We start from the raw sequence: 62,295 nt of genomic DNA, 5'->3' as shown, positions 1-62,295 counted from the left end.
ACATGGTAATATCTGGTCTACACGGATGTGACGCATACATTGATGACGCAATCATCTACTCTGATGAATGGGAGGAACATCTCAAAACTATACGAGCATTCTTCGACCGACTTAGTGATGCTAAATTGACAGTTAATCTTGCAAAAAGTGAATTTTTGTCATGCAATTTTAACATTTTTAGGACATGTAGTGGGACAGGGTAAAGTGAAACCAATAGAAGCTAAGGTCAAAGCTATCTCTGAATTTCCTGTGCCAACTTGTAAAAGACAACTGATGCGATTTCTTGGTATGGCAGGGTATTATCGTAAATTTTGTAATAATTTTTCGGTTATTGCAGAACCATTGACAAATTTGCTAAAGAAAAGAAACAAATTCATTTGGAATGACAAGTGTCAAATGGCATTTGACAGCCTTAAAGCCATACTTAAGAGTGCACCAGTTCTCTTGGCACCAGATTTTAATAAAAACTTTAAGTTAGCTGTAGATGCTAGTGACATAGGTGCTGGAAGTGTATTGATCCAAGAAGACAACAATGGTGTTGACCATCCTGTTTGTTACTTTTCTAAAAAGTTTAATGAACATCAGAAAAATTACTCTACTATAGAGAAAGAGTGCCTTGCTCTTATGCTTGCTATTCAGCATTTTGAAGTTTATCTAACTTCTTCAAAGTTGCCTGTTGTTGTCTTTAGTGATCACAATCCCCTCACTTTCTTGCATAAACTTAAAAACAAAAATCAAAGGTTGTTGAGGTGGAGCTTATTTTTGCAAGAATATATTCTTGACATTAGACACATTAAAGGGAAAGATAATTTGATCCCTGATGCACTTTCACGTGTCTAAAACTGTTATTTGCAGTATTTTAAATTAAACATGTATATGATATGATTGATTTTTTTTTGTTGTTGTTTGCTATTGTTTGTAATACACATATATATGAATGAATGTATAAAATTGTTTAACATTTCTCCTATATTATTTGTAAGTTACATTGTTTGGATTTATGTAAAAGAAATATTCATTTCATTCATATTTCTTTTCTTGAAGAGGGGAAGTGTTATGTATGCAACTTATTACATGTATATAATTTATATATGACCAGTTGGTATTTCCAATATTATCATTGTTCTATTTTTAGAACATAAACTACATGTATGTACTAGAACGTTCTTAACTATTGTAGAAAACTCATGCATTATATTTAGATAGAAAATTTCTGGAATGATCTTTATTGGTGAAGTTGCTAGATTATGATTACTGTAGTAAATGGAAGACTATTCTAGAAACTTCTTAGTTAATATATATAGATTGACATTTTTCATTACCTTTACCTTTTAAGTCATCAGTGATCTTTTAGAAATCAATATATTTGGAGTATTTTTCAACTTGGATATAAAGTGATTTATTGGAGCTTGGATTTTAAAATAAATTATTCTTGTGGATTTTATTGTGGGAATTTATTCTAAAGTGTTCTTGGATTTAACTTGGATTTAACTGTGTTATTCAAAAAGGATCATTCCAGGATCAGACTAGACATTTAAGATTTTCACTTTTATTTGGACTTCAGGTATTTGTAAAGTAATTTGTTATTTTATTTTTCTTTAATATTTTTCTGTAATAAATTTGTTATATTGTTACAAGTTTGTTGCTGGCTTTTCTTTCTAGTTACGCCTGGCTCGTAACACCTATGGTCTTATCGCTCTACCTGTATATCGAGTTATGTAACATCCGCCGCACTATAGTTTTAACAATATATTGACATACAATATAATTTCTTAACATAATTAACATCAGTTATCTAATAAAATGGAACAAATTTGTATATAAATGTGTATTGTCCAAACAATTTTGATTAACTTGATTATCTGTGATATCCTTATGAAATGGATTAAACCGCTATGTTTATTTGCATTGTCCAAACGAATGTATATGGCGTTACTATGAAGAATAGATTTGAAAGTTTCGGGGCATGCTCAAAAGCGAAATACAAGATTAGACACCCGTTAAATTGCACTATAGTCTAAAGATGCATGTTTACTTATGTATTTCCCCTTTTTCAATGACAAGATATGAGGAGAAACAATTTGATAACAGCAGGTTTGCTTGTAATAAAACATCTAGATATACATATACATGTATTTGAGCTGTAAAAAATATCTCATATACTTATTAGGATGTATCACACATTTATATGACTGACAAAGAAGGTATATCACATATTCATATGACTAACATATGTCAATTGGAACAATGATATAATAAGGGAAACGCTGTAGCCTTAATAAAAGTATAGACAGATATGAAAGTCAATAACATAGTAATCAGCTCCATATAAAATATCTGAGCGCATCAAGAATGCTTTTGAAATATATATGCTCAGTTTTCTTATTAACAATAGGTTTTTAGTATTCATTTATTCTGTGAATTTAAACATATTTGGAGATCTCCAGTAACAAATTGGAATATATTGTGTTCTTAATTGAGAGAACATTCTACATTGTAATAAAAAATGGAATTCATCTTCTAACACATCGCAGAATGTGCATTTGCGTTCATTTATATGTACACTGGTAGGTCTTGCCCATCATAATCTATGCAAGGAGCATCGCAGTTTTGTGAAACTAGTACAGGATTTTCTTGCAATACATCTGTAAAATAAAGCTCTAGATGAATAATTTAGTCTACCAGTCCAATTTTGAATAAATTGATATTTAATTCTTTGTTAAACTAAACTAAGAAATACATTTACGTTTCCGACAATTTTATAAAATCAGGCCAAGGTAACATAATAAATCTCTTACCAACGAACACCAGTTTTTCTTATTAGGAAATTTATCTTAATCATTTTTCAACAATAGATATACCTTTGCTGTATATTTGCTTTCATTTGTCACTATAATTTTTGTCCACTGAAATTACGTAATGACTGAAGTAAAAGTCTGCCAGTCACCGCATATGAAATCATTATGTGTTGATTTTTAACTCCAAGTAGCTGTTTACAAAATGACAAATGAGTCCTTTCTATAGCATTACCGTGCATAAAACCCCACACTTCGCAGCTATAATTCAAGATTGGTCATACTAATTTGTCAAATAGTTATAATCTATGTTGCACAGAGATATTTGTTTTATATAAGTACTTGTTCATTTTAAATATAGCTTTTGCGCTTGACCCGAGAGTGGGTTTTGTGCTTCTGAAAAAGAACCTTTCAGTAGTGAACACAATACCGAGGTATGTAAATTTATTTACAACTTCATCAGGACAGTTATTATAATAAAACATCAAAGGTATCAGTAGACAATGGGAAATTGAATTATAAACTAAGATAATTGCTGTTGGTTTGAAAATAGTAAAAACAGTTCACCAATTTGAAAATCTCAATCACACTTGAAACTTAATAGATGTGCACAAATGGAAAAAAAAACATGGATTCTAATGAAGTCAAATTCATTTTGGAATTGTACAAGTGGTATGATGAAAAAAAATGTTGCTACCCAAACTAACAGTCATCAAAGGTGTTGATTGTAATTAATGGATTACAAAAAGTGTGAAATTTCTTCTTTCAAGTAAGTAAGTAAGTAAGTAAGTAAGTAAGTAAGTAAGTAAGTAAGTAAGTAAAGTAGGTAAAGTAAGTAAAGTAAGTAAAGTAAGTAAAGTAAGTAAAGTAAGTAAAGTAAGTAAGTAAGTAAGTAAGCAAGCAAGCAAGCAAGCAAGCAAGTAAGTAAGTAATTAAGTAAATTAGTTAGTTAGTAAGTAAGAAAGTAAGTATATTATACCTCCAGGGTCAAGGCTGCATTTATTCAATTGTACAAAATTGTCTATTTAAGGGTTAATTTCGTGTCCAGTCCATAATTTTCCTTTCTTTAAAGGGATTTTTGACAATTGTTTACAATAAGAGACGATGTGTCATGCTCAAGAACCAGTCACTTACCCCAAGGTCAAGGTCTGTTAAAGAGTGAATTTTGTGTCCGGTCCATAACTTTTTATAGATCAAAGGATTTTGTAAATACTTGCCACAAAAAGGCACTATAATAAGACGATGAGTCATGCGCACACCTACATCCATATCTCCAAGTTCAAGGTCACATTTAGAGATCAAAAATTAACATTAGTCTGTTTAAGGTTATATTTTGTGTCCGATCTAGAACTTCTTCGATTTTAAAATAACTTGGCACAGATTATCACAATAAGAGGATATGTCAAGTACAACACCTGCACCCTACATCCAAGGTCAACGTTACACTAAGAGGTCAAAGGTTAACAGAGTCTGTTATATGGTATATTTTGTGACCCGTACATAACTTCTTCATAGATTAAGTGATTTTTACTATACTTGGCACAAATATTCACAATGATAAGATGATATGTCATGCGTAAGACCTGTGTACCTACCTCCAAGATCAAGGTCACAGTTAGAGGTAACATATTAACATATTCTGTTATAGGGTATATTTTGTTCCTGTCCATACTTTTTCCATATATCAAAGGATTTAAAAAAATATTTTGTGCAAATAATCACAATAATAAGACAATATATCAGGCCCTTCCTCCAAGGTCACACTTAAAGGTCAAAGATCAACATAGTCCGTAATAGGGTATAATTTGTGTCCGATCCTTAACTTATTAATAGTTCAAAGGATTTTGAAAATACTTGCCACAAATAGTTACAATAATATGAGGATATGTCATGCACAACACCTGCACCCCTACCTCCAAGGTGAAGGTCACACTTAGAGATCAAAGCTTAACATGATAGATTTTTAAATTCCGTCTTTCATTTTATTTCTTTGAAAAAATTATTGTTGCATTTGCAGATCTAGCATTGATCATAATTTTGGACGGAAAAACCTGAGATCCATACCTCAATCGTTTGAAATAGCACACTCTTACGTTTCATATAAAATTTCCCCGAGGCGGGGGACGTTGGTTACTCTGATACAAATTTTGTTTTTTATATTTCTTCAGAATCATATTTATGAACTTGCCAAGCGTTAATTACAATCTCAGTCACCCAGCTGCAGATGCTAAATATTCGGTACTTATGCATAATCCGTGGCAAAGTGATTTGGGCTAATGACCTAAAACACTTGACACCTCACCGCTGTAGACTCGAACACGTTCCGACCGGGGTTTTATCACCTTTGTATCTGTATGACAGAAAACATAAAAAAACAAATGGAGAAAAAGCTGCCTCTCCTTTTACCAGGTGCTTTGATACATTAATTTTATTGCGATACGTGAAATATTGTATGCAAAGTAATTCATGGATAAATTTTCGGTTTATTTATATCTTTCAGCTCCATCCACAAGTTTTTCTTATGATTACACTTCTGGACTTTCTTACTGTGACGAAATTATTGCATGTTCTGATAATCAGGTAAGAAAAATAACTGAAAACCTTCCATTCCCAAAAATGAATATCTAGGGATTTTAAATTGAAAAAATTGAGAAGTCGGATTGTAATACGTACTTTTATTTATTTGAAACAATGTGGGCATGAAAATTTATGTTGCCCGAAATTTTTTTGAGAAGCACGTTGTCTATGATTCGCGGTTATTTTAATAACAACACAGAAACGAAACAAAGCACCACACCAAAATTTCGACGGTAAGCGTATAAGCACTTGAAAAAAATCATGTAAGAATCAATAATTGAAAATGATACAAAATGCTAAGACAGCTAATGTATTATGCGTCGGATAATTTTTCTTCCTTTTCTATAAATTTCAGGCATGTTTTACAAATCTAAATGCGCACACTCACTAAAGATCTGGATGTACAGACTTTCAGGTAAAAAAAGAAACTAATTTATTCGACGTTGCAGAGTACACATTTTATTTATATAATTTTGTAATTTTTAGATTTATTCTAATTTTAAAAAAGATGACACTGTTAAACAACAAACCAATTGGCTGTAAGAACAGTTCAAACAGTTGGGTAGAAAAAATTATCTGATGATGCGCAATGTTTAACAAAATTGATCTTTTAGGGGTTTCTTTCCAATGTGCTTCAGTTGTTGTTAAAATTACACGCTGTGAAGCATTATTAAAAATAAAATAAAAAGAAGTCATCTTCTTTACGAACATTAAAGCCAAAATAAGTAATTAATTTTTTTCATTGAATAAATATAAATCACAGACCTGTCATCTGAACGAGCATGGGAGCAGTTCTAAGGGGACATGTCTACAATGTTGTGATGGTGATTTCTGTAACTCACATGGATGTGGAGATAATGGTATAATTAACTTATAAATTTTATGGAGGGATAAATGTATACTGCTAATCCAGATAAATGAACCCGATAATGGCATGAATATACTGTAAAATAATGTCATACAATTGGACGTATGATATTATATTAAGGTATATTTATGCGTAAAAGAATAAACACACTTACCGCTGTATAATTTTCCAATTCACGGGAGAGCACGGTGCTAACGTGGGTACCTGGTAATAGCACCTCTTTTTGTAACTGAATTATTTATACACAACACATGCCTGGCCAATGAAATTCCAAATTCCAAAAATGTCTACTTGCACTGAATTGTCGTTATTGAGCTAGAGTTAGCAAAATACAAAATTTTGTACAAACATATCAAATTATATAACCTTCAGGACTTCTTTATTATAAAAAATCGATTATTTAACTTTAACAGGTTTCCCGCCAGAGCAATCACGAGGCCCTCTTTGTCTCGACTGTTCGCACGTGAGTGACCCAAAAAAATGTGACAAAATAACTATCTGCTCCTCGAATGAGGTTTGCTTACATTTATTTCCTAGTTTTATTATCAAATGATAAGAGTTTTATTAATACAATATGAACTTGGTATACATTTGTGAGTAAATTAATTTTTAATTAAGTAACATGAGCTTTATACAGAAATTTAAGGCGTATATTTTAACTGTCATTGTAACACACTTTAATTCATGTTTAGATAATATTACTTGATAAAAAAGTTAAAAAGTTTGCATTCAATAGGATATGGTAAGGTAATCAAAATTTTTCATTTTCTGTTTTAGGTATGCCGCATCGAAGAGTTTCAATGGGGAAACAATTCAATATTTCACCTTGGATGCGCGTCAGTCAATGTATGTAGAGAAATTTTGTATTTGTCAGACGGAGAATATATGCATATTTTTACAGTATCAAGCCGATATAAGCAATGCATTTTGGCTGCCTCCACTTGTTACTACATTAATAATTTAATATAATTATATTCTTTAATCTCACCAGTATGTATCAATCCTTTGAACAAAAAAATGTCAAAAACAATAATTATACAGCTGAGTAAATTCCGTTTCTTTCCGTCAGATATTACAAATTAGTCATGTAAGAAGATAAGCCGCGCATTTATCCTCTACTTTTGTCACATGGAAATAGTACCTATCAGCTTATAAGAAAGATCTTTCAATTGTTCTGAAATTTGTTTATAAAACTGGTTCTTTCTTTATGATACATAATATGTTATTTCAGGATTGTGCTATAGAACACCGAAGCTTGAACCCCTTCAACCAGAGGTCAGTTCCAGTCTGCACAGAATGCTGTCAGGAGGATTATTGCAATACAAACTGTACAGGAAGGAACCATAATCAGCAACAGATTATTGTTGGATAAATTTATCTGTATATGATAATGTTTGCGAATCTTTTTTCGAGTGTGATAGGTTGAAAAAAAATCAAAGAAAACTATTCATTTGATAAAACGTATTTGAATTGTTACCCCCAAATCATTAACACACGGTTATTTTCTATGAGAACGATTTACGGAAATTGAGTATAAGTTTTTTTTCCCGTGGATCCCATATGATTTAATAAGCTTACAAAAAGCCATTTTATTTTCGTTATTGTTTTTATAATAAGAAAGTGCGACAAAATGAGGATAGAGACATAGAAATGTGCTTTTCAGCTGTGTCTTGAATGTTTAATGACTTCTTTAATGCTTCGAGAATGCATCCACTTTGCAAAAGAAAATTCCTCGAAGGTGTATGTGTACTACTTGGACGGAAAACAGGTATACAAAGCTATACAAAGGAGAAATGCTTATAATCATTTTAAGGATACACTTGTAGTTGCCATTTTTCTTCTACATTTTAGTTGTTAGATAAAAGATCGATAAATAATAGAGAACAGCTGTGAATTATTTTTGTCATAGAATGAAAGTTTTAATAATATCAATTATATATTTACAAGCAATTTAAATCCCACAATTTATGATTTTTGTTTCTGCTATGGTGTTATTACATAATATAAAAATTGTATTATACTTATATTGTTACTCTGTAAATACTGTTATGCTCTTCATCTTTGGAGGAAAAAAATGTATCTATCTATCTACTGATCCCCGGTTTTTCAGAGATTCAAACATGATAGAATTATATTATTTTATGAACTGGACATAAATAAAAAAATGGGATGATTTCTTACATAGGATAGACACTGAGTATTTATCTAATTATCTTAATAGCAAATAAGGTCAGTTGCAGTTGTTTTGTGAGATGTTCATTGGAAATATTGATGTTTAAGTGTAAAAAGCTATATATCTGCTTAAACATTAATTTTGAAAAAGAAAACCTCCAAAAATACCTGTAAGTTCAGTATTAGAGTGAGTATATTTCTATAAATGTTACTTTTTTCTACAATACACTCTGTATCGTCTAAAATTGATGAATATGAGAAGTTGTTGAATTCTTCATATCTAATAGATATATTAGAAATAGCATCCGTCGACTGCCTTCTTGGTGTTATAACCGGTAATTTCGTCGGAATAGATTATGAAAGTTGAAAGTTGAAAGAGAATCTAACATATAGCACTTCTGAATTAGAAGATGACAAAGACAAATGTGACACACACCAGTTTTAATTGACATCAAATAAGGTGCGTATGTAATGTTTATTTCAATTACAACATACCTACGCAGAAGTCAGTCAGAGGCGAATATATTTATTTAGTTTTAATGGGTTGACATCTATATTTACTTGAGACTAAATTATACATATGTATATAATGAATAACTTTTAGAGTTGTTGACTCAATAACTTTTTAATGACTACCAGAAACAGATTCAATCAAACAGTGCCGGCATTTATTTCAATCTGCCGTTTTCAGATTTGTGTTTCGCGTCTTCTAATCCAGTAGTGCTATATTTTGTTCTTCATTAGTTTTGTTATTTCGAATTTTGTAATATATATCTGGCCCTTCAGGATCATTATCTTCATATATCATATTCCATCATTTGTCATGAACAGAAACAATCAAAACGTGTCTGTAATTTCACCATATGATTTTTACTTACATTGTTCTCTTCCTTTAAGATTGTTTTACTCATTGCAGCAGGGGTCACGTGTAGCTGTAACGGTTGCCCCGTTGATCAATTTCCAGCATTTCAAATCTGTTCAAGTACGTTAATCATATTGCCTTAGGTCATTTACGTGATATAGAGAGTGAATGTCATTTGATATGCTTTCGTTATGCTTATAATGATATGCGAAAAAAGTACTAAACGAATATTATTGTAATAGACCTTGTGGTTATAAATTTGTAGCTCTAATGCAGAGAACTATAAGCAACATGTACACAACTTGAATTATGTAAATATTTTTCCAGCTTTTGTAAAATGTCCGAGTCAAACATATTATAGTGTCTTCTGCTTCAATTTAAAACACTCTGTCCAACTTTCCGTGTTATGTTCCATCAAATACCATTCTTTTTCGGTCATGTAACATTTGTGTCACGACTTATGTTATGAAAACAAGTACATTGTAATATTGACAGTTTTGAGTTTATGTAACACGAAATGATAAGTTTTTAAATAAGATACAAGAATCTTTCATTCTTTTTAACCATAGCCTGCTAGAAATGAAAGTTCGAAGCTTTTGCTACAAACATACAGCAAGACCAACATGCACATCCGGGCAGTCGGATCTGACTGTTGCTAGCTCAATAGAAATATTTTGATACAAACTAATCTACCCATCGTGGAGTTTCTTTATTACCCAAACGAATCTTTGATTATTATTAACGAGGGCCATCAGTGATGAGATATGTGTCACCTCATATGATAGTCATATCTCGGCAAAAAGTCATTCAATCTAAAAACCTGTGTAAAATGCACAATCCTATAAAGATTCATTAAAAATGTATTAGTGGTATAACAGAAGTAATCCGGACAAATTTCAAGGGCAATAGCTAAAAGTAATTCAGGCAAAATATTAAGATTTGTGTATTAAGCATAAGAAATTGACATGCCAATACATTCTGTAAAGTTTCATTGAAATTGCATCAGTGGTGTGAGAGGAGTATTCCGGACAACTTTATTTTCACCTCTATTATTCGAGGGTCATAACTGGCCCAAAAATATGCATAACTAGACTTGGTACTTATCATTCCCGTAAATGTTGGATGAAATTGTATCGGTTGTTTATGAGGAGTAGACCGGACAATTTTCGTGACGGGCAGACAGACGGACGGGCAGTCGATGGAGAAGTTATTACTACATGTCGGCACTACTCCGTGGTGGCAACACAAAAGCTAAAAGAAAAGAAACAACATTTCGGAATATACTTCTTTTTATTACATAGCCTAAAATGTAGATTTTCAAAAAACTGCAAACATTATTTTTGTCTAGCTTTGGTAATTCATGGATCCGTAAGTAAGTGCATATATAATTAGTAATCGTATGTTATTATGTTACGTTCTCATGTAAATGTGTTAATTAATTGTGACTGAAAAGTGGATTAAAAGAGTAGTCTATATATAGCATGACGAAAAGCATTTATATATCTTATGATTGTAAATAGATTTACATTCTTAAACGTATTATAAAATCGCCTCAATATTTTGATACATGAACAAGATTGAAAAATGTTTTTTATGTATCAAAGGAGGCTTTATCCAAAAGTTAAAAGTGTGTACATGTATCTTACATTGCTCTATATCGGTGACAGAGTTCGAAGAAACACATTGATGTTATTGAGAATGAATGTAGTTCAATTTATTCGTTGATTATTTTTCTGAAATAAAACAGAATGTCTCTATTACATAAATAACCCTTGAATATTTTGCAAAAAGGAATCAAATATTGGTAACATACTTTTAAATTATTAATTAGTATCATATACAGATACATGTACACAATAATCATTAATGTCGTCTTGTTAAACAGTGAACGTAAAAGCAATTAAATTCAGATCTCATTATTTATCAACAATATTAACGTGCTATGCAGCAGAAAACCAAATTATTAATACATAGAAAATAAAAGTTTTATGAACTATAAATGATAATTATTATCTTACCTTGCAAATGACCGAACATTTACTTTCACATTCTGTATCATGCCAGCGATTGTTATTCTTCACATGGTATACAACACAGTTCTGTCGTGTGATACCATCAGGTTGCCCTGATTCATGTTGTATAATTATAATACTTTTGTATAATTATAATGCTTTTGTATAATTATGACACTTTTGTATAATCATAAACTTTTTCATTTTCATTTTGTTATTTGATTGAAAAATGAATAATTCATTAACTGAAACCAATAATGTGCATACTGTGAAAACATAGTATGAAGAAATATCAAAACGGTTCTCCTGTAAAAAAATTATAAAATATTTGATACATTACAATACAATACAATAAAACGAAATACAATACAACGCATCACAATAGAATACAATAACAATACAAATCATTATAATTTTAATTATGATAGCACTATTCATACAGTGTCATAAAAGTCAGAAAATCATTCATTATACTTTTGTTATATTTTCACTTAACATATTATTCACAGTAACAGTATTTAAATAACACATTGGTTTGTGGGTAACATTAAAAGTATCAACTGAGGAAAATACTGTTACCCGATGCGTATTTTTTATATAAGGGATGATATTTTTACTGTTACTCTCAAACCCATATGTTAGTTATTTTATTACCCCGAACAAAAATACTGTGATGATCTGAAATTGTCATCTAAATCTAACTGTTATAAAATAAACCAACAGTAACAACTTACCTTTTAAGTTTTAAGTGTTTTAGGCCTACTTGAGAAGTTTTATTTTTCTTTTATTCTTTAAGCAAGTGATGATATATACTAGTTAAACTAATAAACATACACTAAGCTGTGTTTTATTTAGAATACAAAACACCAACCCATTTATACGGTTATGATCTGTGAAATCTGATCCTTCTGTTTCCAGAATATTCTTCGCATGCTTTTTGACAAAATAACGATGATATCCTATGTCTGTCCAGCATATCTGTCACTTTTCACTTATTAAAATTGTTAAATAAACCTTTGTTGCATGCTTAAATCGTCTGCATGTTCCAGTTTGACACATAATTATATACATTGCAATTACTTCCGTTGAAAACGGATGTTTACTTTTTGACTATTCAACAAAAAGATATTTTATACACGAAAAGAACACCAGGGTACGAACAACTAAATATTATGGGTGTCATATTTACTCCAGAGATGTTGATGTCCTATCGGGGTTAAACGTCGAAAATAAGAATGAACGAAAAAAAATGGCGACGTTTTTATTCCATTTTATTTCGCAAAAAGACCACGTGACCAGATTTTATACTGTTACCTATGTAACTATTGTGACTATTCTTAGTCATTTGGTACACTTGCATTAACAGAGGCCTGAACGAGATATGATTTATTGATTGTACAAGTCATATATATATATATATATATATATATATATATATATATATATATATATATATATATATATATATATATATATATATATATATATATATATATATATATATATATATATATATTTGTTTTCCGTGTCATCAATATATTTAGACGTACAAATGTTGTCATGCTCTAATAACACTTTATACCCGATTACTCAAACTTCATTATCCTAAGCTAGGGTAACGAGTAAACCTCATTTTTCAGTATAATTAATGCACTGAGGTGATAATGATAATCAGCAAGTTTGCAAGATGGGTCCATAACTTGCCGAGCAATTACGGTGTGATGTAAAATCCTTAAGCAAATGCAATGTAAGAGATCTTTTTTTCCTAAAGAGAGAGTAATATAGACACAGTAAAGATCTGATGGGTTGAAAGAGTATGCAACACAGTAATTTTTACAACCCCTAAAACCGACGTAAGAAGATACCAAAAGAACAAAATACTTGATAAATGCAAATTGTAGTTTTTAATATTAATATGATTATGCATTCATACATAATTAATACAATACTCACCAGTAGCCCATTTTATAAAATTGGCAGGCGCATTTGTATCTGTCCATTTCCAATTTCCTTCAAATCTCTTGTCATTTAATCCCATAAACCAATCAATTGTGGCTATGTGAAAGGTGCAAAAGCTATAACAATGTTTTGTTTATCTAACTTCTGAATATGTTTTTAAGTATTCTGTACATCATGAAGGCAAAATATAACTATTATTACATGAATCATTACATAAAAGGTGTACGGAAACAACTTGGTAGAATTTATCCAATACATATAATATTTTTTCATTAACATTTGTGGATCATGTACACAATTTCACTATCGTAAAACTTATGAATTATTGCATTCTGTAAGGGTTCTTCGTAATGTTAAATTCCATTCAATTTTGCTTTTTTATGGCGAAAGCATAAGTGTTTACAGACGAGAGAGTAATATTGCATTCTGATTATTGGTATCTTTGGTATCTTTGATTGGTTCAAAGTCAGTTATTTATCCTCTGAGAGTTGTAAAAGTCGTATCAGCAATAGCGGCCTATTTACAGTTTGATGCAACGATTTTTAGATGAAAATTTAGTTTTCAATACAATCAATTTAAACACTAAAAATATACTCTGTAGTGTTTAAATGTTCCTCTTTTACATATTACTTGTGTATAAAAATGTATCTATAACAATACATGAAAAACTATATTAAATTAATTATTTTTCTATGGAAAAGAAATAGCTAAGAGTTCTAACGATAAAGGAATTTTCCGCTTCATCTTGTACATACAAAATGACAGATGCCTTTTGCTTACAGAATATCTGAAAACGAATGATTTTTATGCATTATTGGTTTTCTATTTGTCTCCCAGAGGCTGTCTAATTTCAACCTGACTTCAATTTGTTAAACACATAGGATAATACTGAATAACAGGCAGGATTTTCATTGGTCATTTTTAAGCTCATTACTATCACCACAGTAAAGCCATAAAATTCACACAGTTCAATGACTTAGCTTTATGGAAAATACATGCTTACTGTGGCGGTTCGGTAAAATTTTCAAATGACCTAAGATTAAAAAATACAAGTACATAGCCAGTAAATTATAGTTTACAAATTTCCTCTCCCTAAAAAAATTGTGGCAATAGTTTATAGGTCATAGTTTAATGTTAAAATCATTGTGGAAATGGTTATACTCTTCGAAAATTTGGAAAATTGACGCGAAATATTAAAACAAGTTTTTTTACGGCTCATTATCTTTTTAAACCCCGGATATTTCTTTTTTATGCAGTTATGTATTTGCTAGAAATATCAATTAAAATATTGAAATGTCTATTTTCTTTAAATCTATAACATGTTATTTCCTAAAGATGGCTATTTTGGTCATGTTTGTGCATCTTTATTTCAAATTGTGATTACGTATAGTGAGCATTCTTTTATTGCTAAACATACTATGATAACATACTATATACATATAGTTGCTGCATCAAGAAATTCATTTAATTATTGACTTATATGCAATCAAATAATGTGCACCCGGATACCAAAAATGATATTGCTATAATAACAAAACTTGTTTTGAATTGTAGTATCTAAAGCTTATGCATAAACGTTTATTAATTTTTGAAAACTTTTATTATTTGAAAATTATTTTACGATTTTTTAACCAATTAATTTTACTTACTGGAAGTCTAAATATGAAACTTACTCTTGCATCTTCAAAATTGCGTGTCTGAGTAGCCTCAAACAAGGAGCAAGACCCGTTGTAAGATACCCAGTCATCGTCACATGAGCTGTCAGGACATGTCAATGTCGGACACTTTGCTTCAACTAATTAATTAAATAGTTTCATTTTGCAAATTAAAGCGATGAAAATATTGTAAGAAACGAAATACATAAACATTGAAAGTATTTTCTATAAAGCTATTAGTGTGAAGGCGTTATACAACATAAAAAAGTCGTAATTGTTTAAACGATGATACCCGGTAAATCATGGCAATAATATTAGAGTTATAAATATGGGCTTATTACGAATTACTTAACTTGTGTCTTTATTTATATGATTTGATAAAATAAACCTTTGACATTTTCCCTCAAAGATTGTATCCTCTTTCCAACATCTTTGACAAGATTGCTTATCATGTAAAACTCATATTCTGTATCATTAAGACAAAAGCTTTTGTGCACGTAAAATATCCAAATACCAAAATTCAGCTGACAAAAATTATCTTAGTTGTTCGTTTACAGTTTACCAGTGTTGTCCTCTAACGCCCGATCAGTCAACTGAAGCTTAAATACTGTCATTATCACCTAAGATCTAAAGGTCACTGTCAAAGGTTATTGCGCATTGTTATTCGTCACGAATAGTACCAGATTGTTTTTGTTAATATTCCAATATCAGGATAACGAAATCCACGTACTAAAAGCTTAAATTAATGGGTTTTCGTTTCATCATTTTTAAAACCATTGTTGAAGCAAAACTAGTTTAAAAAGTTTGTTTAAGTGAACGATAAGTTGCAAGGTTTATTTTTATACTTATAAATGAAATATTGCTTAAATTATGTGCGTCTTTCCATTTTCTGTTGTTATACTGTAAAAAAAATTTTTTTCACTGCATATTCAGTATTTTCACTGGTGTCCGGCTGGGCTATTTTCTTCTAAATTCAGCCAATACTCAAAATTTAAAAGAAATCCTTTTAGATTGTAAGTTTTAAAAAAGAAAGAATGCAAAAAAAAGAGAGAAACATGTATATAATAAACAGAAAATTCAAGATTTTTTTGCTATAAATACAGGATTTGTTTTTATCTTTTTGCTTGAAAGTTATCCTATTTCGTTCCTGGCTGTGTTAGCACTCATGAAACATTTATTTTTATACCACTCGATGCAAACACTCAAAAATCGGTTAAGTGACAATTATGTGACGCTTCTTATTAGTTGAAACAATAGGAAATTGTCAATGTCACATTTGAATTACTCATCGTTATCAGTTTTGTAAGGAGAAAAAGCCAGATCCATAAATAAATTACAAAACTATAACAAAACTACAGTCGACTCTCGTTATCTCTTAAATTTTATATCGAGATAAAATATCGAAATAAAAACATCGAGATAAACAAATATTTCCAATATAGATAAAGAAGGAAGAAAATCGGGACTTTCAAAATTTCATCGAGATAACGAAATATCGAGAAAAGCGATGTCGAGATAACGATAGTTGACTGTAAAAGCTAACACCAAAAATTTGTTCTCGAAAGTCAATAAAATGTCAATGTCAGAATAATTCAACATGTCGGTGTTGTCTTGATTTTTTGTCCAAAGTATAAATCAAATCCATAAATAAATTATACAGCTATGACCATCTAAGCTAAATTGAATATTTGGCCTTGAAAGTCGAGGTCATATAATGTCAATGTCATATTTGAATTACTTGACATATCAGTGCCGTTATAAGCATTACGTGCTAAAGTCAAATCTATGAATAAATAGCAAAGATATGACCTTCAGTGTCAATGTAAAATAAATGTCAGGTTCAATTTAATCTTTTTTTATGTCTTGCCCCATAGATTGCCGTGCCAAAGTATAAAGAAAATTAAGTTATAAGTCTATGGGTCTATCATAGCAAAAACAGTGAAATTACAATAATTTGACCTTTAAGGTTATGGTCATTACAACTCTATGTCAAATTGTATTGGAGGTATTTTAGGACATTATTCTTACGGTAGATATGTTTTACTTTTAAGAAATTCCATTCATAAATAACAAGAACTTAACCAATAATAGTATCAGAATCAAACCAACTTCAATGATTTGACCTTTATTGTCAAGGTCTTTTATGAATTAAAGTCATTATCAATTTGGTCTGCAAAATGGCCTTGTCCTTACAATCGTTGTGTCCACGTTTGTAGACAGTCAATTCAACACATTAACAGGCAATAGAAAACAAAACAAGCAAAACTCAAGAATTCATCCATCAAAGTCATGGTCATTGTTAAATAATCAATTTAAAAGTCATGTAAATTTTGTCCTACGTGTAGATTGAAGATATTCCATTCATAAATAACAAATTCACAGCCAATTATAGCTAAAAATAAAAGAAAAATTCAGGGTGAAGTTCATTTATGAGAGAATGTTAAGTTCAGTCTGGTGTACTTGAAGGTCCTGTCCAAAGAATTGTTGTGTCCAAGTTTGAACAATCCCTTGAGAAATATAAAAAACACGTTAAAGTTTCGGACGGAAACGGCAACAGCAACGGCTGCGCCACGCCAACACGGCTGTAGCAATAGCTCCTTTTTGTCAGAAAATTCGAGCTAATATGTGTATTAAAGTATCCTGATGGCAATGACGAAATATACTGAGGATATCGAATAAGTGTAGGTATATTACTAAATTTATTGAACGAGTTGAATAAAATCATATCAATATGCGATCATCTTGCGAACATAATATGTTGTTTTATACAACGTATTCATTTTAGTAAATGACTACAAATCAATGCTGCTGTAAAATGCTATTCTATTTTTTATATAAATGCGTTGTTTAAAATAATAGTGAACCCATCAGAAACTTGTAAAATATTTAAACATTGTTCAGCAATTTTTAGAAAATGACTACCCATTCGAACGCAACCAATTACAATATGCAGGACTATAGATTAACACAGTTCCGTTAATACTATTCAGAGCTTAAACTAAATTATTTGTACACAATACGTCACAGTTTTTTGCAACGACCAGTATATCTGGCTCTTCCTCCTAACAAGTCATTCAATGTCGTTGCGCATGCTTAGTAGACTGGGTATATAAACCGAGCACGCTTCTGTTAATTCCTTTTCGATCCAGTCTCCAAGCTCCTGATGCTGCCCTGAACCAACACGGAAATTACCCACCCGACCTTCCCATTTGCCTTGTTGTTGTCTCGTTTTTATCGGCTTTCAGGTAATAATGGCCGCCTAGGTACTAATCCCTTCTTCGTCATGGCTGGTGTAGTCATTTCTACAGTAAATATTGGTTTTGCGACAAGCGAAAGTTTACCAACGTCAACTGCCAGACCCATGTCATTTGAATCCAACGACTTTTCAAAACACACATTTATAACTGGCATGTATACAAACAAAACACTTTCATTTCGAACACCATTAGGATGCAATTACAACAATGTGTGACTTTCGAATTTTTGTAGAATTATCATAAGATAACCTGCAACCGATGGCGATACAAAACAAAACACTGTTTTCAGATGCCATAATGAACTTAATCAATGTATTAATAAAACACATTTTAACATATCTAAAAATGTATTAATTTACGGATTGTTGTTTATACATTATTATACATGGTTTCAAGCAAACCTACATTAAATATTACCGTACATTGTACTTTTGCATCAAAAGAATATTTTGCTTCAACAGAACGTTTCTCTTTTTTGAGCTGTATGTATTTTATATATTTATCGGCATATCTGAGCACGGTTCTTTGTTCTATATTCCGAGGAATAGCCTGAGAATGTGTCAACGGATTCTACGTTTCCTCTTAAATTTAGAAAACAAAAAGGGGTTTACGTAGGCGGTCAGTATTCCTAAGACGAATAATTGATTGAACCTTTTGAGTAATTGTTCTGGTTTGAAATATCCTAGACTTTCTATGGCAGTTTTAATCATGATATGCTTGATAAATGTATATCCTATTTTTCTGATATATAAAATCATGACAGTATCTTATAACGTAACTTATTTTTATTGATCATATCTATAAAAACATAATTTATAAACTACCGCGATCCGGAGTTCATATCTGCCATTTGTCAGTACGTTTTCTCTTTCAAAATATAATTTTAATTAATTATATACGAATTAACATATTAAGTTTCAGATATCCGGTGCAATTTATGTCACTTCCGACTGTGCGGAGCAAAATCAGTCATATGAGCTTTAGTCATATAATATTAAAATTCATATACATGGTATTATACTTTTTCCAATATCTTCTCATATACCCATAAATAAGGCGATAATGTAACATAAAATTACAGGTTTTTGCAATCGATGACGAAGCAAACCCTATTTTAGAATATTCAATTATATATTAAAGAGTCAAATTCTATTTACTTTATTTCACTTAATGACCAGTCATGACGGAAAATCTATGCCAAATATAAATAAAATAAGTTAATTATATATGTTGTTTTTATTATAATGTGTTCCTTTAAAAAGAGACATTTTTAGAAAAATGATTATGTGAAAACATTGGTATGTATTTTTCGGCAATAATTCTTTATATTTAAAAAAATTATATATTCGAAACTGATGTACTAACAAACGACTCTGTTGACTTATTCATTATTTGACCGATGCAAGCTGGAAAACCTTCAGACCTTTGTACTGCTTAAATATGATATGATAAATGATTATAGCTCAGGCTCGGTTGGCTCGAACTACCGATCTCTCGGAAAAAATTGACACAGGCCATCCAAGTTTAAGCGAAGTTTGACTATATTTTATGATATACGTGTATATAAACACAGCAGAGACGTTCTCATCTTTAGTTATTTAAGGTGTGAAAGGCATCAATGTTTGTAGAGTCAGTCAACATTCATAGCGATTTTCTATAGCTATTTAAGGTGACAACAGACACTTTCAGTGGTACTCACATAAATGTCATTTAAACCAACTTATTTTAGTAATAATTGTTATTTATTTAATCTTCGTGCATTAAATGTCGTTGATCGTCATAAAAAATAACATATTTGAAAAAATGCCTTTGTAAATGATTGATTTTTAATAAAAATCCTTAAATTTTAAATCGTCATATCAAAGTCTTTTTTTTATTTTTTTTGTCATCAAACTTTTGGAAAATAAACATACTTATAATATCTGGGGAACGGTGTCTCAAATTTTTTTCTAACTTTTCTCAAACATTTTATGCGACTTTTTTCACCATACATATTACGTAATTAAAGATAATTAAGTCGCTGATTTAGCAAACGAAAATCCCTGACACGGTTCCCTCCGTACATGAATTCCCTTTCATGTGCTTTAAACTGCATGTTAATTGCTTGATTATTAAAAAAGTTATGCCGATTCAAAGTTAGTCCGACCCGCATCAAACGAAGTGTCATAAATCGGCTGTTCTCTCTCGGACCCCTACGTTTCACGCTAAATAATTGCATAATACACAAATATCGCACCAGAGAGGGTCACACGTTGCGGTAACATACTCTAACAACATTTTATGACCCAGTGACATCCGACCAATTAAAAAGTTGCTGATTTATATCAGTTTATAACAGAAATTTCTTCAAATCTTAACGTGAATTACCGTCAGTCGCACATGTCACGTGACTTTCGGTAAAATTTGAGGCACTCGGTGGGGGAAATGGAACGTATTTTTGCACCGCTAGCGGGGTATTTAATTGTTTCACTTTTGAAGTTTATTATTATTATTATCATCAGCATTATTATTATATTTTACCAGTGTAACTCTGTCTGTGTATTCGTGTATGAAATTCCGTTAAAATATAAATTGAAATAACAAAAAACTGAGCTTCTGACGGTCTTTTAAAGTCCATGGTAGATGTACAAATAAGAACGGGATATTATATATTTTTCCCTCTAAATTGATATAAATGCTTCACATATTTTAATAGAAATAAAAGATATCACTCGATCATTATGATCTGACCTTCTTGACTTCTGTTATCTTGAATATCATCTAAGCACGGCAAAGAGATCCAATTTATACTGGGATATACAATAAATTTCATACTTTGTCCCAGGTTTATTAGTACTGTGTTCGATTTACTGGCGAACAATTTATTCAAAGCATACACTGATAATATATCTTATTATCTTTTTTATTGATTCATAGAGAAATAATCATCCTTAGACAACCTAAAATGATATAGAAATTTGTCAGGGACACCTTACCACAAGTCATATAGGCGTTCACATAAAAAAATGCTGTCTGTTTTTGTTGTTGTTTTACTTGACATTGTTAGAAAACGAGGTTGAATGTAAAGCAAGCCCTTAAATCCGCACAAAAGTCCATAAACTCAATGTAATATCTATCAGATTAACGGGACAGACAGATTATTTTCACACATTATGGATATTTTAGCAACTATATTTTTAATCAACCCCGTGGTCGCTGTGCTTAATTATTTTTGTTTCATACATTACGTTATGTACATTGGCCGACAATTTCTTATTTTATAAAAAGGGCTAAATAAAAGGTTGACGATATTCATAAAAGATGTACGGTAGAAACATGAATTACGAGTAGTATGTTCGAGTTTGGACCGGTAATTCACGCATACATGGAACTACCGATTTCCCTCATTGATGCCTCAACAGGGGGCGGAGCGTTATCGATAATTGACAGGTTACGCGAATAGCAGATAAAAATGTACAGGTACCGTTTTAAAACGTTTAAAAACACATTTTTTGGACTAGCTGCTTCCAAAATTAAATCACGGATGTGTTCAGAAAAGGTTGATAAATCTACTAAGCAAAAAATCTCATTTTAGGTATTTTCAGTGATAATTGACTCCGTTGTCACCTTAAAGAATGTAATATTCATACATGCATATCATCGATGTCAATGTTTATAGAGTCACTCAACATACATAAGCATCTTTCTACAGCTATTCAAAGAATGTAATATTCATGTATATAATCGGCGCCAATACCTGTAGTCTCATTCAACATTCATAGGGATTTCTCTGAAAGAAAACATAACACACATTATTTTAATCGTTATAAATGCATATAATGTCGCATAAAATGAATATAATTGAGAAATTTTTTTTATAGTTCGCACTGTATGAACGTTTTATTCTTTCAAAATTTACTGAAAGCAATATTTATATTCTTGTTTCCTATTTGATATCAAATGTTTTGTATGTAAAATTTCAAACATCTAATAACGTTTCAATTTCCTTCAAAGTATCAAAATTTAATCAAGAAGTGGTTTCCAATAAATTTAAGCATAACGTAATATGTCTTTATTGTGATTTTTGTACATGCCAAATAAAACACGTCGGCATTCTCTATACTAGAGATTTTTGTTTCATTGTTTTGTATAATGATTTAATTATACTAAATCTTTTTTTAAAATTTTGTGTGAAAATCATACTGACCTTTTTTGCAAATAAATGAATATTTACTTGCACATGGTATGTCATGCCACTGATAACTATCGCTTTGAAAAAACCCAACGCAATTTTCACCCGTATGGCCCTGCGGCTGATCTAAAGGTCAAAAAAATAATTAAACCGTGTAATTAAAACAGAATTTGTTATGTTTTGTGCGCATGCGTGTAATATGGCGGTTGAAAATTTTGAGCCGAGGAAAATAAATACATATTCTATGGTTTTAGCGAATAACACGATCTGAATTTGATTTATCTGTCATACAAGATACCACACGAGCTACCACTGAAATTTGCGTGAGTATGTAATGGGAAGAAAGAGAAAAAAAAGACATAATCTCGCCAACAACAGAAAGCGGTCAGGTAAAAAAGTCAACAAAGATGGCGTCTAGTCAACAAATGTATCCACAAACCCCAAATCAAAATACTGGATCGCAATCTCACTTGAACAATGTTGCAGGAACTAATATCTATATAGCTCCCCCAGTCTATCCTTACTCTCCGACGTACACGAATCTAAGTCCAGTTTCGCCATTGCATTCCCAGCAGAATAATCAGGGGGATGTCCTTCAAAATATTTTATTTCGGCTCGAGAAAAATGGACACTAAACTGGGTCAACTGAATTCCATTCAATCATCAGTGGACGCTATAAACGGTACGGGCTTAATAGTATGGATCAAAAGATCGAACAGATTGAAAATAGTCAGAAATTTATAAGTGACCAATATGACACGTTATCTTCTTGTACAAACACAAACAGAGATGATATTGCTAAGTTAAAGCACGATTTTCACGTGTTAGAGAATGACAATTTACAGATGAAATTGAGTAATGATTCAATGGTTGAGGACATGATTGACATTAAATGTAGATCCATGAGTTTAAATATGTTGTTTTTTGGCATTCCAGAAGGCGCGAAATCAGCTACAGCTTCACAGAACTACATGGACAGTGATGATAGCACACTGGAGAGACCGAGTCCCCTTATATCAGAAATCGTTTCAGGATAGGTATCAAACACAGACAGTAATGACCTAGTTACTGACCATTCAACATTCAATAATAGCACACCTTTTCTACCAAATAAACCGGTTACTGAGAACTAAATAAAGTGTATGACTTTTGCTCACAAGTTTTGAATATATCTGGACCGGAAACCAAAATAGCTGTAGATGTAGCCCATAGGATCGGAGCTTTTACACCTGGAAAAATTCGACCTATTGTTGTCCGGTTTAAAGACAAAGACTCTAAATTCATGCTTAAACAACAACTTAGAAAAGTAAATCTGCGCAATTCTCCCTTTAATGTTTCAGATCAGTTCCCACAAGAGGTCATGGACAGACGACGCACTCTAATACCCTGGAAATGATCAATATTCTGGAAACAAAGTGATCCCTCGGAAGCATTAATCACAACAAAATTACAAGAGAATTGCAGACTCGGTTTGATTGAGTCTGTACATGAGGGATAATGAATGAGTGCAACATCCCTCACGCCCCCTAGCACCGGCTTGAGCGGTACTCAATTCTCAACACTTAATAGTGCTGGCATCAATGATCCCGAAGGACCAGAAAATATAACAACACTGAAGTGAAGTACGGGGCAACTTTTTACAGCTGCCACACAGCACTTGACACCTGCTGTTGTGAAGCACAATATTCTGGAAACAAAGTGATCCCTCGGAAGCATTAATCACAACAAAATTACAAGAGAATTGCAGACTCGGTTTGATTGAGTCTGTACATGAGGGATAATGAATGAGTGCAACATCCCTCACGCCCCCTAGCACCGGCTTGAGCGGTACTCAATTCTCAACACTTAACAGTGCTGGCATCAATGATCCCCAAGGCACGAGGAGCGGGAAAAAGGGCGGTACTTGTACGAGACAAGCTGTTCATCGACAACAAGCTGTTCAAGCCAGGAACCAGCATCAACACAAAAGGATTAAGCTAGGGTCACGGAGAAAAGTGTGATTTGAACATTGTTTCCTGGAATGTAGAAGGATTGAAAAACTGTTTGAGTGATGAAGACTTTTTGAATTTTGTGACAAATTTTGATGTTTTATTTTTTTCTGAAACTTGGCAGCGTAATAAAGACACTTATTGTATTATATTTGTTTGTTTTATAAAGAAATATATAAGGATGGAATAAGTATAAGTGAAATAGATTACTCAGGTATAATATGGGTTAAATCTTGCAAGCATTTTTTTCGATTATTACAAGATATGTATGTTTGTTTTCTTTATATACCACCCAGTAACTCTATATATTATAATTTGCATGAAATTGGTTTTTTTGAGTCACTTGAATTAAACATTCGAAAATATACGGAATTAGGTACCGTGTCGATAATTGGCGATTTGAATTCAAGATGCGGAAAAAGGTCTGATATTTTACAAAAAACTGTACAGATTTTGATAGATTTATACATGTGTTAGATGAAAATGAATATTGTATTAATGAATCGAATTTTCCTCATAGATTTTCTATGGATGAAACTGTCAATACTCGGGTATAAAATTATTAGATATATGTAGAAGTAGCTCACTTTTAAATTGTAAATGGGCGTTGTGGTGACGACGCTGGGATTGGTGGTTTTACCAATATGAGTTCGAATGGAAATAGTTTGATTGATTACGTTATATGCTCTTACGAGTTATTTCCTTTTATTTCTGAATTTATTGTCCACGATGTTTATACATGCTCAACACATGCGCCTATACAGATAAGTTTTGATGTATTGTGTGAAAATGTTTTATGTAATAATGTTATTAGTGCAAATGTTTGTAAACTTCGTTTTAAAAGAAGAAAAGTTGATAGATTATAAGAATATTATGTCAAGGGAAATGCCGTAATTGGTAATATTGTCGATAGTATTATTTCGTCAGATATTGACCTAGATAGTGGAATAAGTGACTTGTCAAGTATTCTTTATGATAAAGCCTTTTCTATTTTTGGTTCAAATAAGCATATTTATAAAGATGCAGATAGAAAGAGTGAAAGGAAATTTTCAAAAGCCCGTGGTTTAATGAAGACTGTGAAAATGCTCGACGCGAATTGAGGTTAGCTAAAAGAAAATATAGATATGATAAATCATCTGAAAATGTTAATTTATTGATTATCAACAGAAGAAGATATAAAACAATCTAAGCGAAAAGCAATATCAAAGTACAAGCAAGACCAAAAAACATAAATTGCACGAGCTATCGAAAAAACAACCACAAAAATTTTGGTCTGAAATAAAGAAGCTAAAATCTTATAATAAAAACAGTAGTACGTTAAGTAAAAGATGATTTTTTTAATCATTTAAAGAATTATTTACGAGTAGTGATATTTTTAATGAATGAAAAATGTAGAGGCGAATTTTAAGTGATGATAACTTTAACTCTAATGTTGTTTATGAGCTGGATAAGGATTTTAGTGTAGAAGAAGTTGATCATGCTATATCTTCACTTAAAAGAGGTAAAAGTGCTGGTGAAGATTTACTTATACCTGAAATATTTTTTAGAATGTAAGCAATTTTTAGCACCAGTGATTTGTAAATTGTTTAATTATATGTATTCAAATTGTATATATCCTATAAGTTGGACTAAAGGAATTATTGTGCCAGTACCTAAAAAGGGAGACTTAAATGATGTAAATAATTATAGAGGGATAATACTTACAAGCGTTTTTGCTGAAATTTTCTCAATTTTATTAGATAATAGATTAAGGAAATGGGCTGATAGTAATAATTTATTGACAGATGTTCAATTTGGATTCCGTAAAGGAAGAAGTACAATAGATTGTATTTTTTGTTTTTAAATTCTATCATAAACAAAATATTACACAATGAAAAAAAGAAGCTGTTTTTAGCTTTTATTGATTTTAAAAAGGCGTTTGATGCTGTTTACAGGGACGGTGTTTGGTATAAACTTATAACAAATGGAGCTTCTTCAAAAATAGTTAACATGTTACGAATTATGTATGACAACGTTAGATCATGTATAAGGGTGAATGGTTCTTTGACAGATGATTTCCAAACTTTTATGGGCGTGAAACAAGGAGAGCCATTGTCTCCTCTTATGTTTTTATTTTTCATAAATGATATGTATAATTGTATGTTGACTCAATCTGATGATATTTTCAGTCTAGATGAAATACAGATGTTTATGTTATTATTTGCTGACGACACTCTTTTATTTTCATATACTGTTGAAGGTCTACAAAATTTGTTAAATAACATGAACATGTATTGTAAAGCATGGAATATTACTTTTAATACTGATAAAACTGTAGTCATGGTTTGTAAATCTGGAAACAGAACTCAAGATTATGATATATTCTATGATAGTGAAAAACTAGAAGTTGTGAGAACTTTTACATACTTAGGTGTGACGCTTTCTGGTCGTTTTTATCAAGCACAAAAATCGCTTGCTAATCAAGCTTTTAAAGCTTTGTTTTCTTTAAATGCATTATTTGATAAAGTTAATTTTGAGATACCAGATAAATTAAAATTATTTGATACCATGATATTACCTATATTAAATTATGGATCAGAAATATGGGGGCTACATAAAGCCCCTGACATTGAAAGAGTACATTTGAAATTTTTGAAACAGTTGTTAGGTGTAAGGCAACAAACTGCAAATACAACAGTGTATGGAGAATTAGGAAGATTTCCATTAATTGTATATAGAAAGATAAGGATATTGAAATTTTGGTACAGAATTCTTAAGAATAACGACAAACATATTTATAGAATTTATAGTATGAGAAATGATTATGATGTTTTATTAAACAAGTGGTCCAGTGATGTACGAGATTTGTTGAATGAGTTAGGTTTTCCGTTTTTATTGAATAATCAAAATATTACAAATGATCAACTTAATATTTTAATAGCACGAATAAAAGATCAATACTTACAACAATGGCAAAGTGAAATCAACAGTTTACCTAAATTAGAAACTTATTGCATATTTAAAAATGAACATGTTGCGGAAAAATATTTGTTGTGTGTTAGTAATTTAAATTATCGTACTACTTTATGTCGATTTAGATGTTCTGCTCACAAATTACTGATAGAGGAAGGTAGACACAGGAATATTCCAAGATCTGAACGAATCTGTTTACCTTGTAACATGAATGTTGTTGAAAATGAGTATCATTTTCTATTAGTGTGTCCCTTTTATAGAGAAATAAGATATCGTTGCCTTCCTAATTATTACTGTTCTTGGCCTAGTATCCAGAAATTTAGAATATTATGACATCTTGCCAAAAAAGTATTATAAATAAACTGGCAAAGTATTTATACCTAGCTACATGTAAACGAGATACGTATAATCAATAAATCTGACTGTTTAAATACATATTGAATAATTACTATTTCTTTACACTTTTCTCAAAAATATTTTTTGTGGGTGTGTGTGTGTGTGTTTGTTTGGGTTATTCTCATTGTTACCAAATGTATTTTATTTTTGTTGTTTGTTTGTTTGTTTGTTTTCTTGTCATATTACATGCACATTATATCATATGTATGGCAATGAACATATTGTATGTTTATGCTGAATAAACTCTTGAAACTTGAAACTTGTAATAGGTATTGTCTAAAAATAAACAATCGTTGTTTGTGTAATTGTTTATAAACAAATTTGAAAACATTTTATCTGAGACAAATCATAAGTTTTTTTTCTGTAGAAAATAAAACTTACTCGGTAAATTTCACTTACCGGGTGCCCATTTAATAAATCTTGCCGGTGCATTTATGTCTATCCATTTCCAAATACCTTCTGTACTTTGGTCAGTTAACCCAATCAACCAGCTGTAGCTTGCTATTTATCAATAATTGTTAAAACATATATACTAGATATTATAATAATAAAGTCTATTAGCTGTCTGTAGTTGATTCCATTAATTAATGTAATTAATTAATTAATTACCATTAAATACCATTAGTAAATGAGTGAATTAATCATCGTTTAATCTTATATATTTGATTACAATTTACTAAATTTTCATAGCATACAAAAACGTACCTTTACGTAATTTGTAACAACTGTGTCTACCAAACGATGCTTCCTACTATTGTTTTATTTGAATATAATCTTATGATATGGATCAAACATTCATGGTTTTTAACAATTCTCATGCATGTTAATGTAAGTTCATGTGTTCGATTTATTCTAATGATATAAAACCAGAAATTAAAAATCGTTTAACGAGTATTATGAGAAGACATTTAAAAAGCTATGATTATATTGTATTAAATTAAAGAAAATATATTTCTCACGTTTAAAACGACCGAGCATTCTTAGGATGAATGAGTTTTCGTCATTGTCTTCAACGTACAAAAGGTTAGAAGACTTTTGCTTGCAGAATAGCTGAAAGATTAAAGCATTTGAAAATAATTGTTAAATACTGTACTGTTCCTATTCTGTGAGTATAGAATATAGTATTTACGAGGAATTTTGCTTTTGTTATTTTGTACTAACATAAAAAGTGCGTGTTTTTTTTGTCTAGAAATTCTATTAAAACAGTGTATTTAATTATGAGCCATAAAGTATTGGTTGAAGTGAAACAAGACATTTCAGTTTATAGCTATGATACTTGCCCTTGCTTCTTCAAATGTTGCTGTATTGATATTCTCAAAATAGTAGCAGTAGTTGTTGTAGGAAACCCATTCATCACCGCATGAGCTGTCAGGACATGGCGCCGCGGGACATTTCAATTTTATCTCTTCTATAAATAAAATCAGTGGAATGTATATAGAAAAAAATAACTTAGAATTCATAAATTAATTTATTTTGTATCAATTCATCTTTAGGTTTATTTTTATATATAAATAAAGATTAAAATGTTTGCGGACTATTCTTAAAGTTTTTTTTTCAATAGAACTTTTAATAATTAGTTATAAATCCAACCTTTGACGTTCTCTCTCAAAGATTGTATCCTTTTCTCAACATGTTTCACAAGGTTCCCTAACATGTAAAAATCATATGCAAACACCGTTTGTTTAAACACATGTGAAACATCCACAGATTATAAGTGCACTTACAAAAATTATCTTCATTTTTTATGAGTGTGGAAATGTTCTCGGCAGTATCACGCGATTTCAAATGAAGCATGCTCAAATAGTTGTTCACCATATATTTAGAGGCCTAAGATGTTTTCGAGTATCTTATCAATTGCATGAACATACGTAATATTTTGAGACAACTACGTATAACAAACAATATATCTCGTCCGATTAATTTTTAAAGTAAAATTTTGACAAAGAAAACGAATTTTTATGTCCGGATCAATAGCTTTTGTGCAAAGTTTCAAGTCATTCGCTTACTCATTTTGTTTCAAGATAGTCTTAATTGTGCAAAATAACACTTGAAGCACAAATAAGACTTACAATTGTACACACCTCAAAAGTTTGTAACTCTTTATCTTTTATTTTGCTAACGTAAATGCATGTATTATGGCGGATAGAAGTAAGACTTATTTTTTCTCATTTTCGTTCCTATTCCTATATTCTGATAAAAACAAGAATAAAGGTCAACAAAGTAAAGGCAACGTTCACAGGACGCAGCTCCCCGACACATCAAAGTAGGGCACACAGAAGGCACCAAACAAAAACCTGGAGTGGACATAAGAGCGATGGAAAGAGAGGGGCATGTAATGTGAGAAAAAATCTTACTTGAAACTATTTACTTATTTCACAGAGTTGTTTACTTGTTTATAACCTTAAACATAATTATAATCATAAAGTGTTCATAAACAATATTAAAGACAGTTGTCATATACAGTTACAAATGTTTCATATATTATATATGAAGGATTTTTTATAACGGCTGTAAGCGGGTGGTACATTTTTTTCCTGACATGCATTGATATCCTTCCCTATATCGAAAAGTCCCATGGAATCATATAACGTTTCAAGCGCTTTATGTATCATCTTTATTTAGCTCATTTTATACGTACACTAACGACGAAAAATTAAGGAGAATTCACTGCGTAAATATTGTCAAATGACAGGCGCATAAGTTTTCAAGCCTTCTCAGGGAAGAAAAAATAGTTCCCGATTGGTCGAAGATTTTTAATATTGTGTAATTTTAAACACCCGTAATATATTCAAATAATTTTGTTACGCGCATGAATATCATTTTAATCAATGCAAATTGCTCGGCTATTTCTGTAAAGCTTCGGATTATTGCGGTCGCCTAAATGAACATCTGTTAAAAATAAAGTAAGGATGTTGACTCAATGACAGATATACATACTACGAAATTAATAAGGATTACAAACCCTAATTTTGAACAATATGGTTTGCTTCAGGCTGTTTTCTGATATATTCATTGTGGTTCAGGGATTACGTGCTCGTAAAGGAAGCGAGAGGTATGTGGTTCAAATCCAAGTTAAGGCAACACATGTTTTTTGTTTTGTTTTTTATTTAATTGTTTAGGCCAAATAAACATTGAATTGAATATCAATGTTGCAATAAGTCTCATAACCAATGAACTACAGTAATAACACTGGAAAAAACATTAATGGCACTATACAACAACAAATTGGTTTTAAATCTCACAACTGTCACCTTTCTGACATGCTGAGACCCAAACAAATTCAGCGCCTTCTGTGCTTTGATTAGTTCAATCTGACCTATTTCCAGTACGCTTAATTTATGTTTTGCTCTACCACGACTTTATTTCTAGTCCTTGATCTTTGAAAAATTAAATTCAAAATGGCCGCCATTTTTTCTATTTTTAATTTTTACTTTAATTCTCCCAAACGCAAGATTAAACACATCTTTTGAATTTAAATTTCAGGTTTTGCTTATTTCAGTCGGCAAAAGAGTAAACGAGAAGAATAAATGGGAAAAAGATAAATTTAATGCGGCAGCCATCTTGGATTTAAAAATGCCTGATAATTTCCTTTGTTTCTGTATACTAGTAAAAAAAGGTAACGTCAACACGCGCAAGGCTTTTTACTAGGCTTGTTTTCTTTCCTTTTAATAAATATAAGTGCAGTGATACTAATTAAGACTTACTAGGGGAAATTTAGAGTAGCATCTATTAAAACTACAACTTTTATGGTGCAAAATGGTGAAATATATACCAAACTAAATGAGAATCATATTTGCGTTTGTCATTCAGATGTTATTTTCATACTTTCAATCATACAAAAATGTTCTTTTAACCTATTGCAATGTTTTTTTAATTAGTTTTTATCGCCCTGAAGGTACATGTTTGTCCATCTGTCCGAGCGTCCTCGTGTGCCAGTAAGGTATATTTGACGATTTCCAAGTTTGCGTGAGATTAGTTCTGTATACGCCTGACCTTTAGAATGAATCATTGGTTATTGGGGGCATTAAGTGCTTTTAAATTATGAAAAAAATAATGAAGATCACAAAAATCTGTACACGTTAAGTCAGTTAATACATGTAGGTCTGTCTGTCTGTCTGTTTTTAGTCCCGTCAATCACTGTCATTCTTGGATGGATTTTTAAATAAATTGCACGAAGGAAAGAAAAATAAGAAAACACATTTTTAATTTCAAATGATTGAGAATGATTGTGTTTGTAAATTTTGGTTGATTAAAGTGTTAATTAAATTTCTCACTACTAGTATTTTAATAATTCCCCACTATCTTGAAATGTTTGGGGAATAACCCCCCCCCTAATTATTTTCAAAATCATTAAGTTGACTCTGAACAACTTTGTAGCAGAATTTAGAAGGGTGATTTCAAATGAAATTGTCAAATAATGTGTATAATTGGCACATAAATAGTGATTGTTCAAGCGCGCCACAAATGAAAGGACTGTTTTTTTTTCTTTAAGCAGACCTGGATGAGGAAATATAACATATATTTTCCAGTACCTTCATTGGTAAGTGTTGAAGTTACTCTTGATATTACTGTGAATAATAGTTTCATGGGCATGAAATACCATGGTTTTGTCGAAAAAGAAATTTTCATGGGTGTTTTAATCTGTGGAATGGATGTATTTAGCAAAACAAAGTAAAATGCAAATCAGGTTGTGCAAAGTAATCTTACTGCAGACGAAACATGATTTCATTTGGATATTTTTTATGATTTTCCACGAAAAAGCATAACATTTAGTAATCATAATGATTTTGCAGTAACTTCTCTTCAACCTTTGTTATAAATGATTTTCAAACAACACTATATTTAATTTAAAGAATGATTTTTTTATTATTAGAATTTTATGCTCTGAACATTTAAAGTTCCATTGAGGTCCCAAAAATATAAAATTTTACAGAGATCAACTGGGGAACTTGAAATAGAAATATATTTTTATTAAGTAGTAAGCCATCTATGGCCCATGTACATACAGCAATATAACTTTCAATGTTGAAAAAAATATATATAGGTGTTAACTATATTGTACTGGATAAAGGTAATCATATATCAATAGCAGATTTATACCAATCACATTTCATTTCTATACTAACATACATGTAGGGAGAGACAAAGCATCTATTTATAGCAAACATGTAAACATAGTAAGTATAATATTATAACCACATGTGTGCACTTCTTCATTAACATTTAAACATATATCTAAATTGTTGACAGCAGCAATGCTCTTTTTTCAAATGCATAGTAAATATAAGCTGCTTACTTCTTTATGTCGACTACCTTTGTGATATTTATCAATCCTACACATTTAAAAGAACTCCACTGAGGTTTGTAAGGCTAAAAATATAAAATTGTATTTTTTCATACAGATCAACATGAGCACTTAAAACAGAAATATAAATATTACTAAGAAATATTCAAGAAATGCATTGAAAATTTTAGTTTGTGCTACTCTCAGTCCGATTTGAGTGAAAAGTGTTTTAACGCTTTTCAATTTTGGGTCAATTTTCACTATTATAATAATTATTCTGATAAAACGGAGGGAGGTAATGATCTAAAATTTTGCACATAAGTTATTTGTATAGATCTTCATGAAATAGAGTAATAATCTCAAAAAATTATTTCCAGTCCCGCTATGTCAAAAAACCTCAGTGAAGTTCCTTTAATATTATTTGGATGAACCCAGTAATTTCTATTTATATACTGACGCCTGAGATCAGTAATGTGTACACTCAATAATGAAATGAAATTCATCCTCTAGTACATTGCAAAATTAACATTTTCTTTGTTCTCTTGGTGTGCTTTTAGGTTTTCTCCATCTAACTGTTTCAATTTATTTCCTACGGGATGACTTTCTCAATCTAGACATTGACTTTCTATGTTTTTCTACAGTTAAAACATTTAAGTAATTCTGAAAATTAAAACTAGAAATTGTTCTGTAAAACAATGCTCTTGATGATTCCTGTAAACTTGCATTCCAGTCCTGTTGGTATATATCGTACAATCGCGTTGTCGGGAAGACGTACGCTATGTGTAGGCGGGAACAACAACGACGTATTGACGGCGGGAATCAAGATGACGTCAACGTATATACCAACGTCACTACCGCTTTACTTGTATATCATTGAGATATTAAAAGATAGAAACAAGACACAACGCGAAGCTTATATATCTACACCCCACATTTTGGTGCCGTGACGAACTAGTGAGAAATTACAGACGGGAACAACAGCGACGTATTGACGGCAGGAATCAAGATGACGTCAACGTATATACCAACGTCACTACCGCTTTACTTGTATATCATTGAGATATTAAAATATAGAAACAAGACACAACGCGAAGCTTATATATCTATACCCCACATTTTGGTGCCGTGACGAACTAGTGAGAAATTACAGGCAAACATGGATCTTAATTAGCTGAAAAAGAAGAACGCCGTTAAGAAAGCTGTTATTTCCAGACTTTTACTCAAGTTGGAAAATTTTACTGATGATTGCGTTCAGTTCCAGACGATATTCAATAATTTACAGTCTAAAGTTTCAGCACTTGAAGAGCTTAATGTGAACATTATAACTCTAACCGACGAGGATGATTTCGACGAAACAGAAGATTATATGCTAGATTTAAAGATTCGAATCCGAAACTTGGAAGCAAAACAGAGACAACCCTCCGGTAATGTTATACCACCGCCGCTGATCAATACCGTAGATCCCCCGCTAGATGAGTCGCCTATGAATAACAGTGCCAACATCGCATATCATTCCGAGAACACTTCCGGTAACATGACCAACAGTACTTCCGATGGACATGTAAGTGATATTTCTATACATAACGGACAATATTCTCAATTTCATAAACTGCCGAAACTTACGCTTCCTATATTTACCGGCAACATTTTAGAATGGCAGACATTTTGGGATTCGTTCGAGTCAAGTGTGCACAATAACGTATCTTTATCTGACATACAAATGTTCACATATCTGAGGTCTTTACTCCACGACGATGCAGCTAGAGTGATTCAGGGATTTCCGTTAACGCATTCAAACTATACACCAGCAGTTGCGTTACTGAGAGAACGTTTCGGAGAGGAACACAAGATTATAAACGCTTACATGCAGTGTTTATAAGATTTACCCCCGTCCTTACTCTGACATTAATAGTTTACGAAATTTTCAAGAGAAAATGGAGTCATATATTAGAGGCTTGCATGCACTTGGTCAAGGTCAAGACTCTTATGGTAATCTACTTGTCCCTGTGGTATTAGAGAAACTTCCTCCTGAAATTAAACGCAACATGACTCGTGACATGGAAACAGTAACTGGCAACTTCCGGAACTAAGACAAGCATTGAAAAAGGTGATCGCTATTCTGGAGTCAGGTCAGCCTTTACATACAGATGAAGTTCATAACGCTACCGCTTCATTCCTTACGGGGACACGATTTCATCCGAATGGGGCACGCAAACAGCAGACAAATGAAAAGAGAGCGGAACGTCCGAGATGTCCTTTTTGCGGCGACAATCACTTAGCAAATGACTGCAGGAAGGTAACAAATACTGTTGAACGTAAGAAAATTGTTAAAGACAAAAAGTTATGTTTTAATTGTCTAGGACGCCACCAAGTTGCTACATGTAAATCGAACCATCGATGCCGTTTTGCCCAAAGTTACACTCCAGGTTTAAGAGATCAAGCTACTTCCGGTTCCAAAATCATTTCCGGTTCCAGTGATCAGTGCGCAATACTACACTCTACTACACATTCTAGACCTAAAGTTTTGTTGAAAACCGCTGATGCGAAAGTAACATCTGGAGTTGCATTTGGTAACCTTTGTACAGATGTTAACATTTTATTTGACGAAGGAGCACAGAGGTCAGTTGTAACAAAGGAACTTGCAGAAAGACTCGAACTTAGAAGAACGGGAACAGAAGTCCTAGAGCTTGCAGCATTTGGTTCATCTTCAAAGAAAGTAAGTCACATTGATACCGCAACAGTATATTTGTTAACTGATACCAAAGGAAAGATAGCTATAGATGTCCTGATTGTCCCTACTATTTTCGTCCCCCTAAGAAACGTTCAACAAGACACAACAGCACTTCCATATCTTCTTGGGCTTACACTTGCACATCCGGTTACAGATGACGACACTTTCAATATATCACTTCTAATTGGTGCAGATAAGTACTTGGATATTGTCAGTAATAGAGTGATCCGTGGTAATGGTCCCACAGCTGGCCAGTCTAAGATAGGATGCTTGCTTTCCGGTCCTCTTCCGGTTTTTTTACTGATACTGCTACAGACTGCATATTAAATGTCTTAATATCTAAGCCAGATACACATGACCTAGAACGTTTCTGGAAGTTAGAGTCTCCAGGTATTAAGCCTGGAAAAGATGATGAAACTACCTCTGAATACCTGGCAAATGTATTGAATTCAAGGACGGACGTTATTCAGCACAATTACAATGGAAATGTGACCATCCGGTGTTACCTGACAATTATAACATTTTTCTTAAAAGAACGGAAAATACAATCCGGCGCCTACGACAATATACAAATCTATCGTGACGTCACCTGGTTCATGTGGTTAAGTGACAGTACCAATCCAGATGGAAACTTAGTAACTTACAGGTTCAAATCTATACTCTTTGGAGCTACATGTTCAGCGTTTATCCTACAAGCTACACTTATGAAGCACCTTGATAACAACAACAACAAATGGGTGAGTGAAATACTAAAAAAAAGATTTATATGTAGACAACGTTATCTCTAGTTTTCCGGATGAAAGCACGGTTATTAAATATCATCACGATGCAAGAGACCTGATGTCATCTGCTGGTTTTAATCTCCGTTCCTGGAATTCAAACAGCTGTCATTTGCGCGCGATTTCCAAAGCAGACGACATACATGAATCAGACGAAATAACGAATATTCTAGGCATGAGAAGGGATGCAACTAATGATCAGATATTTCTGAACCAGAGATCTATAAATATGCTCAATCCGATGAAAAAACGCACCATACTCCAAGAAACGGCACAATTGTATGATCCTCTTGGATTCTTCAGCCCAATAACGATAAAAGCTAAGCTCTTACTACAAGTCATATGGAAAGAAAATTAAGAATGGGACGCATCACTTCCGGAAGCCAAACAGACACAGTGGCAGAATATTGCAGAGGATACAATGGTATAATTACGAACAAATTTCAAAGATTACTTTGATAAAGCAGACATAAAAATCACTTCCGGTAATGTAGGGAACCAGACAGAACTAGCAGATGATACAACTTCCCTTTATGTATTTTGCGATTCAAGTCTACAAGCCTATGGATCAGTGGCATACATCGTCAAAGGTAAACAGTCTACATTGGTCATGTCGAAAACTCGTGTTTCACCACTTAAGCATTTGACAGTACCGAAACTCGAACTTATGGCTGCGGTTATTGGAGCCCGTCTTTCAAAACACGTGTTAATGTCTATACCAGTACATTCAGTCTACATATGGTCTGACAGCCAAATAGTTCTTCATTGGTTAGCAACTAATCGGAAGTTGAAGACATTTATACAGAACAGGGTTATGGAGATTCACGAAGTTACAGAGAACCGGAAGTGGAGATATTGTCCAACAGACCAGAAGTCAGCTGATCTATTAACAAGAGGTTTGTCAGCCAAGGATCACAATAAAAGCAGATTATGGAATAATGGACCAAAATGGCTTCCTGACATTAATAAGTGGTCTAGCTGGCAAGCAAATGACAATGCCATTTTGTTTTCAACAACCGAAAATGACGAAGATGATATAAATCATGAAAGGTATTCGAACCTTACACAGCCCTCTCAAGGAATTCACCAACTCATTGATGTTAAGAAATTCAGCCGCTATAAGAAGCTACTCAGAGTGACTGCCTTAAGGAAACGTTTTATCCATAATTGTCGCACAAGAAACAGAGCCAGAAGAGTGTCAAGACTCGAACCATTAACCGTTCAAGAGTTACAAGAGGCTGAACGACTATGGCTACATAGCACCCAGTTCTTGAAGTATAAGGCTGAGATCAATAATCTAAAATCAAATGGTAAACGACCTACTCTAGTGAAACGTTTACGACTTTTCCTGGATAAAGATGGATTTCTACGATGTGGCGGGAGAATCCACAATGCACCAATAACAGAATTAACTAGATTTCCATACTTACTTCCGGCAAAACATCCTTTCACACGGTTACTAGTTTTAAACGCACATGAGAACTAACTTCACGCAGGCGCAAGTGCATTGATCACACATTTACGACAGAGATACTGGATACCATCTATCCGTCAGTATATACAAAGCCTTCTCCGGAAATGCGTTCAATGTCGAATGGTAACAGGCAAACCATATACAGCACAAGATCCACCACCCCTACCAAAAATTAGAGTACAAGATACATCTCCATTTACAGTCACCGGGGTTGATTGGTCGGGAACATTGTATGTACGCAGCAATCCCAGAATTCAGCATAAGGCTTATATTTGTCTATTTACGTGCGCTTCAACAAGAACTGCCCATCTTGAGCTGGTACCAGATTTATCAGACGAAACCTTCATCCAAGCGTTTAGAAGATTTACAAGTCGAAAACCCATACAATGTTATCAGACAACGCAACAACATTCAACGCAGCAGCAAATACTATTAAACAACACAGGAGATCAACGGCAGTTAATGACGCTCTACGCAACCATGTTACTGAATGGAGATTCATACCCAAGCGAGCATCATGGTTTGGCGGTTGGTGGGAGCGACTTATTGGGCTAACAAAAACCACCATCAAGAAAGTTTTAGGTCGTTCATTTATTAGTTACGAAAGCCTCCAAACAATAGTAACAGAGATTGAGGGTATAATGAACGACATACCGCTTTCTTACGTCACTTCCGATGTAAGAGACCCGGACCCATTAACACCGGCGCACCTGCTTTATGGACATCGTATTACATCCCTTCCATATGATGGCAATACACAAGAACCACAGAATGTTACAATGTCTGACGTAACAAAAAGGGCAAGAATGCAGGCACAACTTATCTGTCATTATCACAAATATCTTACGTCACTGCGTCAGTACCACACAACAACAGGATACAACATCAGACAGTTCAGGTTGGCGACGTTGTACATATTTATGATGAATCGCCAAGGACGCAGTGGAAACTAGGCGTAATCCAGCAGTTAATTTACGGTAATGACGGCCTCACACGAGTAGCAATTTTACGCACGAGTAATGGACTGGTCACTTCGAGACCTATCGTGAAACTGTACCAATTAGAAATCATTTCTACATCGTAATCATTTCGTGGCCGGGATAATGTCGGAAAGACTTACGCTATGTGTAGGCGGGAACAACAACGACGCATTGACGGCGGGAATCAAGATGACGTCAACGTATATACCAACGTAACTACCGCTTACTTGTCTATTATTGAGATATTAAAATTGACGGCGGGAATCAAGATGACGTCAACGTATATACCATCGTCACTACCGCTTTACTTGTATATTATTGAGATATTAAAAGATAGAAACAAAACACAACGCGACGCTTATATATCTATACCCCACACGTGTCTTTAAAATATTCAAACATACATCACAAACTCCTTGGTTTAACCAAACATCAGAAAATCCAAATTTAGATAATAACCTTTTTACATTGTATACACAACTTATATGATAAGGATGTGATTCAAGTTCACTTTTTAAAACATTGTACAATTTCTTTGCATATTTAACATTATCACTTTGACATGACTTTTACCAGTACCGTATTATATGTATATGAGTTATATAAGAGACTCTTCCGATTTCACCGTAAACAAATGCATTTTGACAACTTATTTTAACACCTAATAATCTTCTGCAAAAACTAAGATGCGCTCTTTCAATATGAGTAGCTTTGTGAAATCCCCATACTTCAGAACAATAATTCATTACAGGCGTAACTAATTTATCATACAAATTTAACATATGTTTAAGTGTGACTGGTGTAAACTAAAACAAATATTTATCAAGTTGAAAAGATGCTTTCAAAGCTTGGCCTGCTAACATTTTGTCCATTTCATTTAAAACACCTCCTGTCGTAGATATAACACCTAGATATTTAAATTTGTTAACAATTTCTATATTTTCATCATTAAAAGTGAATACTAAATTTTCAGGAATACGTCCAGCTTTTCTAAAATCACAATTTTGTCTTCTTAGTATTGACAGTAAGCTTCCAATTTAAAACAATATTCTTGTAATACATTTAAGGAATTCTGTAAGTCATCTGCAGAATAAGAAAATAATACAATGTCATCCGCATACAATAGTAGACATAGTTTCATGGGACCAATATCAATGCCCTCTATACCTTTATTTCTTCTATATCGTTTAAATCATGCTAAATAGGAAAGGTGATAGACATTCACGGACCTCTAAATGACGGACTCCTAAATGACACTCAAAAACTTCACTTAAAGAGTTAAAAAAATTTAACTAGTGATTTCACACACTCATATACATGTATTGACTTAATCACATTTAAAATGTTCCCTCTTACTACTCCTAATTTTATTAGTTTGTACCACAAAATCAAAGGCCTTTTGAAAATCAACAAATGCAAAAAAGTTATTCTTTATTGTTTAACCCATATTTAAACATTTATTAAATAATTGGAATAAATATGGTAGTAGTATGTCTATACCAATCAATTCATTGAGTAATAGATCGGGTCCTCCACTAGCACTGTTCTTAAGCTGTTTAACCGCTTTTACAATTCCTAAGTTACTTATCTCTGCGTCTAATTAGAAAACATTACTTGAAGTTCCCCGTTTTAATATCTATCGTTAAAAAATAATATATCTTCATCTGCCTGGTAAAAAGTATTTTCCGGGTTATTAATTGCTTTAAAATATCTGGCGAAATGTTCTGTTGAAGGTAACATTGAATTAACGGTATTACCAGATAACCCTTTCAACATTTTACAATACCGCTTTGCATTTTCAACCATGGCTTTAATCAATTAATTTGTATTTAATTGTCTATATCTATAACGCTTTTCCTTTAACATATGTTATACTGCGACCTTGCTCTGCACGTATTAACTTTATAACTATCACTTTTACAATTTCGATACACATTTAGGCATTTATAGAAAAAGTCTTGTTTTGGCGCACATTCATGGTCAAACCATTTTTGCTTCATATCTACATGTATAACAGGAGTATTTACTGGGCTTTTCGGTACATGCTTAAATAGAGCAAACTTTGTCAATTAAAGTTTAAAAACAAGATATGTTTTCGTCAACATCATTGCTATATACCACAGTGTTTAATTCAGGTGTAAGATTATTTAGTTATTGTACCACTAAATCCTCAGACAGATTTCGTTTATAATCATGTAACTTATCTGTATTCCATTTTACCTATATTCTATATTGCTACAAACATTTTCATTTAACAATCTAGAAACAAAATTTCAAGAGAATTGCAGACTCGGTTTGATTGAGTCTGTACATAAATCTATATCTTGCAATTTTGCAGAAAGGCTAAGTGTTACAACACAATTGTTAAGAGAGTTAAACAATTTAAAAATGTTTCCAATTGCTAATACATAATCAACTAGTCTATTTCCGAGCGGACCAATAAATGTGTATTTCCCTATACATGTATTTGCATTTTTTCCTATACGACCGTTTAGTATTCTAAGGCCAGGTTGCTTACAAAAGTTTAAGCAATGTTCCATTCTGGTTTGTCCCAAATTCTTGAGACATTCTTGGTAAAACATGACCTCGCACATAATTATCAGGTAGAAGGGAGCTTATATGTATATCTAAGTCATCATCATTGACATAGTCATTCAACTGACCAACTCGGCTATTTAAATTCCTTAGAACTATAAAAGAACAATTGTCATTTGTGATACTACTAATTTTTACAATTTCATTTAAAACTCTATCATATATATTTGACAAAATGAAAGCTTCTTTTGAGCTTCATTTCGGTACTACATAACAAAGACACAAACATATATCATAATGTAAATCAAATAATAAACCGTCAATTTACAGCCAAAAGATATCATCGTTATCTGTGCTGTATAAAGACACAAAATCAATCAAGACAGTTTTACGTATCCAGCAACGCCGCCCGAGTTTCTTTTACTATAGCTATTTTTCTCCGACCGATGAAGACTAAATAACTCAAAACCGTCAACCTTCATGTTAATACATTCACTCGAGCAAGTTTCTGTCAAGAAAATCATACTGTAATCATCGAATGAATTCCGTAATGTGGGCGTTTCTAGTTTATTAAAATTTTTGAAACGAGACACTGTACATTTAAAAGTGCACATCTAATAGCTTGTCTCTCCCTAATGTCCTATTGTCCGGTGAGTTTCTAGTGATTTTCGATTATCACGGAATCAGGTGGAAAATCATGACCGCCCGTGCCACTACCGTTCACTAGGTTGTCACGCTTCCGTGCCGTCTGTCGTCTACCGTTTAAACAGACGATACATTTCTTAAATGGGGTATATTTTGCGAGCTAGATGCAGTTCTCGCTGTTACTTGGCTATACGTAGGATGTGTAGATGACTGAATTCGTGGTGATATGCGATATGTTTGGTTTCGACTATCGCTAGGGTGCACCAGCGATTGTGAAAATTGAGGGTTGCTAACTGAGTTATCGGCTTCTGTTGAAACAGAGTTGACACGTTGGTTATGTTTACTATGCGAACTATTTTGCCACATAAACATTTTACACCTGTCTTGGTTCAAAATTTCATGCCAGTCGGGGAACTCGTCTGCTATAACTCGGCCCTTTACAATGAGTTTCGCTGGATAGGCGAATTTTACCTCTGAGCCTTGCAAATCTCTTTTGTTGCGATAACGGCCAAAAAGTCGTTTTCTTGTGCTAGCAATTTCCTTCGGATAGTCCCTATCCATACTAAATCGTGCATGCTTCAGTTTTCAAGTTTGCTGAAGGATGAACTTTGTGCCGCCAAAATCTCGAAAAGCGACAACTATTGGACGTCTGGGAGTTTGCGTAAAACCACTAGCGCGACGTACAGAGCCTAAACGGTGCACACGCTGGACAAAATATTCCCCTAGGTCGAAATCTAGATGGTCGCTGCAAAACTGCGAAAGAAGTTCGTATGTATTCTCTGCCCTGACATCAGCTAAGCCGTAAAATATAAGATTATATTATTGCTCCTCGAGCGCGCTTCAGTGTCTATACTGTGATAGGCTAACATCTCTCACGCTAATAACATGCTCCAGATTATCTTCTTTTCGTATATTGTTATCATTTTTTTCGGCCATTGACATAAAAGTTTTATCATTTGCATCTAATTTTTCCAATTTTCTGAACATCATGACTAATTTCTCATCAGTATATAATGAAATAAAAGAAGATTCACTATTCGAATTCATATATGAGCTACCTGTACTGTCCAATGCATGTTTCTGTCCCCCTCCTATGTTTATTAGTGTCTGTCTGCTCACATCCTACCTACTGCAGCGGGAAATATCTGTCAGAAGTTGGCACGACAAAAGTCACATTTTTGTCTATTTTGGTGTACTTGTTTATGTAGAAATGTACTAGGTCTAATACAGAAAATTGATTTAAGAGCAATTTTTAGACCGAATTGTGTCTTAATTTTTCATTTTTTAGTAACTAAATTTTGCGCAATTAAGGTGATAAGTAAAGAAAAGGGTAGCGAGCATTCTTTTAAAGCTCTGAAATGTTGAACATAGTATTGATATAGACCTAAATATTTTTTTTTAAATATCTTAAAAACAGTTCTGACCCAGTCATGTCAATGAATTCCTCAGTTGAGTCACATTGATAAGCACTGTCATCTAAGAATTAATAGTTTAATAGAATACCTTTAATTGCCGCTATGTCTTGTCTAAGTTTGTTAAGTTCTGTATCTTGTTTTCTGTTTTCTTTGTTGATTTCTAAAGATTTATTGTTGATATCTTGTCTAAGCTCTTTAAGTTCTGTTTCTTGGGTACCATTTGCTTTGTTTAGAACTTCAAGCTTTGCTCGAGTGGCATTTATCTGTAAATCAATACGATCAACACGATTTATCTGTTCAGCGTGCTGGCTTTTCAAGTTGTTAAATTCTGTTCGAAGTTGACGCAGACGAACCATTAAAGCATTCAGATCATTTAATCCACAATTATCATTGTTGGCAGGAACCACATTCAAGTTATCAATGATAACGAGTATAAAGAGAAGAAATTTCATTTTTAATAAACTTTGATATTAAAATGTCCGCATATAATCAACAACAACAATGTCCATTTATAAACTATTATTATGTTGGAGTTTAAATTTGATCCTGTTTACCAAACAGTCTGAAAGCGTTTAACAAAATAAAGATATATTGTGTTCAGTTACAGGTAATTAATTTTTCCTCTCGACAATTATCATACACCTTCTAATGAAAGCCCACATCATATTTCATTAATTTTTATACTGTTCTGTACACTACCGTCTCGTATGAGATAGAGAGATTAAATGTAATGAAGCTCTGTTCAGTAAATGTGCCTGCCTGTGATTGAAATTATGTCCGGAGGGGGTTAAAGATATGGTTCTTGAATTAATAGGGTAAAGGTATGTTTCTTAAATTAAAGTAGTTAAAGATATGATTCTTGAATGAATATGGTAAAGTATGGTTCTTGAATTAGGGGGTGGTTAAAAAGATACAATTATGTTTTTTTAAGTAATGGGGTACAGGTGTGGTTCTTCAATACCGATAAGAAGTGTCAAAGATAAGGTTCTTTAATCAATTGGGGACGGATATGATTCCTGAATTAAAAAAATGAAAGATAAAATGTTGGTTCTTTAATCAATTTGGTAATGGAATGGTTCAAAAATTAGAGTGATTAAAGATATGGTTCTTTAATTAATGTGGTACAGGTACAGTTCTAGAATCAGAGGGTTTAAAGATATAATACTTGAATTAATGGGGTACAGGAATGGCTCCTGAACTAGATGGGTTAAAAATATGGATCTTTGATTAAAGGGGAACAGGTAGGGTTCTTCAATTAGAGGGGTTACAGTACAAATTATGTTAAGATCAGGAAGTTTTAAAATGTTATGTATTATGACACTGCTATTCATTACTACAATAAATGATAAAAATGGGGAAAGTATTATGATAGAGTTAATAGAAATTGAAAAATAATATCTGTGATGTTAACTTCCTGCTTTCAAATCCTGTATTCATATTTTTTTAATAATGATATTTAATACTGAAATTAATATTTCAATACTGCATTGCGGTAATGCATAATTTACAGTTAAAAAAAGAAAAAGAAAAAAGAAAATAAATCTGTTTTGTCACTTGGCTTTTCATTATGATTTCAGAAGAAAGTAATTTTCAAAAAATGTACGAAAAGTAGAAATTTTAGTTCAGTATTTTGAAAACACCAGGAATCATAGGAGGCTTTAAAAAAGCTATCGAACTTAAATAAATGCGTATGAAAAATATTGCTAGTTATTAATGCACTGAAGTCGTAAATGCGATTTTTATGGTTAATATTCTCGTTCTGACTGACTTTGCGTTTAAAAAATATGATATATAAGGTTTTATTTACGTTATTCATAAACACAAATGGTTTCGTATATTATTAAATCTGTTCTGCCGTGAAAATATAGATATTATAAAAATAATCATTAAAGATATAATATTTATTTTAAATAGTTGTAATAAAACATTAAAAATTTATTTTCAAAGTCTTTTATCAGATACCGTTATTGAAAGAATCATTGTGTTTCTATATGCTCGAGAATATATAATTAGATCTATACAAATTATGTACAAATTCTACCGACAAAAACTGTCAACTTATTGTTTATATAAACATGTTAAAGTCTGATTGGTAAATTCAAATTATAGCATTATTAAATAGCATTATTAAAATAAACTCAAGAAGCTGACAGAGATAAGATTTTTTTGGTATTTTACAAGTTATTTTATGTACGGATTTTACTGTTTACTGTTTATGTAATAGTATGAAGTGAAGCATTATTTTATTATAAAATAGTAAAGAATTGTTCTATATAAGTTAACAAGGAATGACATTAATTTTGTACATGTGTACTACAAATTATTTAGTAACTTACATTTTACTATAACATGTTGGATAAATATTATGCATACAATGTTCAAGAAAATGAATTCATTTAAAGTTTTTGAAAACATGTGGATTAAATACAAAGACATGAAATTGTTGATATTGAAAATAGTCTATTTATGTATGTTATATGTATATAATATGTATGTTTATGTAATAATGATAAAAGAAAAGGTTTATTAAAATAAACTCAGGAAGCTTACGACGAGTTTTTATATCTTTAGATTTTGACTTTCAGTCAGTTACAGCTTCCAAAAAAAACAACAACGACGACGAAAAAATATAAGTACTGAAATAAGACGCTGCACAACTCGCAGCACAACATATCTATCCTCCAATCACGCCACCATCATCCGTTCTGAAATAAAGATATTTCAAGTTTTAACCATTACAGTTTATATATCCTAAATGGACTTTAATATTGATTAAATCATTCATTATTTTTAGGGAAAATATTTACAGAATGATAAGCAGTGGAAATCATGTCATCTGACCAGTAGCCGCCAGCAGGTTAATGGCTTAAAGCCTTAACTGTTTCTTCTTGATGACGCATTTTCATATCTGAACTTTGCATATTTAATATGTAAGTTGGCGCAAATAAAGGTTCTTCGTACTTCTCATTGCCATTATTACAATTACATGTACCAATAATACGCAAAATCTTTGTGGTACTAATTTATTTTATAATATTTAAAAAAAATCACAAATTGAAGCAATTTAAAAAAACAAAAGTAAAAAAAGTAATCAATTTTTGTTTCGTTGTTTTTTATTGTCGAGTGCAATTACCAATAAGGTTTCATGTAGTCGTGTTTCAGTATTTATATGATTCAGGCAATTCTCTAAAAGCTCATTATTTTACAAAAAAAAGCAGCTTAAAAATAACATGTTATGAGGATACGTTTATTTCACGTCAGTCCAATTAAAAAAAATGTTTACAAATGATTTTTTTCTGTAATTGCAAACACTACTTGTAGCAAGGAGCTAGCTTTTGGGAATCTCAATAAACAAAAAATGCTCGATAGCATTTACTTCGATCTGCACATATTTCCGTAATTAAAAATGTTAGTGTTCATGTTTTTGGTGACGTATTATGATGTGGCTCAGAACTAAACAAATGGACATTAGCACGCACGCAGTTTCTCTGCCAAAATTCAGTTTAAATCTAACGGAAATTTGTAATTGAAATAAATATAATAAATCATTGTAACCTGCGGTTTTTCGGAAGCTGTGCATTCAGAGTGATATAACTATAAAATAGCTGTTTTGCAATGTTTGATTTTATCAAGTATTTTAAGATTGTAAGTATGAGAACAATGCGTTTTTTTCCTAGAAAAATTGTGTGTATACAAAATGCATGTTCACAAGTTATGTACACACATTAGTTGTTAAAGGCCCATTATGCCTCAGAAATGCTACCATTTTTATTTTTCAAAGTCTTTTTATGTTTGTTATTTTACAACAGTTTCAAAAACAATAGTGCTTGGCATATATACTATGGAAGTCAAATACTACTTTTGTTTACGTTTTAACACATAATTGTACGTTCAGCGCTACTTTCGTCGGTTGTTACATACGTAACATGCTCTAAATTCATTTTTAAAACATTAACATGTTTATCATTTATAAAAAAAATAAGTATTTCTTAGGCACGCATTTTCATTAAAGAAACCATTTCTTTCAATATCTGTATGATAGATACCTGCTTTGCAGATAACTGAATTTTTAGAAGAACAGTGTACGTCATGCCAACGATTTGTGTCAGAAATGCTGTACACCACGCAGTTCTGTTTGGTGAGACCTTCTGGCTGACCTTAAACATTCATTTTATAATGATATAAAACCTTCTGATTTGTAGATGTACTATGTAAATCAGTATTCATGTGCAATTACAAATTATAATTATATCAAAGGCAAATTATTTTTACTGTTATCCCCGTACCTATGAATAATAAACATACCAAAATAAAACTTGGATACCTGGATAGTTGTAATGCTATTCTATTTCAATTTTAACAGTGTCATTTTATTTTTATTTATATGTATTTAAAAAAGAAGAATAAAAACATTGTCTGAAATATAACACTTTATCATTCCAATAACAAGTTTTGTATTTTTGCACATACCGGGAGCCCATTTGATAAATGTCGCTGGAGCACTTGTGTCGATCCATTTCCATTTTCCTTCAGAGCATTGGTCAGTCAATCCCATTAGCCAAGGAGCACTTGCTACAGTATGAGTAAGAATGAATTATACTATTTTAAATTTGTAGTCGCTATTTCAAGTTTGTACACACTATTTGAAATTGTATAATATACTGTGTTTAAAATTTGAATACACTGGAACGGAATATGCATACTTACTACTTGAATTGTAATAAAAGTCACTTTTTATTGATTTTACTTATAAATTCTTAATAAAAGACAAGTTTAATTAGAAATTCAGACTAAATTGGCACAATCAGTTCATGAACTTTTTTATTCTTGTCATTTATCAATAAAATCATATAACATTTGAAAACGTAAGATCTAATATTTATGTTTTTCATTTTCTTTTACTGTTTTATTTCTTTGTTTTAAAACATTTTCCCGTATATACAACTAATTTGTGTTTTGCTACAATAATTCTTCGCCGTAATTACTAATCTTCTGAAATGAAGAGAGTTTACAAATGTGTTTTTATTGTTATCAAATATGAACATTTTGATTTTTTGAAGCAGATTCATAAGGTCAATATAGGATCTAAGCAAATAAAGAAGGGATTGGGGTTTGTTACAAATATCCTAAAACCATCTGGCTAACAGAACAGTTACATATCCGTGATGTCATATTTTATTTCATATATTTTTATTTCTGCACGATGGCAATTAGAAAATCCACTTACATTTCAAGCGGTCCAGCATTCTGACTATGAACACATTTTCCGCTTCGTCCTGTACATAAAACAGGACAGATCCTTTTTGGTTGCAGAGAGCCTAGCAAAAATGATTTGGTATAATATCAAATTCATTATCTGTATATTATGGCTATACTTAAAAAGTAATGAGGGACAAACTTCATAGGGTGCACTGATATGTGAATCGGTTAAAAGGATAAATAAAACGATGGTAAAAATGAAGGAAAGGATATATGACAGATTCGTTTTATTAACATAACGGGTGTCTTTTCACACACGCTAAATACGCGAACGTCCAGTCTCGTTGCACCTTTTTTTAGCTGTAGGAAATAGGCGACGGAGATCGGTCTTCCTATTCGTGTTTTCCTTATTTTAGTCTTTTTGTACATTCAAAGTAATTCATTTCCAAAAGTAAAGTAGTATCACCATTGATTGCTTATTCAAAAGATATGTTTACAAAATAGTGAAAATTTAAATCAATTTAGTAACACAGACTTCGACTTTTGAAAAAGTAAAATTTTATATATTATTTTGTTCTTTTTAATGTTACAATGCATGTAAACTAAGAATGAATTTAATTTTATTTTTAGCCAAGTAAGATTTTCAAGGATATATATTTTACTGGAAGCCAACAAACTTTTTTAACCAATGCATATTTCAACCAATGCATATTTCGGTAAATAATATTAAATTGCCCCCCCCCCCTTGAAATTTAAATGTTTATAAAAACTAATACAACAAAAACTTGCGGAACAACGTAACGGTTGCTGATTCTAATTTCTTGAGCTGTCCTGATTTTTATGTCGCCTCTACGGAGAAGTGGCAACATACAGGGATTACTTCTCCGTTGTCTGTGTGTCCGGCTGTCTGTCTTCCCATTTGTCCGTCTGTCTGTCCATCACAAAACGTGTCCGGGCTTCTTCTCAGAAACTACTGGTTCAATTTCATCCAATCTTTACAGAAATGATCAGTACTAAGTTGAGATGTGCATATCGTCAAATTTTTCTGGTTCATTGATTTTTGTCAGAGTTACAGTCCTTTTATAATTTTTATTTTTAAGATACTCCTCTTATACCACTAATGTAATGAAACTTTACAGAATTGATTTGTAGTGCAAGTCCTTACGCATATTGCACGGGTTTTGGCCGCGTTATGGCCATTTAATAAAAAATGTTGTTTATTGTGTTGCCAGATACACAAAAGCATGTCCGGTTCACTTATAAAAAACTACTTGTGCAATTTCAGGAATCATCAGTACTAAGTCTAGTTTTGCATTTCATCGGCTTTTATGGTTCAATGATATTTGTCAGAGTAATTATTTTATTTTAAAGTTTGTCCGGACTAGTCCTGTTATACCAGTTAAGCAATTTCAATGAATCTTTACAGAATTGATCGGTAGCTTAAGTTCTTGTGCATATTACACAGGTTTTTAGGTTGAATGATTTTTTGCCGAGTTATGGCAATAATGAGGCGACACATGTGATCACAGATTGTTCTTGTATCTTAATGTTAAGGCAATAATATTTTATAAGTTTAAAGAAGAAAAAATACCAGGACAGATTCCACAGCACGGAATCCTTTATATGTAGAGAAATAATGTAGTAAATACGATAAAATGAGTAACTAACCTCGTTCAATACCTAAGTCATACAAATAAACATGAACAAAGATTTACTAATGTTTCATTGATAAAGCAATACATTTCATAGTATTTGATGATTTAATGGTATCGTGTATAAACTAAAATAGATTTTTTTGAAGAATTGAATAACTTCAAATTTAATTATGAGTAATATCATAAGTTCTTACGCACCCTCGCTTCTTCAAAATTACGAGCTGGAACAGTTTCAAAGAGGTAACAAGATCCGTTGTAAGAAACCCAACCATCAGCGCATGAGCTTTCGGAAAATTTCGTTGACATTTTGTTTGTACTTTCTCTGAAAATAAAACAATTAAATGTTCAGCACTTTATTGATACATGTCAATTCAGTTTGAATGCAAATCGGGTGAATTAAAAAGTAGAAAAATATGGCATGCAGACTGTTATACATATACATTTGATAAAGTTTTGAATTTGTATCCGTACCTTTACTTTCCTTTAATAATCAATGAAAAATCAAACCTTTGACATTTTCTCTCAAAGACTCAAGTCTTTTTTTCATGTCCGTCACAAGATGCTCCAACATGTAAAAATCATATTCCGTCTCGTTAAGGCACACCTCGTTTGCTTTTGCAAATGTCATATATCCGCAGACCAAAAATGCGCTTACTAAAGATATTTTCATTTTTTATGTGACACTGTCGGTGTTTATAGCAGAGACTAGTTGTTTCTAATGATTTTCAATATTCAAATCAGACTTAAATACAATTCACAACAGCGTCGGGATGGCTTGTAACGTGACTATCCGTTTGTATAAGATTTCTATTGCAACTATTGCATTAACATCCTTGTTTGTTATATGAATTCTTTTGAGTAAGTACCTTGATACAACTGCGTAAATCAAAAGGTCTTTTGAAATGTAGTACACATATCGTTTACTCGATTACACTTTGTTGTAGTAATTGGTCAAGTGAGTTAGACATATGAAAACTTTTAAAAAAAGAATTTGAAGAAGTTAAAAGTAAACTATTCTGACACAATACTCAAAATTTTAAAGGATTAGTCTAATCTTTTCATAATTTCAATGGATTTTTCCTTTTTGTACAAGTATGTTGTTTAAGAAATAATATATTACAAACAGTGATTTTATCAAGAGATAAAAAATCTCAAGCACCCCCACCGTCGCTGACACAGCAAAGTCAAGTTCATATAAATCATTATAACAAATACCCCAAATGTCCTCCTTAAGTTTCGAAAAAAAGTCACTGTTACCTCTGTCTAAGAATAAGAGGGATGAATAATGGTTCCTATCATAACGCTCTAACAAGGCGAGCCGTGCTATATTGCGTAGTCATGGATAAATATTGTAACGGCTGCCAATGATTCGGGTCCCTTTCTACGGATAACCTGGCTCAATTTTCATCTCATGGTATCAATATTAATTACATTTAGATTTTTTTTCCATTTCTAAACCCTGCAAGTTATATGTTATTTTGGACTTATTTCAGGCTAGTTGTTATAATGTTGATAAGTAAAGTTAATGTTATTTAATACAATAATATTTGAAATGATGACGATTTTATGAATTCAAATGCGACATTTTGTTAAATGATTGAAACATTATCATTTTTGGTATAATGAAGTGCTACTTAAACACAAGATATTCTATATACTAGAGGTAATAAACCTTTTGAATAAGCGTGACTTTAGTTTTTTGTTTGTGTCCAACTTAATTTCCTTCTTCCTTGTATAAGCAATAAACGACAAATGTATATTAGACATTATATCTGAGATCAATTGTGATGGAGAAATTTTGCCTTGCTCGAGGATCGAACAAGTGCCCTCAGGATTACAAATCCGATGTTATTCCTATTGATTTTAGCGGGGATGGAAAGGAAAAGACTTATATTGTTGTAAAAGGTTTAATAAAATCAAAATATTTTATACAGATTTTTTTATTCAAGTCTTTCTTAAACATATTGCAATAACACAACACATACAGGATAAGTAAACTGTGTGAACAGAAATCTGAAGAAGAAACAGAAAAAATAAGTTAAACTATCATATTGCAAGTGGTCGTTCGAACTAACTCTATTTAAAGAAATCACTAACAATTTCAACAAAATAAATTAAACGCTCGTATTTCAACAAAAATGTAATGAATTCTAAACATAAATCAGACTCATCCAATTTATTTAATAATTAAGATTTCGCATTTATTATCTAGCATAATTTGAGTAAAGAGAATGCCACACTAAATATTGATTACATTTAATGTCCATTGTATAACAAAGGTAATGTTTGTATAATGCTGCTTAACAAAAGTATATTCAGCAACTAATTTTATTATGTATATAAAAACACGCATACAAAAGCATTACATAAACGTTAACATCTCTAGCTATTTAAAGTACATTTGTATGTAATATTTATAAACAGCCAGCGTCAATGTTTGTAGACTCATTCAACATTCACAGAGATTTTTCTGAAAGAAAACATTATGCATATTATTTTAATCGTTATGGTCATGCATAAAATATAACATGAAATGAATATTGAAGTAAATGGTTTTTTTTTTATCGTTCGCACTGTATGAACACTTATTCTATCCTATTATAATGAACTCTATATTTACTTTCTTGTTTCCTATTTGGTATCAAATGTTTATATGCAAAATTTCAAACATCTAATAAGGTATCAATTTCTTTCAAAGTATCAAATTAAGAAGCGATTTTCAATAAATTTAAGGAAAACGTAAAATTTCTTTATTTTGATTTTTGTATATGCAAAATAAAACACGTCTGCATTCCGACAACAATTTCTGTAATAAATATTTTTATTTATTTTGTATAATAATTTGATTATGTTAACTCTTTTTTTAATTATGTGCGTTAAATCATACTGACCTTTTTTGCAAATAAATGAATATTTATTTGTACATGATAAGTCATGCCACTGATAACGATCACTTAGGAAAAACCCAACGCAATTTTCAACGGTGCGACCCTGTGGCTGACCTAAAGGTAAAAAAATAATTAAACCGTTTAATTAAAACGGAATTTGTTATGCTTTGTAACAGGTATTGTCTAAAAATAAACAATCGTTCTTTGTGTTATTGTTTATAAACAAATTGGAAAACATTTTATCTGAGCCTATCATAAGTTTTTACTGTAGAAAATAATAGTTACTCGGTAAATTTTTATTACCTGGTGCCCATTTAATAAATCTTGCCGGTGCATTTGTGTCTATCCATTTCCATTTTCCTTCTGTACTTTGATCGGTTAATCCATTCAACCAATGATTGTTTGCTATTTAATAATAATTGTTTACAGATGTAACGCTACCAGATATAATAGATATTATAATAATATAATCTATTAGATATCTGCAGTGGATTCTATTAATTGTTTGTTCCATAAATTATTTAATTGATTACCATTAAATACCATTAATAAATGAATCATCGTTTGATTAATTTATTTGATGACAGTTTACTTAATTTTCATAGAATACAAAAACGTACCGTAACGTAATTTGTAACTACTTTATTTACCATACGAAGCTTCCTACTTATTTGAATATAATTTTATGATATGGATCAAACATTCATATTTGTTATCAATTCAAATGCATGTTAATGCAAGTTCATCCGTTCAATTTAATTTTAATGAGGAATAAAAAATCGTATAACGAGTATGAAAACTATGAGAAGACATTTAAAAAGCTATGATTATTGGTGTTAAATTAAAGAAAATATATTTCTCACATTTGAAACGACCGAGCATTTTTACGATGATGGAGTTTTCGTCATTGTCTTCAACGTACAAAAGGTAAGCAGACTTTTTCTTGCAGAATTGCTAAAAGATTAAAGCAATTGAAAATAATAGTTAAATACTGTACGTTTCCTTTCCTTTTAGTATAGTCATTTTCCTTATGGTATTTTTACTAACCTAAAAAGTGCCTGGTTTTATTTTCTTGAAATTTTATCAACACAAAGTCTTTTATTATTAGTTTTTAAGTATTTTTGGTTGAAGTGAAACAAGACATTTCAGTTTACAGTAATGATACTTGCCCTTGCTTCTTCAAATGTTGCGGTTTTAATATCCTCAAAAAAGTAGCAAGAGTTGTTGTAGGAAACCCATTCATCACCGCATGAGCTGTCAGGACATGACGTCACGGGACATTTCGTTTTTATCACTTCTATAAATAAAATCAGTGGAATGTATACAGAAAAAATGACTAAAAATCAGTTAATGTTTTATCAATACGTCTTTGCGTTTTTGCAATTGCAGGCTTTTAATTATAAATAAAAATTGAAATGTTTGCGAACAATTTTTAAAACATTTTTTTTTTCAATAGAACTTTAAATCAAACCTTTGACGTTCTCTCTCAAAGATTGTATCCTTTTCTCAACATCTTTAACAAGATTCCCTAACATGTAAAAATCATATTCTGTCTCGTTAAGGCACACATCGTTTGCTTTAACAGATGTGAAACATCCACAGACAATAAGCGCACTTACAAAAATTATCTTCATTTTAATATAGATTGTGTTTTCGGCAGACTCACGCGATTAAATGAATTTCAAAATTTGATGCAGGCTTAAATAGCTGTTCAACATATCTTTAGATGCCTTAGATGTTTCTCACATCCATTGTATGAGCATGCGTGATATTTTGTATATATCAGTGCATTTACAAAACTACGTTTATCAAACAATCTTTCCCATCCGACCTATTTTTATAAAAAAAATGTGACTTAAAAGGACACATTTCTATGGTGGGATCAATAGCTTTTATGCAAAATTGCAAGTGATTCGCACAGTCATTTTGTTTCACGATAATTTTAATTGTACAAAATAAGCAAAAAATGAAAAATGTATAAACGCTTGGCAAAAGAAACTAGTTTTCTTATGTTTTTCATGTTTGGGTACGTTGTCATTTGACATTTGTGTATATGACTCCATTCTCTGCATATGAGTCATATATTTACTTAAAGAAAATCCCTGTTTTGCATGTCAAAATGAAAATTTCTATCAGTGCAGCATCCATAACCCAAACACATGCAGAGAGTCCATTCTTATCGTTGGCGTCCGCGCCGAAGCGCGGCGCCCTTATGGAATGAAATCAGATTTTGTGAATGGGCGACAGCAACTTCTCGAGCCTTTTATTATGACCACATAATAAAAGCCGATCATTCCGATCGGTATGAGGGTGCTTGATTAAAAAAATGTCTCGATATGTACAATGAATAGCGAACTGGAGAATTTCGCAATGCATGAAATAACCTTTTCCGTCTCTTCGTTTTTTTATTTATCATTTTGTAGTACACAGTGGGTTATTAGGGTGTGTTAAAATAGAATAATGAGTTGATGACCTAAACATTCCGAAAATCTATTTATAGAGGGATGTAATGCTATCGGTAATTCCCGGTCTCTCCCGGTCTATTTTGACCGGGATTTACTAGTGACCGGCGAATAGTATCACACGTTTATTGTCTGGTCTCTCACGTACGGTTTTGGAGTAGATGTTTGATATCGTTACAGAACAGAACAAATATTTTACAGATCATTAAGCTTTTTTCCAAAATGAATGTTTGTCACTTAGTTTGGTTACAATAATTAATAAACACAGATGAACTCATTATTATACATAACATACAATTCGAAAAAACCCAACAACAACAACAATAGCATGTTTCATTTTATCTTTATGAGATAAAAACAATAAATATGTGCAATAATTGAGCAAAAGGTACATTTTTACGGTATTAGTATGACACTATCAACTTTGAAACATTTTATTTAATTTGTTATTCGTGTTTAGTAAAGATGCCGAGGAATTATTCAAAGTTACAAATTAGATTTTATGAATTATTCAATTGATTGATAATTTAAAAAATGATAAAGAAAAATACAAATGTACATGTACATTGTTTAAGAATAAATAATATCATATATTGAAAGATTAAGAAAAAATTACTGACTTTTTCCAGTTAAGTTTTGATTTATAAGCGTCGGTCAATATGACAATTGAATTCTTAAAATTTATTTTACAATTTTGATAAAAAAAAGAGTAGTAAACGTAAAAACTCAGTATTAAAATAGCACATAAAACACAAAAAGAGAGGAAAGCAATATTCATAAAATCTGTATTTTTTATATTAAAATAGATATTACAATTATTGTATAATAAACAATTATGCTCAACATGATCAACATGGTAATATAACCAGTGTCATATTTTTACTAAGCGTGAACAGATACCTTAATAGGGGGTATTCGCTAATAGCGATAACATAATAAGAGACAATTCCACAAGGTGTTGATCATGCGTTACACATATGAATTATAAATGATGGTATACATGTATACCCGTTGCTATTAACAATCACGATCATTAAGAAATAACAAGTAATATTCTAATCTCTAGCATGCCAATCAAAGTTCATAATGAACAATGTCTTTCGTCCGTTCATTCTGGTAAAAACAAATTAACCATTGAAAAGTTTATAAGAATATATTGTCATCATATGTCTACTAGTTCATCTTCACTTTCTGCATTTCTTGTTTTTTCTAAGCAAAAACAAGGCAGTATCTACGATGACAAAAAGGGGACATAGGATATTCAGTGGTACTCAATGATACTCAATGATACTCAATTGCCTCACTATGGTTAATAATCATCTGGCTTTGTCGCGTAATGGCGGACAAGTTATCGGACACTAATTTATTTACTATGCATGACCATAGACGTCCTAACATAAGCTTTTTTCTGTTTAAATTTCATCATGGATATGTTTTTGACATTTTGGTAGAAAAACTGCGGGCAAAGGTTATATTTGATTAAGTGAATTTCAATTTTAATATTGGTGGTTCTTCTTCGTACGTCATAGCAGACTTTTAAGTGATTTTACGGGTACAAATGTGACGCTAGAAATTTTTCTTAGTAGATATATGACCTCTACTTTTCTCATCATTTTATATCAGTTTTATCATTACTCTTTAAAATGAGATAAGGGTTGGTTCTCTAAAAGTGTTATGTTTTGTAGCTCTTTGAAAATGTCAGTTTAATATAGAATATAAAAAGGATACAATTGAGCGGTATATGGCCTCATGAGGAACAAATGCGACCTCATCGGTCGTACGAGACAAAATGTACTCCGAGACAAATGTGCTCCTACAAAGCTTATCTTGTATATATATATATATATATATATATATATATATATATATATATATATATATATATATATATATATATATATATATATATATATATATATATATATATATTATTTATATATATATATATATACACAAGATAAGCTTTGATATTTGTGATTTAAACGTGTTACGAAAATATAATAGTAAATAATTATTTTGGTGCTTAGAAGATAAGGCTATATAATCATATATTTGTAAATATTTGTTTTTTCTTCAAATACAATTTCCTCACAAATACCAATTTGCTCAACAAAAATTGAAAATATTATATTTGTCACGTATACTTTTTAAAAATATTTAAAATAAACAAGGCTTCACCACGTACACAATGGTCAGTAAGATATGTATCTATCTTATCCTTTTGTTTACGACATACCAACTCCCATACTTGCTAGTTACAAATAAAGGTTTATATTTAACTCAGATGCGCAAAAAGATTTTTATTGTATATCAGAAAACTACATCAAAGTACCAGTGCTTTGAAAGACGACGAAATGAATTATCTTCCTTCACGAAGATGTAGAACAAAAACATACTTTGGTTTTTGTTTGTTTGTTTCATTTTACGCCTTTCCCAACAGTAGTTCAGTCATATAGGTGGGTACTTTCCTTACCATCGTTTCTGGAGAGTTACACCAGTACTAGACTACCTTCCTACGCGCTTGACTACCAAATCATCTCCCGGGGATCGAACCCACGCCAGAGAGGTAACTGGATTAGAAGTCATCGACTCTTACCCCTCGGGCACGGAGGCGGTTTATCCTTGGTACTGTAAAAATCTATTTCTCACTGGTGTCTTGCCGGAATACTTTCTTTTAAATTCAGCCTATACACATCTTGTGGTATGAAAATTATCATATTTCACTCGAGGCTACTGCCACTCGTGAAATATTTATATCATACCACTCGATGAAAAAAAATCCTGTACTTATAGAAAAAAATCAAACAATATTTTCTTTTGTTACTTTATTGTACACAAGGACATTTTAACTTCTCTGTATTTGGCTAAACTTCCTTCTTCCTCCATTTGTACTAATTTTATGAGAGTGATCATGAAAAACACGTGTAGGTTATATTAATCATAGATTATCTTGTAGAGGAAAACCTCATTCACATATTTCAATATTCCTAGCACGAGAGAGCACCTGACTAGAACGACTAATATTCCGTTCTACAGACAAAAAATAAATAAAGCCGTCCTGTTAGCTCAAAAGGTAGATCGTTGGACTGTGAATCGGGCAGCCCGGGTTCGTTTCCCGGATCGCGCAGTTTACTTTCGTTATGGTTGATCCTGAAATTCTTTTATATGGTTATTTGCACTGTACCTCTGCTCTGGCATGTAAAGAAGTAAACAGTTACTTGCGAAAGTGAAGGCAACTAGTACTGGTAAACTGCTAGACAGCCTGCCAAAGAACGATTCAGCTCCGGTAAATTTAATGTGGCTTACTGACTTGATCTGGAGTGAAAACTATCAACACTACCACCACCAAAGGCACTGGAACGATTCGAACGATACTTAAACAGTGGTTTGAGTTCAGCATCAAAGTGAAGTATACACTGTTTGCGAGTATATTGACTTATGCACTTTTAAATTAGTTTTTATAAAATAGAATAGTGAAATGTTGTAAATTATGAATTGTAGGTAAGCATTTGTTTTTAAATTGAACAAAACTTAGGGGTGATGGCCGATATTTTAAACGTCTTAACAGCTATATATATTTATATATCTTTATTCTTTTAAAATGAATATAACATTCAAGTATCGTACAGACATAAAATGATTTTCGAAACTGTTACGCGTAAGGAAGAAAAATTCTTAAAACAAATATGTAAGATAATGAAATAAACAAGTCTTTTCTCACGTAAACAAAATGACCTGATAGATCAACAAGAGAAAAACATCTCTCTGCCAACTAGATTAACAAAGACTTACAATGACGATGCGTCTTTACATTACAATAAAAAATGAAGAAACAATAGATTAGTATACAATCACTAGAGATAAAATAGTCAAACGTAGTATTTACGCTACCAATACAAGGGTAAAATCAATGAGATTAAGGAAGTTAAAAGTAGTTTTAGCATTAAATGGGACACTACAAATGCGTCGTATATTTTGCGATGATGTAAATAAAAAAAATAGTCAGCATTTTTGCAATAAGCTAAATGAAACAGTTCACCTTTTGCACTAACATCACTTGAACAGCATTTCATTTAAATCTTTAGAATCTTCTTTAAATCATTTCAAAGTTATTCCAAATGATATCTATAGGCTTTAACATATCTGACTTTTCCTGTTTTAGAACCGACTCATTATTGAATTTGTCTTACTTCCTTTTCATGATCAAGGAAATATTTTAGTTTACAAGAAATAAACAATATATCTTAAGATACTTTTAAAATGCAATTTTATAATAAAAGTTTATTTTCAAGCAAATGAAAATGATTAAGGGAACATTTTAGCTCCTCTTATTTTGCAATGTTTTAGAAATGGTTTTGAAATTGGAACATTAAATCAACTTTTCCTATCAAAAGAGTAGTGCAAAATGGCCTTGCTCTATACTGTTGGCAAATGCCAACCACTTACGGTTGCAGTTCGGTAAATTCAAAATAAATTCCGTTAATAAATAAATTAAGTCTTGTATAAAACATTTCACACAAAAATTTAAAACAATTAATAATCATGAGGACATACCAAATATTTTCATAACAATAGTAGTTATGAAAATTATACTCATATTCATAGCGTAAGTGAGAGTGTCTATATTTTATCATATGTTAATCCGACAAGAACGTTCGTTCTCAAAATAAAGTGACAAAGCTACATCGCTAACAATTAGCGAGACCATTTGTATGAGATCTTCGGCACATTGGTTGGCATGCCATGACCATTTTTTGAACCGAACCAATTAAGTCAATTCAATTCAGTTCTGAATGCGAACAAAATGATGTTTATATAAATCAAGTCCAAAGGGTTTTGTTATTTTTATGTTTTGTTTTTGTCTGTATTGTGTTTGAAAGACCAGTGTACAGTCAAATGAACTCAAACAAAGTAAACTTTTAAAAACGTTTCACCAGGGTAAAGGCCACGTTAAAGTGCCCCTTGATTTTAAAAATGTCTCAACATTAGTGTTATTATGCTGATTGACAGAGTCGTCTGCATGCTGAAATAAATGCGTACTCAATAGGTCGTTTGCAGAGTTGAACATTTCTCTGACGTCCATATTAGGTTTCATCATTAATAAATTTAGATTTTTTTTACATTTTATTGTGGCTAAAGCAGACTATACAGTCACATTATAACAATTTTAAGCAATTGTGTTTGAAAGTGGTTTTCTTGTTGGGTGTTAATTCGTACCAACACAGTACATGCAGTATAGTTCAAATTTGCGAGTTTCCAGTTTTACCGGGCAGGAAGTCTATGGTGGCTTTTTTGCATTATTTCAGAAACAAACGGGAACCTGAGTAGAACCACCGGCGTTCCGTTAGCTAGCTGAATAGCTTTCTCACATGAAAGAATTTGAAGACTTGAACCTTCAGAGGTTTTTCAAGGTTAATCAATTCATTATATAATAATTTTTATTTAATTTATTATTTTAAAAGTATCAATTGTTTACATGGTGAGAAAAGGGAGTGATTTTAAAATTCTGTTTACGGAAACACGACAGTTAAGTTTAAAATGGCATAACCATGTTTGTAACGACTGATCAGAATTTATTTAACATTTTAATTCTTATAATATGGAACTTTCTAGAGTTTTTTATGAAAAATTAAGCCCTGCTTATTTATTCTGTTTCTGTGCATTGCTATGTCAATTTCCAAAAAACAGTGTCACAAACAAAACCATTTTTGTGCTCCTTTGTGAAATATATCTGAAAAAAGTTATCCCTCGGAAGCATCAAAAACAGCAAAATTACATGAAAATTGCAGACTCGTTTTAATTGAGTCTGTACCAGCTTAACTAGTAGCTAGATATTATCTCAGAGTATCATTTACATCAGTTTGTATCAATCTAAAAGCACTAGAAAAGTCTATTGTGTTAAAGCAACATGCCTCCAGATACATGCCAATGTTCATGAAAAATTTGAAAATGTATTAAAATATAAAATATTGTGAAGTAAACAAAGAAAATAATTTTCACATTACAATCCATTTAATTTACCAAAATGATATCAAAATATGCAAAAATAACCTTTACTGTGTTGGAATATGGTGAAAAATACTGCAAAATTGGTCATAATCGCACATAACATGAAAATTATTACTTTCATCTAAAATATTTTATTTTAATTAAAATAGAGAGAGGTAAAGAATCTGTAAAGAAAGCTCAACAAGACAAAATTGATAATGTTGCAGGCTCAGTTTGATTGAGCCTGTTCATCACCGGCAGTGTTAAGCACCGGCTTCAGCAGAATTCAACATCTAATTATGTTAATGGTGAAATTTTGAATTTAGAAACATCCGCAGATGTGTTCATACGGCGGTTATTAGTGAACCCTTTCGTGCCATTCCATGAAAAGCGGCGTAGGGTTCCCCAGTAAAAGAATGCGTGTGCTCTTAACGAGAAAACAATGGGCGGAACTAAATAAAATGGAATTTTGAAAGGGGATCAGAGGTTATGAAGCCGCATATCACAGATATGACGTCAAAAGGCAGGCAACATATTCTAAGGGTAATTCAACATTATTCATGTAGAAATATTGGAACCACCCAACTAGAAAAGGC

The 62,295-nt window shown here is 31.8% G+C and overlaps 4 protein-coding genes and 2 long non-coding RNA genes across 7 annotated transcripts; 1 reads left to right on the top strand and 5 right to left on the bottom strand.

The window, feature by feature from the left end:
• The first annotated feature begins 5,967 nt into the window (after window positions 1–5,967).
• Window positions 5,968–7,666, top strand: LOC132745214 (uncharacterized). Its single transcript, XR_009627808.1, has 4 exons — window positions 5,968–6,232; window positions 6,654–6,754; window positions 7,018–7,086; window positions 7,472–7,666. It is a non-coding gene; the product is annotated as an uncharacterized LOC132745214 (long non-coding RNA).
• Window positions 7,667–10,553: 2,887 nt separating this feature from the next.
• LOC132745213 (uncharacterized) lies at window positions 10,554–13,360 on the bottom strand. Its single transcript, XR_009627807.1, has 3 exons — window positions 13,240–13,360; window positions 11,293–11,399; window positions 10,554–11,007 (listed from the first exon to the last, which is right to left on the bottom strand). It is a non-coding gene; the product is annotated as an uncharacterized LOC132745213 (long non-coding RNA).
• Window positions 13,361–13,927: 567 nt separating this feature from the next.
• On the bottom strand, window positions 13,928–18,263 carry LOC132745217 (uncharacterized). Its single transcript, XM_060734068.1, has 4 exons — window positions 18,168–18,263; window positions 15,289–15,424; window positions 14,919–15,046; window positions 13,928–14,032 (listed from the first exon to the last, which is right to left on the bottom strand). Exons 1-4 carry the CDS (start codon window positions 18,261–18,263, stop codon window positions 13,928–13,930), a joined length of 465 nt encoding a protein of 154 aa, XP_060590051.1.
• Window positions 18,264–21,770: 3,507 nt separating this feature from the next.
• On the bottom strand, window positions 21,771–44,092 carry LOC132745215 (C-type lectin domain family 4 member D-like). Of its 2 annotated transcripts, none has more exons than XM_060734064.1 (6): window positions 43,596–44,092; window positions 28,945–29,072; window positions 28,624–28,714; window positions 28,064–28,165; window positions 22,344–22,454; window positions 21,771–21,926 (listed from the first exon to the last, which is right to left on the bottom strand). In XM_060734064.1, the coding sequence occupies exons 1-6, from the start codon at window positions 43,957–43,959 to the stop codon at window positions 21,913–21,915; spliced, it is 810 nt and encodes a 269-aa protein (XP_060590047.1). In that variant the 5' UTR covers window positions 43,960–44,092; the 3' UTR covers window positions 21,771–21,912. The 2 variants fall into 2 exon arrangements, with proteins under 2 accessions (XP_060590047.1, XP_060590048.1); XM_060734065.1 differs by having other exon boundaries at window positions 22,371–22,454.
• Window positions 44,093–45,490: 1,398 nt separating this feature from the next.
• On the bottom strand, window positions 45,491–51,212 carry LOC132745216 (perlucin-like protein). The gene is made up of 6 exons (XM_060734067.1): window positions 50,869–51,212; window positions 50,560–50,683; window positions 48,735–48,825; window positions 47,978–48,079; window positions 47,554–47,664; window positions 45,491–46,212 (listed from the first exon to the last, which is right to left on the bottom strand). Exons 2-6 carry the CDS (start codon window positions 50,665–50,667, stop codon window positions 46,193–46,195), a joined length of 432 nt encoding a protein of 143 aa, XP_060590050.1. The 5' UTR covers window positions 50,668–50,683; window positions 50,869–51,212; the 3' UTR covers window positions 45,491–46,192.
• Window positions 51,213–52,281: 1,069 nt separating this feature from the next.
• On the bottom strand, window positions 52,282–54,995 carry LOC132745212 (perlucin-like protein). Its single transcript, XM_060734063.1, has 6 exons — window positions 54,721–54,995; window positions 54,419–54,546; window positions 54,113–54,203; window positions 53,553–53,654; window positions 53,253–53,363; window positions 52,282–52,831 (listed from the first exon to the last, which is right to left on the bottom strand). Exons 1-6 carry the CDS (start codon window positions 54,881–54,883, stop codon window positions 52,818–52,820), a joined length of 609 nt encoding a protein of 202 aa, XP_060590046.1. The 5' UTR covers window positions 54,884–54,995; the 3' UTR covers window positions 52,282–52,817.
• Between the last annotated feature and the right edge of the window lie 7,300 nt (window positions 54,996–62,295).

The sequence above is a fragment of the Ruditapes philippinarum genome, unplaced genomic scaffold, assembly GCF_026571515.1.
Source record: "Ruditapes philippinarum isolate M1 unplaced genomic scaffold, ASM2657151v2 ctg4681_1_1_1_1, whole genome shotgun sequence".
Lineage (NCBI taxonomy): Eukaryota > Metazoa > Mollusca > Bivalvia > Venerida > Veneridae > Ruditapes > Ruditapes philippinarum.
Note: the sequence above shows the minus strand (reverse complement) of the source record. Positions and strands in the feature narration are given on the sequence as shown.

Coding starts and splice junctions, on each gene's coding strand:
- LOC132745217 (XM_060734068.1), bottom strand. CDS start 18,263: ATGGGTCTGGCAGTTGACGTTGGTAAACTTTCGCTTGTCGCAAAACCA. Junction 15,047..15,288: donor TTTGAGGGAAAATGTCAAAG/GTTTATTTTATC, acceptor AACTATTTAATT/AATTAGTTGAAGCAAAGTGT. Junction 14,033..14,918: donor GCAATTTTGAAGATGCAAGA/GTAAGTTTCATA, acceptor ATTCGTTTTCAG/ATATTCTGTAAGCAAAAGGC.
- LOC132745215 (XM_060734064.1), bottom strand. CDS start 43,959: ATGAAATTTCTTCTCTTTATACTCGTTATCATTGATAACTTGAATGTG. Junction 28,715..28,944: donor CAACATTTGAAGAAGCAAGG/GCAAGTATCATA, acceptor TTAATCTTTCAG/CTATTCTGCAAGCAAAAGTC. Junction 28,166..28,623: donor AATGCTCGGTCGTTTTAAAC/GTGAGAAATATA, acceptor ATTGATAAATAG/CAAGCTACAGCTGGTTGATT.
- LOC132745216 (XM_060734067.1), bottom strand. CDS start 50,667: ATGTCAACGAAATTTTCCGAAAGCTCATGCGCTGATGGTTGGGTTTCT. Junction 47,665..47,977: donor ATTTATCAAATGGGCTCCCG/GTATGTGCAAAA, acceptor TGAATGTTTAAG/GTCAGCCAGAAGGTCTCACC. Junction 46,213..47,553: donor TTCAGTTATCTGCAAAGCAG/GTATCTATCATA, acceptor TCTTTATTTCAG/AACGGATGATGGTGGCGTGA.
- LOC132745212 (XM_060734063.1), bottom strand. CDS start 54,883: ATGAAGATAATTTTTGTAAGTGCGCTTATTGTCTGTGGATGTTTCACA. Junction 54,547..54,720: donor TTTGAGAGAGAACGTCAAAG/GTTTGATTTAAA, acceptor TTTTATTTATAG/AAGTGATAAAAACGAAATGT. Junction 53,364..53,552: donor ATTTATTAAATGGGCACCAG/GTAATAAAAATT, acceptor TTTTACCTTTAG/GTCAGCCACAGGGTCGCACC.